General features: G+C 38.8%; 3 protein-coding genes across 5 annotated transcripts; 2 read left to right on the top strand and 1 right to left on the bottom strand.

Annotated features, from left to right (window-relative positions):
• The first annotated feature begins 19497 nt into the window (after positions 1 to 19497).
• On the top strand, positions 19498 to 21155 carry LOC145070065 (uncharacterized). The gene is made up of 3 exons (XM_079016989.1): positions 19498 to 20194; positions 20302 to 20502; positions 20851 to 21155. Exons 1-2 carry the CDS (start codon positions 19651 to 19653, stop codon positions 20496 to 20498), a joined length of 741 nt encoding a protein of 246 aa, XP_078873115.1. The 5' UTR covers positions 19498 to 19650; the 3' UTR covers positions 20499 to 20502; positions 20851 to 21155.
• Positions 21156 to 25367: 4212 nt separating this feature from the next.
• LOC145071165 (uncharacterized) lies at positions 25368 to 30332 on the top strand. 2 transcript variants are annotated; one of them, XM_079018080.1, is made up of 9 exons: positions 25368 to 25696; positions 25859 to 25926; positions 26158 to 27257; positions 27340 to 28399; positions 28499 to 28778; positions 28884 to 28991; positions 29093 to 29371; positions 29521 to 29664; positions 29737 to 30332. In XM_079018080.1, exons 3-9 carry the CDS (start codon positions 26165 to 26167, stop codon positions 29923 to 29925), a joined length of 3153 nt encoding a protein of 1050 aa, XP_078874206.1. In that variant the 5' UTR covers positions 25368 to 25696; positions 25859 to 25926; positions 26158 to 26164; the 3' UTR covers positions 29926 to 30332. The 2 variants fall into 2 exon arrangements, with proteins under 2 accessions (XP_078874206.1, XP_078874207.1); XM_079018081.1 differs by lacking the exon at positions 25859 to 25926.
• A 5394-nt stretch (positions 30333 to 35726) lies between these two features.
• Positions 35727 to 39569, bottom strand: LOC145069482 (uncharacterized). Of its 2 annotated transcripts, XR_013689522.1 has the most exons (9): positions 39448 to 39569; positions 38486 to 38980; positions 37758 to 38327; positions 37574 to 37665; positions 37332 to 37394; positions 37157 to 37239; positions 36630 to 37070; positions 35900 to 36528; positions 35727 to 35801 (listed from the first exon to the last, which is right to left on the bottom strand). XR_013689522.1 is itself a non-coding variant. In XM_079016408.1 (8 exons), the coding sequence occupies exons 2-8, from the start codon at positions 38968 to 38970 to the stop codon at positions 35989 to 35991; spliced, it is 2274 nt and encodes a 757-aa protein (XP_078872534.1). In that variant the 5' UTR covers positions 38971 to 38980; positions 39448 to 39569; the 3' UTR covers positions 35727 to 35988. The 2 variants fall into 2 exon arrangements, 1 of the variants encoding a protein (XP_078872534.1); XM_079016408.1 differs by having other exon boundaries at positions 35727 to 36528.
• Positions 39570 to 72089: the final 32520 nt, after the last annotated feature.

Here is a 72089-nt window from a genome sequence, read left to right as displayed (position 1 = left end):
GAAGATCTAAGCCAACAATTGAAGAGGTAAACATCTAGATCTGATTCTATATGTTAATTTAGTTGTTTATATGCTAGATTAGGGTTTGTAAGTCTTGGAATCAAAGCATGTTCAATAGTGAAACCTAGATCCAAGCATTAGGGTTTGCATGAGCACATAGGAATGTTTCTTATGCCTAAAACCTATCAATGGTATCAGAGCCTTGATTGGTTTCAGTTGTATGTGATGCTTAACTGCTTTATTTGCTGAAAATCGAGTTTTTGGCCCCTGCCCGACTCAACTCGGCGAGTCAGTATCAGGACTCAGCGAGTTGACCCCTACTCGGCGAGTCCAGGTCTGACTCGGCGAGTCAGTTCGTCAGGCAGAGGGATTTTCGGGTTTTGGCTGCTGTTTTGACTTGGACTTGATGCTTAATTTGTTTTATGAAGTTAAAATCCGAATTTTATCTTAATTAAGTGTTTATCCTTGCCAAAAGAATAGATAATTTCAAATCTTTTAAATATTAGTTGTTTGTGTGATAAATATGGATTATTTAAAATTATTTGGTAATTATCTAATGACTAAAATTAAGATTAGGTCAAATATAGATAATTATGAAATTAATTGGTCAATTTGAATTATTTTTTATTTGATCCCTTGTGTTTTGAAAAGTTCAATTCTTGCCCTCAAGTTTTGAAATTTGAATTCATGATTAAAAGTTTAATTTTGAGTAATCTTAATTTCAAACCCTTAGAATTTTACAAGTTTAAAATTCAACCCTATACTATGGTGGTAGCCGTGGATTACTTCACAAAGTGGATTGAAGTTGAGCCACTGGCATGCATATCTGGGAGGCTCATGATAAAATTTGTGTGGAAAAGCATCATGACAAGATTTGGAACACCTAAGGCTCTCATCAGCGACAATGGTTTGCAATTCACTGAGAACCCATTCAGAGAATGGTGCACTGCCAAAGGGATAAGCCAACACTTCACATCAGTTGCACACCCTCAAGCGAACGGTCAAACGGAGGTGTCCAACCGAACCATTGTCAATGGGATCAAAAAGAGGTTGGGCAAAGCAAAAGGGAATTGGGCAGAGGAGATACCAATGGTGATATGGTCATACAATACTACACCACGGAAAAGCACAAAGGAAACCCCTTTCAGCTTGACATATGGGACCGAAGCCATGCTCCCCATGGAAGTGGCAGTGAATACGCTAAGGGTGGCCAACCAAGATGAGGAAAGCAACACACAAGACCTGAGGATAAACTTAGATATCCTAGAGGAGAAACGTGAAGAGTCGGAAGTACGCCAAGCTGCGTATAAACATGCAACAAAAAGGTATTACAACCAAAGGGTAAAGGAGAAGGCCTTCAAAGTGGGCGAGTATGTCTTGAGGAAAAACGAGGCCAGTCGGGCACAACCCCAGGGAAAGTTGGGCCCAACGTGGGAAGGCCCATACAGGGTCACAGAGGCAAACAGGAACGGGGCATACGTGTTAGAGACGATGGAAGGAAGGCCCATTCCAAGAACATGGAATGCTAGGAACCTAAAGAAATATTTTTTCTAAGGAAGAGGAAAGATGTAACCCTAGTTGGTTGATGTTCCATTTAGTATGTTGCACCCTAGAGTACTTAGAGTACGTCTATCCATGCTAAGTGACATGAGAATTGATACTCAATGTATTTCTATGTTTAAAGGCATGAGTTTAGTACTCGACACATATAGCATTTCATGCATAAGTGACATGAGCTTAATACTTAGTGTATTTAAAAAACCCACGGTTAAATAATAATGCAATTGCTGATCTCTCATACTTAGTGTAATAATCTTCAATGATTGAATGATGAGTGTTAAGTGCATTCAGTGTGAACACTTAGTGTGTCAGTGGTAACAAAAACAAGGCAACATGTTTGGCACATCTTGAGCAGCATGCAATAAACGAATAAGCCAAGCACAAAACAAAAGTTGATAGTAAACAAAATGCTTAGTGCATGCCAAACATATATATATATATATATATATATATATATATATATATATATATATATATATATATATAACATTGTTCTTAGCAGTTCAACCATCGCAAAGCAAAACACATAGACTAAACAAAATGAAGAAATATCATGGCTCCGAACCATCACCAACAACCTTATCACCAACCACAACCTCCTCCACAACATCATCCTCACCCACTTTCACAGCCAACCCACCAGAAACTTCCTTATCATCCACCACTTCATCAACATCATCACCTCTAACACCTGCTCGATCATCACCACTAGCACCATGATCTTTCCCATTACCTCCCACACCAGGGTCATTTACAAGCACCATCTCACGACCCGCAACATCCTCAAGAGTACCCTCTGAACCAAAAGAACACAACTCTCGCAAACCATCAATACCCATCTCTCCCAGACCCAACAGACCTGCGTGATCCATGCTAGAGAAGGACAAGAGAGCATCACTTACGCTAACCACAGGCCCGAAAGACAGCGAACAAGCACCCGCCTCCCCACCTTCACCACCACTTGAAGTTTTCTAGGCAGATTCAACCCCAGCCATATATGCAGCATGACGGATAAGACTGATAGCATTGGTAAAGTCAGGATGCTCTATCAGCTTATCAACGATACGCACAACACCGATTTGCAACAGCCAATCCAAGTCTCGACGAGCAGCGCACACATCTGCTTGCAGCGACGACACAAGCTTGTCACGGTCAATGGCGTCACGCTCGAGACTCTCAACCTGGATCATTAAACCTTCATTCATTTGAGTTAGAGAATCAACTTTGGCCTTCAATGCAGCCCTAGCCTCATCAAGAACATTCTTCTCAGACGCCAACAACTCACATTTCTTTTCAGTTGAGCGAAGATCGTCGCCAAGCTCACCCAGGCGGCGCTCCAGGCCTGCCACACGCGATCCACAGGTGGCATGAGCAGCCTCCATCTCGCCGAGGCTATGGATGCGCCGGGAACCTACAACAAGATAGAACATCGCCTGCGCAGCAACATAGGGCATGTTGTGAGCAAGGACAGGGCTACCCATCGCATCCATATCCCCCACTGCAGTTGGAGGGAAGGCATGGCACGAGAACTCCAAGGCATTAGCATGAAAAAAAAGACGAGAATCGGTGCGAAGATCCCAAGACGGCACAAAAGCCGTCGACCCAGAAGCACCATCACCAGGGCCATCATCTTTGGAAACTGTAACTGGCCCGTGGGGACCAAGGCCTTTCGCGGGAGAAAGCTTGAAAGGGACAAATGGAACACTTGGAGAAGGGATTGAAGAAAAATCTGGAAAATCGGGTTGTTCAGTCGCCCTATTGACTCCCTCAGACTGTTGCACGTCATCATCGGGTATCACAACCATGCCAGCGGAAGTGTAACTCACTAGCATGGAGCTCATCGAGCTCAGCAGACGAGAAAAGTGGTGCCTAGTATGCACCCTCTTGGGGGCAGAGGGAGCACCAGTCACCGGCTCACCCATCGCCTGCATAGCTTTCCGTTTCGCCTGCATACGCCGAACGTCAGCAATGATACCCTCTTAGCTGTCCTCACTGTCCTCCGGGGAAGGGGAAGGAACACCGCCCGTTAGCATAACAGAGGAAATTGGGCGGACAAGCAATGGACCTCCCTCAGACGCCGATGAGCCCACTGGAGGGACAGGAGGAGTAGGGGTGTTGAGACGATCTGCCCGACGAGAAGGGGGAAGACGCTCGAACAGATCCACCTCACGAAACTCCAGTTTGCCTCGATAGCTTTTACGCAGCACCTCATCCATGGATAAGGAAGACTCAACACCTAAAGAAAAGTAGAATGGAATGTAAGTCACATGGAGGCGGTTAAGAGAAACACCAAAAAAGTAAAGTAAAGAGAGAAACAGGACGAATGCGACATTCACCATCAATGACGGAATAGAACACCGCCATCTTTCCACGCCGCCTCCAGGAGGGGCTCATCCCTACCCCGGACAGAAGCGCTTCGGAGTAATCTTCAGTGGTTACCTGCACACTTTTCAGGTAATCGGCGACTTCTTGATTGTGAGGGAAGAGCTTAGGGACAGTATCGGCGAAAGCATTGGCACGGTAACGACCACTCCCAACCAGTTCTTGATTCACCCACAACCACTTGTCTTGCCAATTCTTGGGGGTGCGCCCATCAGGAACTAGGGCATGTCCCCCTCGCCGGGCCGAAAACGTACACTTATCTCCGGTAAGGCAGAACCGGAAGAAGAACTTAAAGACGAAGTAGTCGGGAACATACCCATTGGCTCTACAGATCATCTCGAAGGCAACCACTTTGTTGACAGCATTAGGGGTCAACATTTGAAGACTACAATCATCCTTCTGAAGAACCTCCTCTTGGAAATCTGTCAAAGGAAATCGTATGCCAACATCTAGGGTTTTAAGGAAAACCCCGATTTTTCCAGTGTGGGGAGAAGAGATGGAGGATCCAGCAGAGGGAAATTCCATACCTTCTAAAGGAGACAAGCCATAAGTGGCCTCCAACTGTTGATACTCGATGGCAGAAGGAACAATTCCGGGAAGATTAGCCATGAAAGGAGAGAAAAGACGAATACACAGGGAAAAGAGGGAAGAAATGGCGAGAACCGTTCTCTATAAATCCCTTTTGAAGGAAAAGGAAGAGGCAGGACATTTAAATGCCTGACACGCTGAGGTAACCGTTAACAGTCAGGCGCGGACACGTCGCCATAAAGAACGGAGTAATGACGGACACGCGTCAATCAGTTAAGTCCAGAACGCCGTAACTAGTGCTGCAACGCTACGGCTACTGGACTGGGGGACTTGATGGTGTGCCTAGGGCAGCACAGCAGAACCGCGTCCAGGCCCTAGAGCCGGGCACACCAGCCAGGCTCACCCCAGCAGGCTCAGTGCCCGCTGGCGCCCCCGGGAGCAGAACGGACAGGCGGAAGGCTCGCGCCCGCCAAGTAACGCTCCTTACTCCAAGACAGAAGATACGGTCAAGAGACAAAGGGCAGGATCAGAGCATTACCGTCGGAGCCAATGAGAGCGCTCTAGCGGTTGAGGGCGTACGACCCTTCAATCAGCGCCTCTGACCTTGTCTCCTCCAAAAGTGATCCTGTCTGGTACGGACCAGGCAGGAGCGCTAGGTATAAAAGGATGTGCACACAAGACCAGCGGGGTAAGCTCTCTAACCAATCCTGAGAGAACAGACACAAACCCTAAAGTCATCCTAACTTGACCATCGGAGCATTCTCCCGGAAACCCCTCCCGGGAAGCGGCTTACGGCCCTTGTTCTTTGTGATCTTGCAGTCATAACCAGGCAACCGAGGAGATCTCATCCTAGAGTCAGAAGCAAGGTCTCATCTAGGACAAGGTTCCATCAGAGCCATTTCTTGATCTTTGTGGTTGATTCTTGCAAGAAGGAGGTGATTCTAACTTGGAGGAGACCAAGGAGGTTGTGCATCTGGGGATTTCTAACAAAAGACTTCATCTTTGAGGTATTATATCGCCCCTTTAATCTGTTTTGTTGAAGGAATCCATAGATGTAGAGTTTTTATGTCCTTTATTGGAATGAATTGTGAGGATATGGCCCCTATTCATATTGAGACTTCAGATCTGGACCCATAGTGGTCTAAAGAGCTTATTCCAGCTTGCTTTATGTTGAGCTACGGAGGTAATGAGCTTAGGGTGATGTTTTTGGTGCTAAATCACCAAGTGAAACCTCCTAGACGTCACATGAGTGTCAAGATCCAAGCTTTACGTGATTATCAGGCTTGGGAAGGTCAGATCTATGGATCAAAGGAACAGATCTGACCTCATGAGGCCAATTGAGTTTATGCATGACATGAACTCGCCGAGTCCAAGGGCAGACTCGGCGAGTAGGGCTAGGGTTTCCCGTAAGTCACTCAGTAAGTAACTTGCCGATTTGGGGGAATGACTCAGTGAGTCAGAGGGGGGATAGAGGACTGGAGTTCAAGGTGGAACTCGCCGAGTTGATCTTTAGACTCGGCGAGTTGAGTCGGGGTGGCCCCGCGATTCATGTCAGGTGTAGCTCGTCAAGCAAGGGGAAAGACTCGATGTGCCAAGCGAGAATAGATAGATAGTGGACACGTGTAGACTCGCCGAGTCGCCCAAGTGCACTCGACGAGTCGGGTCAAAGTTTGACCGTTGACTTTTGTTGACTTTTAGGGTTTGGTCAACAATGGGGCCGTTGAGCCAAGAGAGGGGTAAAATGGTCTTTTACCCTTCTGAGGATGCCAAGAGAGAATTGAGTCTAGTCTCGAGAGTTATATCTATGAGAGTATTTACCTTATGTGATCAGGCAGAGGCTAGACCATAATTCTACCGAGTCAGAGATTTATCGAGATATCTGAGGTAAGTCTTCTCACTATACTTTACCTTGAGTGGTAATTAGAGTTATGTGACGGAGCTATTGTGTGCTATTTATGTGATATGTTGCACTGCATTATTTCTATGTGATTTATGTCATGTGTATATAAGAGTATATTAGAGTTAGAACCGGAAGGTTCACAGAGCTAGGACCAGAGGGTCCACAGAGTTCGGGGCCCAAGGGCCCACAGAGTTATAGCCTCGAGTGGCTAGTATGTGTTATGCGTGGTATTTTGGGGAACTCACTAAGCTTCGTGCTTACAATGTTTTGTGTTATGTGTTTCAGGTTTTCTCTGGATCATGGGACGGCACCGGCTCGATTGTACACACCAGAGGAAGAGTTTGTTTTGAGGATCCTGGTTTATTAATTGATTGAACAAAAGAGTCATGTATTGTAATTAAAACAAAAAGGAGATTTTTATGAAAAGTGTTAAAGAGATAAACTAATTTAAATGAAAATTTCGTTTTGAAAAATTCGTTTTGAAAAATTTGGTGTTACATACCGGTTGAAAGATACCGATGGTATTGTATGGTATGTGGTATGATGGGGGAACTCACTAAGCTTTGTGCTTACGGTTTCAGTTTTTGGTTTCAGGTACCTCTTCATATAAGGCGAAGGAGCCGGTGGCGTAGCATGGCATCACACACACTCACATATGATTTTCCGCACGGTGTTTTCTGGGATTGTACTCTGATATGACATTTGTTCATGGTTGTGGGTTTCAAATATGATACTTGGTTTTGAGATGACGTGTTTATACAATATTTTCTAATGAATGTTTTATGTATTAATTAATCAAAAATGAAATTTTTGGGCTTGAATTTTGGGATGTTACAAGTTGGTATCAGAGCCCTGGTTTGAGGAATTCGGACACGCCCTCGGGGGTGTCTGGACTCAAACTGAGGGGCTAAAAGATTTTTACAATAAAATGGTTTTCTAAAAATCTAAACGGAAGGATTTTACGAAAGACAAGGTGTATGATGCATGCGACCGGCCGGACTCAAGTAAGTTTTCCCCAAGATACCCATACATGTTATGTTATGCTATATGGCTTGATTCAGAATTGCATGCTAGAATAGGACTAAGGATCTAGGAAGATGACTTGTGTGCCTGATATATGATTCTGATAATCGCATGCTAGTTAGGGCTAAGGATCTAGGAGGATGCCTTATATGCCTATTGTATGAGTTGTATGCTAGGACTGTTTAGTTAGCAGTAGGATGGCCTGCATAGGTTATGCCTGATTTGGTTACTCGATGCACGAATGCTGCTTGCTTTGTGCTATGGGAGTCTGGTTATTTCTGACTAACTAAGGAGTGGATATGTAACAATACCTGCAAGTTAGTTAAGGGAAATGGTAGAGGCTCCTGTGCAGCTGATGGCGGAGAGTAGGTCGGAGAGTGCCCTAGGGAAGCCTAGGATGTGGTTAGTGGAAAGGGGTATCGGTAAAGGGACCTGTTGAAGTCGAAGCAATCCTTGAGGAAAGCACTGGTAGATGTGGAAGGTAGTATGTGCCCGTACTACTGAAAGCAGAGGACCCATACTCGAATCAAGGAGGGCCTAGATGAAATCGGGAACCTCGGAGAGTGTGTTAGATCTCTTGAGTATATGTATGATCCTGACTTTTATGCGTGTGTTTTCAGTATGGTGACCACACGAATTGGAGCACGAGGTTCCGGATCAGGATCAGGATCAGGATCGGGTTCGGGATCCGAGCAGGTTGATGATGGGCTACGCGAGTTTATCGCGTTTGAGATCACGAGAGGCATCCTTGAGTCGACCCCTATCATCTTCGGGTCGATCAAGGAGGGGATTGTTGAGCTGATGGAGGATCGTCTCCGGTCATTCAGGAGTGATATGGCGTCTGGCCAGGTGGGTACACACACACTGTCCTTTAAGGACTTTCGTGGAAGTGGTGCGCCGGATTTCCATGGGGTGAAGGACCCCATTGCTGCTAGGAGATCGATCGCGGACATTGAGTCTACGCAGCTGACGAGCTTCTGCCCAGAGGGGTCGAAGGTGAGATATGCAGCACGATGCTTGCGAGACAGGGCTAGGGATTGGTGGGAGTCTGTTGGTGACTCATTGGGAGCCTCGGCTGTTGAGCCTATGACTTGGTCGGACTTTGTGACCAGATTCAGGGTGGAGTTTGCGCCAGCTGTGGAGCTTCAGCGGCTGGCTAGGGAGTTTTTGGATATGAGGCACACTACGAAGACTGTGGCGGAGATCACCGCCAAGTTCTGGGAGAGGGCATTTCTGGTGCCCCAGTATGCGGGTGATGAGGATATGAGGAAGGCCCGCTACCACAACATGCTACGAGCTGACATTCGGGACCATGTTAGTTTTTCAGCTTGCCCTACCTTGGATTCCATGATTTCCAGGGCTAGGGAGAGGGAGATTGATCTCGAGCACGTCCAGAAGAGGAAGCCAGTGGAGGGGTTGACGACTGGAGCTTCAGGGAAGAAGCCCAAGGGACCTGATGGTAGGCCAAAAGGCCAGGCAGGACGGGACCGCTGTGGAAAATGCGGTCGGTCACATGAGGGAGCTTGTCGCACTGGGCCGAGTTTGGGCTGCTATAAGTGTGGCAAGGTGGGGCATTTTGGCAGGGATTGTACTGCCCCCGCCCTTGCGGTACAAATGACAGACCTGATTTGCTTCCATTGCAATCAGAGGGGCCACAAAAGGGCATATTGCCCGAGATTGACAACAACGTCAGCAGCAGTGCCAGCGGCAACGCCTATCTCAGCGACGGCGCGGGTTACAGATGGCCGGAAGGTCAAGACAGAGGTTCCAGTGGTGCGGAGCCGAGCATTTCAGCTGACAGCCGAGGAGGCATGCGCTGCACCCGATGTGGTGACGGGTATGATTCTTTCCCCCTGATCTTTTTTTTTGTTGAGATTGTGTTATTGATATGTGCTCTGTTTAGGATCGTTCCATGTGAACGACATCCCGGTTCTGGTATTGTTTGACTCGGGCGCTACCTGATCATTTGTGTCTCTTGCGCTTAGCAAGAGATTTTCCGAGTCTTCGGGCATATTGGATTGCCCTCTAGAGGTAGAGATTGCAGACGACCGTTCGATGCGGGCATCGACGGTATTTCGAGATTGTGTGCTGAGGTTATTTGAGGAGCGCTACTTGGTAGACCTGGTTCCCTTTCCATTGAGTGGGAACAAGGTGATTATAGGCATGGATTGGCTCAGCCCTAATAGGGCAGTGATCGACTGCGCGCTGCAGTTGGTGCGGGTCAGGACCCCAAGCAGGGAGAGCTGGTGATCCAGGGCGAGAGGCCACAGCGAGGACCAGCTTTATGTTCAGCAGCGAGAGCTAGGCGCTACCTCTAGCAGGGTTGCGCAGGTTATGTCGCGTATGTTATGGATACCCAGGAAACGGGTAGGGCGACGGTGGGCGATGTACCGGTGGTACTGGAGTTTGCATACGTATTCCCCGCGGAGTTACCTGGGATACCTCCGGAACGACAGGTGGAATTTAGGATCGACCTAGTTCCTGGTGTGGCTCCGATAGCCAAGGCACCGTATCGGTTGGCTCCTCCTGAGATGCAGGAGTTGTCTACACAGCTGCAGGAGCTGTTAGACAAGGGTTTCATTAGACCGAGCAGTTCACCCTGGGGAGCCCCAATTCTGTTTGTGAAGAAGAAGGACGGGTCGCATCGGATGTGTATAGATTATTGGGAGCTGAACAAGGTAACGGTGAAGAACCGCTACCCACTCCCGAGGATTGATGACCTCTTTGACCAGCTTCAGGGAGCATCTTGGTTCTCCAAGATTGATTTGCGTTCAGGGTATCATCAGATGAGGGTCGGAGAGGAGGATGTGCAGAAGACTGCGTTTCGAACGCGTTATGGCCACTATGAGTTTGTGGTGATGCCTTTCAGGCTCACCAATGCTCCTGCCGCGTTCATGGATCTCATGAACCACGTATGTAGACCGATGTTAGATCGGTCTGTGATAGTATTTATTGATGACATCTTGGTTTACTCCAAGACACAGGAGCAGCATAAGGAGCATCTGCGGGAGGTTTTGGAGACTTTGAGGAAGGAGAACTTGTATGCTAAGTTCTCCAAGTGTGAGTTCTGGTTGCGCAAGGTGCAGTTTCTTGGGCACCTTGTCAACCAGAACGGGATTTCGGTAGATCCGGCCAAGGTAGAGGCCGTGATGAATTGGAAGGTTCCGAGGTCTCCATCTGAGATTCGGAGCTTTCTAATTTTGGCGGGCTACTATCGGAGATTTATTTAGGACTTTTCTAAGATAGCAGTTCCGCTCACCCGACTGACTAAGAAGTCGGTGGTGTATCGCTGGGGGCCTGAGCAACAGGCCGCATTTGAGACGATGAGACAGATATTGTGCGAGACGCCAATCTTAGCCCTGCCAAAGGGCATGGAGGATTTTGTTGTGTACTGCGATGCATCCATCGCAAATTTGGGAGCGGTATTGATGCAGAGAGGGCATGTCATCGCCTACGCGTCGAGGCAGCTGAAGCCTCACGAGGCGAACTACCCGACGCATGATTTGGAGTTGGGGGATGTTGTGTTCGCCCTCAAGATTTGGCGTCATTACCTCTATGGGGTTCGTTGTACGATTTACACGGACCATAAGAGTATGAGGTATCTCATGGACCAGCCAAATCTGAATATGAGGCAACGTCGGTGGCTTGATGTGGTGAAGGATTATGATTGTGAGATCCTCTACCATCCAGGGAAGGCCAATGTCATGGCTGATGCGCTTAGCCGCAAGGCAGCACTGATCGGGAATATCTGTCTAAGGATGAAAGTGGTGACTCCGCTTCTGGAGCGGATCCGGGAGGCTCAGCAGGAGGCCATGAAGGAGGAACATCGAAAGAGTGAGTGGATTGTGGGGCAGGTTTCCTCCTTCGACTATGACAGCCGAGGGTTATTGACTCTTCACCATAGGGTGTGGGTCCCTTATCATGGAGGCGTATGCAAGGTCCTGATGGAGGAGGCGCACAAATCCTGATTCTCCATTCATCCCGGGGCGATGAAGATGTATAGGGATCTTCGTCTGGACTACTGGTGGCCCTGCATGAAGCGGGATGTGGCACGGTACGTGGAGCGGTGCTTGACCTACAGGAAGGTCAAGGCGGAGCATCTGAGACCACATGGCAAGATGCAGCCGTTGGATATCCCGCTGTGGAAATGGGAGGATAGTACGATGGATTTTATCACAAAGCTTCCCAGGACCGCGCGGGGGATGGATTCGATATGGGTCATCGTGGATCGATTGACCAAGAGCGCCCACTTTATTCCGATTCAGGAGAGCATCTCGGCCGAGAAATTGGCCGATATCTATATCAGGGAGGTGGTGGCGCGGCACGGAGTGCCAGTTTCGGTGATTTCAGACAGAGACATGCGGTTTACTTCCAGGTTTTGGAAGAAGTTTCATGACGAGCTGGGTACTCGTCTGCATTTTAGCACCGCTTTTCACTCGCAGACGGATGACCAGAGCGAGCGGACCATCCAGACTCTGGAGGATATGCTGCGGGCATGCGTTTTAGATTTCGGAGGTAGTTGGGATACCTACCTCCCGTTGGCGGAGTTCTCATATAATAACAGCTATCATGCGAGTATCGATCGTCCTCCCTTCGAGATGTTGTATGGGAGGAGGTGCAGGACCCTGATATGTTGGGGCGAGGTTGGCCAGAGAGTCATGGGGAGCACCGAAGTAGTGCTTAAGACGACAGAGAAGATTCAACAGGTCCGGAACAGGCTTCAGACTGCTCAAAGTCGGCAGAAAAGTTACGCCGATAAGCGTCGATCAGACCTGGAATTCCAGGTCGGGGATATGGTTCTCCTGAAGGTGTCGCCATGGAAGGGCGTCATCCGATTCCGGAAGCGGGGCAAGTTGCCTGAGGTATATCGGACCGTTCAGGGTTGTAGCTCGGGTGGGCAAGGTGGCGTATCGGCTGCATCTGCCAGCCGAACTCACTCAGATCCACAATACTTTCCATGTCTCTCAGCTACGGAAGTGCTTAGTGAACGATATGGCGGTGGTACCCTTGGAGGACATTCAGGTTGATGGCAGCCTAAATTACATCGAGCGGCCTGTAGCGATCCTTGACCGAAAGTCAAAGGATCTGAGGAACAAAAGAGTAGAACTCGTGAAGGTGCAATGGCAGCACCGGAAGGGGTCGGAGTGGACTTGGGAGCCAGTGAGTGAGATGATGGAGCACTACCCCGAGCTGTTTCAGGATCGAGCGGCAGACTTCGAGGACGAAGTCTAAAATAAGTGGGGGAGATTTGTAGCACATGGTTCTTGGTATGTATTCTGTTATTAAATCTTCATTTATTTTTGCGTTTTAGCCTTGGACTCGGCGAGTCGAACGACTGACTCGCCGAGTAGAAGTGGGATGAGGCGCGGGGTTTGAGCTGCGGACTCGGCGAGTAGCCGCTGTTTGGACAAAAACCCTAATCCAGGGGTTTGCACCCTATTTAAACGACCTTATGCAGCCTCCTTTCCCCATTTATGCTCCCAAACACTCCTCATAGCAAACCCTAGCCGTTTTTTAGTAGATCTAAGGCTTTTTGAGTGATTCTTGTGAGTTTTGATCTCAAGGAAGAAGGAAGAGCATAGAAGGATCAAGAGGGACTGAAGGATTCGAGTTTGGTTCATCATTTGCAGTCTTTGGAAGGTATGAAGTCTGAACCTTGCTCATTCATTTGTTAGATCCCTCTTTGAGGTGATTTAGGGCTTTTATAAGCCATTTTTGGTGGCCAGCCGTGTTTGCAAACATGGTTGGGGGTTTGGGCTTCTGTATCATGTCATTTTATGAGCCACAAGTCAAATCTTGGTTGCTTTTTGCACTAAGGAAGGCCCCATGCAACAAAAGAACCAGTTTAGAGCCTTTTAAGCTTTAATGTCCCATGCATGCACGTAAAGTTTGTAACTTTACGTGCTAGATCGAGTTTAGGGGCCTGGATCTATCATGTGGTTAAGTGTTGTACATCAGAAATCGAAGTTCTTAGTAAGGAATGTGATAGACTCGACAAATCCATTCCTGGAACTCGGTGAGTCCAAGGGTTATGGTCCCAAATCAGTGAGGGTCATAAGGACCAGTTTAGTGTGGAAGGGTTTTAGGAGTCCCGGGGAGTGACACAACGTTCTGGACTAAGCAAAGTGTTCTAGGAATTCATGGTACTCGGCGAGTGCATGAACGGACTTGGCGAGTCCAAGACAATCTTCATGGTACTCGGCGAGTTGTTTATACAACTCGGCGAGTCAAGGACAGAACGTGTTCATAGGATGAAGAGTAACCCGACGAGTTGTTCATACAACTCGGCGAGTCAGGGCAGGACATGAGTATCGGTTGATGATGAACTCGACGAGTTGTTCATACAACTCGGCGAGTCGGATGTGGATTCAGTCGGTGTTCTTTTAGAAGGAAAACTCGTCGAGTCATCGCCTAACTCGACGAGTAGAGACAGGTATGAGGTCTGATGGAAGGATAGGGACTCGGCGAGTCAGGTCAACTGGAAGTTGACTTTGACCTTCACTTGGTCCCTAAAGGTAGATGTCAGTTTCTGACTAAGTGTTTTGTGGGAATTATAGCCGGAGACACGAAAACACGAGACACGAAATTATGTCAATCTCAAGATGTTTAATATTTTGTTTATCGATGAAGATATGTCGTGACTTTTGTTGTTTTGAACGTTTATTTTGGCCTTAATACCTTAATAGTAAGTGCATAGACAAAACCCTTGACAAAATTTCCAGGTTTCATGGTCTAATTTTCATCGACCCGTCGACTGACTCGTGCAGTTCGCGCTACTCGCCGAGTCGTACCTGGACTCGACGAGTCGAGTCGGGGAACATATGCGAGATGTTTTTAATGATATTCTGTGTTTTCTGGGTTTTGTGTATTTGTTTTGCAGAAATCATGTTCAGAAGGGGGCAAAGTTCCAGTGGCCACCAAGGGGATTTTCCGTGGCTAAACTTCCCACAAATCGAGTCCGCTTCGACATTACGGAAATGGAAGAAGAAGCTGGCTGATATCAAGAAGAAAGAGGTCTATGTGCCCAACCGGATAGATTGGGATTGGCTGCAGAATGTTCGTTATGAGGAGGAGTTAGCTCCTTATCTTGTGAAGGAGTTTTATCATGAAGGCGAAACAATGGTTTGTGACGGGTGGAGCCGGGTCTTCCGTATTCAAGAGCCGGTTTATTTGGAGTTTTTCTCCACGGTATCTTTCACCGGGGGAGTGGATGCTTATCACCCGTCCAGCTTCAGTTTCTGTCTTGGGGGAGAGTTTCATCAATGCTCCATGGTGGATCTTGCCTGTCGATTAGGGGTTTATGATCAGCCCTTGGTCTCAACACCCATCTTTCAGGCCTTTTGGCACAAACCCATATGGTCTTTCCCGAAGGAGTTACGAGTACGGGCTGGTGGAATACTATTGGTAACAAGGTCAATATTCCAAAGTCGGCACAGGAAGGGAGCATTCGATCCCCAACACACCGCCTCATACACCGCCTCATTTCATCCACCATCAATCAACGAAAGGATGATGACAAGGTTTCCAACCTTGACGTTTTCTATTTATGGAGCATCATTACACCCGACGTTTTTTGCAACATTTCTTGGTGCCTAGCTTCATATCTATCGGAGGATGCGGTCAAGGATCGCAAAACTTCCCAAATTAATGGGGGGATGTTTGTCACCCGGTTGGCCAATTCATTCGGGTTGATGAACCGCGGTGCGTGGAACTTCATGACGATGATCCCTACACCTCCTTTCAACCCAATTCTTTTCCGAAGAGCGAGGATTATTGAAGATTATGGTGGTGGCCACTATGCCATCCCGAATGATGATCCGGTTGTTGGTCCCGAAGCACCGGGGAGGAGGGTTCGTTCAAGGAGAGAGCGGGATATTGAGGAGGAGCCGCCGGTGATTCCGGTTGAGAATGAAGATGTACCAATGGATTGGTACAATGTGGAGATGAGGCGACTACAGGATCAAATGGCGAGGGGCTTGAATTTTAGCAACCAATCTCATATCCGACTTTTTGAACACTTTAACATTCCACACATAGATGGTGGTAACTTTCCATACATTCCATCATGGGAAGAAGTGATAAGTGCAAGAAGAAGTGGTGTTGGAGGAAGTGGAGTAGGGCTTGATGATGATGATGAGGAGGATTGATTTTTTTTATGCATTTTTATTGAACAATTTTTAATTTTGTGTTTGTTTTTTTTTGATTTGGTTTGTTTGATGTTTTTAAAACTTGCTTTTGATGTTTAATTGATGTTTGATGCTTTGACAATTTTTCAGAATTGAATTAGGAGTGCTAGCTTCAAAAAGGGTTTAGAGTTATAGAATCAAAGTGAGAAAGAGAGTCAAGAAAGGAGGAGCGTTAGAGTTAAAGTATTGAGTCCGGTCCTTAGAGATGTTGGCAAGGGAGTCTAGAAGTGAATAGAAAGTATAGAGAGTTTATTGGAAGCTGGATCAGATGCAGAATTATATTATTTTCATTCAGTGACCAACTCGTCGAGTGCACTAAACTGACTCGACGAGTCGCCCTTAATTCTCAACAATCCGAAGATTTCCCGAAGTAACTCGACGAGTCTGGTATATACTCGACGAGTCGTTTGGTTTCATGTCGAAAGGGCTGCTGATTTGATGCTGATTAGAGTACCACTTGACTATATATTCTTTCCATATTTATTCTTGAAGATCTTACACTGTTATCCGCGTATTTGGAGTGACCCACACGAGACGAAACACCCAAGGCATGGATACCATGTCTAAAGTCAATTGAAGTTGGAGCTGAAAAGGAAGTGATCAACCTATCCACTGCTATCCCAGGGGAGTTTGTTCCAATTCCCTCTTTAGTTTTTTTTTTTTATGTTTTTGTCATACATAATATGCAATGAGGGCATTGCATCAAATAAGTGTGGGGTAGGGGGGTGGTTACATATTAGAAAATTTAGAGTCTTAATTTAGGCTAATTTTAAAATTTTGCATACCAAAAGTATTACTTAGGATCTAAATTAGAAAATTTTGGTAAAAGTAAAATTAGGACTCCATGTTAGAGTTGTGTTGATGATTGCATGAAAACCCAAATGTTTAGTTGAGCCTATATACGTTCTAGTGCATTTGTGGCTTCCTTATTCTAGTGAAATCATGGGACAAAAACACGACCCTGCTCGGCCCGAGGGATGCAATATGTTTAGCAGCCTAAACTTGAAATGTATCCAGGAAGATTGTTATCATTAGCCAATAAAGGTTGAGGTTGAGCGCCCCTGCTTAAGCATGTAGGGATTTGAGTGAAAAAAAGAGGTACATGTTAAAAAAAAAAAGAGAGAATTACAAGAGAAATTGTATGAATTTTGGAGCAATTAAAGTGAAGATCAAAAGATCAAAATTCCAAGAAATTCAAAAAAATCGAAGATACCCGAAAATCAAACAATAAAGGTGGTGAATTCAAAGAGATCAAAGCAAATATCAAAGAAGAGATGAATTCAAAAGAGCTCTATAGTGGTATAAAAAACTTGTAATTTTAGATTATGTATGCTCGGGTTGCTCAATTAAAAACACCTTGAGGGTAAGAGGTTTTCTGCGGATGGATTCGGAGGGTTGCATAAAATGAGCATAGTTCGGGATGAGTGAGCAAATGTTTATGAGGATTGTGAGTATTTAGAGTATGGGAGGCCTTTAGGAAAAATTTTAGACACAAATGCATGCGTTGCGGTCTTGGCATAATGGCTGGGTTAGATTGGAGTTGTTATATATGATTCTAATATGTTTAAAATTCAGTTTTGCTTGGGGGCAAGCAAAAGACAAGTGTGGGGTATTTTGATATGTGCATAATTAGTTCATATTAAGTATACATTTTTACTCATTTATTAGCTAAATTATTGCATATTATGGACAAAAGGTACTTAAAAGTGTTAAATTATGTTTTTCAGTCCAAAGATGAAGCTCGGAAGCGAAAGGAAGCGGGAGAAACTGTTAGAAGATCGAGAATGGAATAAAGAAGAAAAAAAACATTAAAAATGGCACCTACTCGGCGAGTCAGATCGACTACTCGACGAGTCCAATCGAAGGATCGAGAAGATAATGACTCGGGATCCCAGAGAGTTATCACAATACGGGGAATGTGAGAGGGACTCGACGAGTCACCACATGACTCGACGAGTCGGTTCGCATATTTATAGATAATTCCACAGATCGATAGAAGGTAGTTCTGGGACGATTCAGAAGTACTTTGCTACGATTGAGAAGCCAGAGAAACCCTAGAAGACGACGAAAGGAGCTAGAATTCAATTCCGGAGAGTAATTGAGGCAAAATTTCATCATTCCATTTATTCTTTTGTTTTATCATTATGATTAAGCAATTTGACTTTGTTTGTTTGCTGTTACTTACTTCAATTATGAGCTAAAACCTTTAGACTTCTATTTGGGGATACAAAGTTGACAATATGGTTTGATTGATTGGTAGGATTAATTCCAAGTTGGTGAATTTTTGTTATTTTAGCTTGCTAAAGAACCTTGTGTGTAAATAATAATTAATTTTCTGTTAATAGGAAGATAATTGATTAGCATGAACATCTATTGATTATTGACCTCGTATGCTATGTGATCACTATGCTATATGTCTAGGATTAATGAATATGAAACTAGAATTAATAAGAAAATTGAGTAAATTCATGTGCAAGCTTGTAAGATGACCATCAAACAAGGAGTTAATTAAAAGAATAAATTAGTTAACTATTGCAAGTCTAACTTAACCCGAATAATTAATCTAGTGAATATAATTAAATTAGACAATTGACCACTGTTTAAGTTAGTTTATTTGCTAAGGATTAGGGTAGTGAACACGAATCTAATCACTTGAATCGGTAACCAACGAAAGAATTAATCCATTGCACCATTACCTTGAAATCAACCATAGAGTTAACCAAGTTGAACTAAACAGAAGTTCCTTTCCAATTATTGAATCTAGTTAAGTCGTTATTTTCTAGTCTTAAATTAGTAATAGTTAGTAAGTTTCTAGTCTTGTAAAACTAGAGAAAACCCCTACTTTTTAATTAACTTAGATAAAATTAGTTTTTAATTTAATTTGCCGTTCCCTGTGATCGATACCCTGCTTATTTAGCTATACCACAATTGATAGGTTCACTGTCTTTTGTGTGTTATTTGATAATTAAAAGTAGGTTTAAAACTAAGTGAGTCTACACACATCAATAATATATCTATTATATACAACCTTGAAATATAATGATATTTCCTAAGTATATTATGTGTATGTTTGTGTGACCGAGCAGTTAAGCTCTTTATCTAGAACGAGAGTACCCTCATTGTCACAGAAGATCTCAACATGATCATTAATGTTGGGAGCCACACCAAGATCTTTGATGACATAACACATAGTTTCCAAATTTTAGCAAAGAAAAAAAATGAGAGAAAAGAAGAGAAAATAAAGGAAAATAAAATTGTATTTTCAGGGTGTTTGAGATTTCATTTAAAAAACAACTTATTAACTTATTAACTTTTTAAAAAGTCAATAAGTCAAAAAAAAGTGTGTCACGATATGAAAATGACTTTTAAAATAACTTATCCTGAGTTCCTCACCCCTTAAAAAAAAGCTTTTAATAAGTTAAAATTTCGAACTTTTCAAAACTTTTTATAACTTTTTTGGTTGTAAAAAAAAACTCTTTAAAACATGTATCAGTTAAGACAAACACTTTAAAAAAAAAACAACAAATTTACTTATTGACTTTTCTTATCACAAAAACTAATCCAATCTATTTTTAAAAAAATCATGTTTTTCATCACCATAAGTCAATAAGACATTTTGTCTAAATTTTTTTTTTTAGATTCAAAATGAAATACTAACACCCTCTTTCTCTTCCGGAGTTGGAGAGTTATTAGAAAAAAATAAATAAAAAGAAAATAAAACATTTTGTTTATTTATCTCTAAATCATTTTAAACAGGAACAATAATTAAAACAATAAAAGTAATCGTTCCATTTCATTTGCTTCTTCCCTTTAAAACTGGAGAATAATAAATTATTTTATGTTTTTCTATCTTCCATCAATTTTTTTTCATTGGTTATTGAACTCGGGGGTGTAAATTATAAAAGCAAAACCACGAGGGGTAAAAAGTTCCATTCACTCATTCAGCATCTCCTTCGTTACTTTCCCACGTTCCTCGGACCAAATCCATTCCGATCAGAATACCTCCAGTCAAACAAAAACCCTTTTGATCTCTCGTCTCCCTCTGTTTCTGCGTTTGATTCAATATCAGATATGGGGGTTGGATTATCTATTCTAATCGGATTGAAAGCAGCAACTCTATTCACAATGTTCGTCTATCTAAGAACCCTAGGGTTTACTTTACTATCAGTTCCCTTCTTGTACGCATCTCTAGTATCATTGCTCGTCTCCCTCGCTTCACACCCTTTAATCAATTTACCAATGCTATTAGGAAAAAACACAGACGGATCCTTCCCAATTTGGTCCCTACTCATGTTTAGCCCTTACTTGTATTTTGTCCGAGGGTTTTCAGCACTTCGAAGGTTAAAAAGCAGGGAAGCACCTTACAGCGAGGTGTCTAAGGGTTTGTACGTCGGTGGGTGGCCTTCTTCGCCGGAAAAAATGCCGCCGGGTAACCCTGCTGTAATAGATTGCACCTGTGAGTTACCCAGGGTTTCTGGTTTATCTAAAAATGGTTATCTCTGTGTTCCAACGTGGGATACAAGGTCGCCGGATCCAGGTGCCATGGAATCAGCTATTCGATGGGCTTTGAGAAAGAGGACTCAGAATACTCCTATCTTCATTCATTGTGCTTATGGTAATTCAAATTCATTTCATCCTTACTGATAGTATACCTCCTGATTAATGATATCATTACACACTAAAATCGTCAATCTCAATAATTGTCATATGATTTCAACTCAGGCCATGGAAGAAGTGTGGCGTTGATGTGTGCTTTATTGGTGGGTTTGGGTGTTGTTGATGACTGGAAAAATGGTGAGAAATTAATCAGAGAAAAACGACCTTATATTCGAATGAATGCTCTTCACCGGAAAGCCTTGGAAGAATGGTCAATGAACCGGTTATCTCCTCCCAAAAATGGATCCAATGCACGTTATTGATTAGGTAATGTCAATTAATCCAAAATTACTCTACTTTATAGTGGTTATGTTAATATGAACATTTCTAAAACTTCGTTTTTTAGTGCACTTCATTGCTTTATAAAACGTACAACATTTGATGCAACTTTGTTAGATGTATCATTAGTTATAATGTGCAAGTAAAGAATTTACAAAAATCCAAGAAACATAGTACTTTATACCACAAGGGCCATTTTGTAATTTGCTTTCTTTATTTGATGGTATACATAACATACTTGGTTATAACATAAACCAAGAATAGAAAGCGAATCCCATATGAGCTTCATTTGAATCTCTATCACTTGGTTGTTTTTCCGGTTTCGCCCTCCGCCAGGTGGCGAGTCCGCATGGCATCACGGGAGGTTAAGAGTTTTTGTATTGCTTCTGAGAGTCGTTTGACCTTTTGACCATGGTTCGATGCTTGTTTGTTTTCTGTGGTTAAATCTTGCTCGTTTTCATGAACCTTGGACTTGTGAAGCCTCATGTATTTCATTTTAGGATTTTTGATGTGTGTGTGTTGTGTGTATTTGGTTGCAATTTATAAGGGGTTTTATGAAGGTGTGGAGATAAAAAGGAAGGATGGATATAGATGGGGTGGTTGTGACTTTCAATATTATATAACAAGTAACGTTACCTCTAGGCTAATTCGTGTATGTATGTTTTTATTATAGAAGGTGGAAAATGACAATGTGTTGTTTATAAAAAGAAAAACAAGAGGTTTTTAACTTTTATGACTTATTAATATGCTTTTACCATATTTGTTCAAGGGTTGATGACTTATTTATGTAAAGAAGTTATGTTTTTACCAAGTTATGCAATAAAGTGAAAAATTCTAACACTTTTTAGTATATAATCATTTTTTTTTACAAATTTATATAATAAAGTTAACCACTTAATAATTCATTGCACAAATTGGTAAATTTGATTCGATCAACAACTATCAAACAATTGTTTATAATATAATTTTTTTGATATAAATTATAGGGAAAATACCGGTAATAGTAAAAAAAACAAGGGTAATTTCAAAATTTAGACATGAAAATGGACATTTCCGGGTATAGAAATGCATTCCGCGGAGCTACCTCCACGGAGCTTCGCGGAATGGCAAAATCGTAATTAAATCTACGTAGAAAAAAAAAACTCAAGATCCATTCCGCGGAGCTACAGTAGATTCCGTGGAGCTCCGAGGAATGGATCTTGAGGGTTTTTTATTTTTATTTTTTATTTTTTTTGTCGCATCGATTATTCGGAGTTTATATTCATTAGCCAATTAATTATTTTCAAAAAAAGATTATTATACTATCATAATCTTTTCTTGAAAATAATTAATTGGCTAATGAATATAAACTCCGAATAATCGATGCGAAGAAAAAAAAACTCAAGATCCATTCTGCGGAGCTAAAGTAGATTCCGTGGAGCTCCGAGGAATGGATCTTGAGGGTTTTTTATTTTTATTTTTATTTTTTTATTTTTTTTGTCGCATCGATTATTCGGAGTTTATGTTCATTAGCCAATTAATTATTTTCAAAAAAAGATTATCATACTATCATAATCTTTTCTTGAAAATAATTAATTGGCTAATGAATATAAACTCCGAATAATCGATGCGAAGAAAAAAAAAACTCAATATCCATTCCTCGGAGCTACCTTCGCGGAGCTCCGCGGAATCTACTGTAGCTCCGCGGAATGGATCTTTTTTTTTTTTTTTTTTTTAATATATGTTGATTTAATTACGATTTTGCCATTGGGCGGAGCTCCGCGGAATGTGTGTCTATACCCGGAAATGTCCATTTTTATGTCTAAATTTTAAAAATACCTCCTATTTTTTGGCTATTGCTGATATTTTCCCTAAATTATACTATGTGAACGCGGTCTATTGAAACATCAATAAGTTACCATATGCAAGAAAACTTTATTTTATTCTTTTGAAAAACTTTTTAAGTAATTCATTTTGCTTGAAATTATCAAATTATACAAAATAAGACCAACATTTATTCATGAAGAAATAATAGTACGCTCAATGAATCTTCTATTGTTTTATTTTTGTTTCTTAATATTTTTTTTTTGACATTTCCTAATGATCTTTTTTTATACATTAATGTTGAGAATATTGTGAATATTTGTCTTCTCTTTAAGTCGACGTGCCTAACAAAATACAGTTTAATCTTATACTCGAAGTTACATACCGAAAAACACAACAAAAAAAATGGAGGGTGTAGACGTTGAACCACTAATTTGAATTTTGAAGTATGGTTAAAGAGTCAAAGTCACCATATGGATGATGGAAAGATCCACTTAAAGTGAACAAAAAATTTAAACTATTGATACACGTGATAAACTTAGAGAATTTTAAAATCAACAATGTCAACAAAAGTCCTTCACGTATAACTTTTTTTGAAGTAGGCATCCTAAATAAATAAATAAAACCCGAATACATAAGAGTTGGCAACCATATATATTTATCCCAATGTCGATAAAAAAATATACCGATAAATGGAAAAGCTGTTAGAATAGTATAGTATTTGCAGGATCCGTCAAACATGTTTTAGGCCCTGACAAAAGTAAAAAAAGACCTGTTATTTTTCGTCGAAATAAATGGTTAACATTAAGAATCATTATATTATAACTAAGATAACAAAATAATTACGAAGGAAACAAAATTACATGAAGATGATAACATTTTTTTTCCGTGTTTTCATCCTTGAATCTTGTTTTTTATTGAATGGCTCCTTGAATCTTGTTTTGTGAAAACACTTGCCACCTCTTAGAATATGGGGAATATTGAAAGAAAGTAAATAACACATAAAAACCTTTATACCGTGGAATATTAGGTTCTAATTTTTTTTGGGATTATCCGACTTTCAACAACCATTAAGTCACACCTAAATGACAAATTCTAGCAACCGATCATTGTCTATTGAAACAACTATAATTCTAAAAAATTCAAATTTAACTTAATTACCATCAAAAGTAAAAGTTCAAGCTTGTAGCTTCTTAACACACATACATAAATAAATATTGTATACCAAGTCGTGAACTTAACAATATGTTTTATTGTGTACACATTAACATTAAATGAGTAGCAGGACACACAGACAAGATAACATAAGCAATTTCGCGTATCATGTTGGTGATTTGTTTCACTAATGTGATTTTAAGTGTAATGAGATTACTTTTGTTGACAAAAAGTGATCTTGATAAATATTAAACAAGTAAGGAAGATGTGGAGTGCACACTTGTTTAAGTTTATTCAAGATTAAAAGTAGACTGTCATTTAGGGGCGAAGCCCCTGAACGAACGGGGGTCCGGGGGCAGCGCCCCTGGAAGCGGGGTCCAAGGGGCGGCAGCCCCTGGCGGGGTTATATTGCTGTATTGAAAATGCATCAGAAATCCAAATTTAGAATATTTGACCCGTTTTTGACTTGGTATTAATTCTTATAGAAAACCTGGATTTATGACAGTTTGTTGACTGTTGTTAAACTGTTTTATGACAATTTTGACAGTTTTCAGACAAAGAAGGTATTTAACCGATTTTGATCAGTTTTTTCTGGTACTTACGAAAATTCATATACTCATTCTCCGTTTTTTTTTTTCTTCTGAGTCTTATCCAATCAAAGATTAAGGAGTACCATCCAATACTTTGATTTGATAGTGAAATCACAATTCTCGGAATTTCCAAGGCTATTTTATCCTTATTATCTTACATATCACACATAAGAAACACCAATTTGGAAAATTGTAATAAAGCAAACAATTGAAAGAAATGAAAAGCAACAAATTACCAATAAAGAATGTGATGTTCAATTTAGTCTCAATAAGGGTGTGGTTGTTATTGTTGTATACTTGTAGTTGCTTTAAAATTTATAAAGAGACAAACAATTTCAATTTAGTTTGAAATTCCATTTCAATTTAGTTTCAATCATTTACTAACAAAATTAATTGATTCCTATCTATTGGGCCTTGACCGTTTACTCCATTATTTATCCATGTATTATAATTTTTTATTTTACTTGTCATACCTATAAACATAACAAAAACCAACATATAAGTATCACATTTTTTTTCCTAACATTTGCCGTAACAATTTTTCCAGCATAACAATAAACAAACAACCATTTTTTGTACAAACAACCATTTTTCCAACATATCGATAACCAAATACAACAGTTTGTCTAACACAATGATACATTATAAATAGATAAGCAAAATGTCAAATTAATTGGTTGCCAAATTATCTCTAATATGGTCCATACGTTCGATGAAGTCCCGATAGAAATAATAGTATCAACATCTTCATGTCCAAGATCTCCGATTCCCTCATCATCATCAAATTGTCCATTATACTTATTATTGTGCATTTACATCAAATCTTTAGTGCTTAGATTTTATCTACTTATAATCTTTTACTATGTTTTTATTTTATTAGACCTCTTTCTAAAATTTATATATAACATAGAAATTAAAAAAAATGAATAATATTTTTTTTAAAGTTGAAAGTTTATAAAATCAAAGGAGTTAAATCTTCAAACCTTTTTGAAATGTGTGATGTTAAAAGAAATTATTCATTTTTTATAATCTTTTACTATGTTTTTATTTTATCATACCTCTTTCTCAAATTTATATATAACATAGAAATAAAAAAAATGAATAATTTTTTTTAAAAGTTGAAAAGGTTTTGAAATCAAAGGAGTTAAATTCAAACCTTTTTGAAATGTGTGATGTTAGTCTCAAGTTGCTTCATGTATTTTCTCCAAATGGATTTGATTATCCAAGTACTTAATAAAATATTTAATGGTTATAATAACGTAATTAATGTGGAAGTTGAAATTACCCCTTCAAGCGTGGGGGAATATTCCCAAAATAAAGAAAAAACAAAGAGGTCGCTTATGGAGTAAATGCTTCAACTCTGGCTAGGGCATCTTCCCTCCCCCATTCGCCATTGGCGATAAGCCAAAACTCATACTTACAGCTCTTAATCCCTATCGCCTTCATTAATTTCTCCATTTACCTCTCCTTTCATTCTCCATTCAACCCTTCAATTGGAAATTTCGAAACATAAATAGGTTTAAATCTGACGATTTTCTTTTTTTTTTTTTTTTAAAAAAATTGCTATTAGGGTTACCGAGAAGAAGATCCGCACTCAAAACGTACGATTCGGCACGTAATTTATGAGGATTTAGGTAAACCTTCTTGTTCTCTACTGTTTGTATTACATATTCTTGTTTTTTGCGTCTATATATGATTAAAACTACCTGATATTGCACCCGATGAAGCTGTAATACGGGATTTTAATTTGGGTCATTCTAAATAAGATCACTTTGTTTTTTTTTTCTCCGTTACAGTTTGCAAATGCAAAATGATGGCGATTAATTGAACATCTGGCATCGGCTGTTTTGAATTATTCAGACGAGTTAGCAATTTTCTTGATACTTTTTAAGTTTTTTTTTATCGAATTTGGAGTTGACAGTAACATTTGGCATCGTAATTATTAGTGTTGCTCTGGTTTTGGGATGATGGGGGTAATCTAATCTATAGTTGAAATTGGGATTTGGGAGTTATCATTAATTGAAATCTGTATCTGAGATTGAACTCGTCTCAGTTAAGTTAAAAAAAGTTGCTGATTCTTGTGCCTCTATTGCAGTTGGAATATGGCAGACTCAAGGGTCGATGTCATACTTGAATTTCTCAGAAGGAATAACTTTGCTAGGGCTGAGGCAGCATTGCGAAGTGAGATTGATAATCGGCCTGATTTGAATGGGTTTATGCAAGGTCTTAACCTTGGAGAGAAGGAATTGTTAGAAAAGGAGAATATTGCAAAACCTGTTGCATCTGGCAACAGAGAAAGGAGTTCTTCAACAAGTGATGAAGTTTCAAAAGAGGAGCATATTGTGAAAGAGATAGAATTTGGGACTCAAAGGAATGGATCTGATAGTAAATGGGAGATTGCTTCCTTTGAAGGAGACCAAAATAGTGAGCAGATTGGAGCAAGGAATAAGAATTTTGTTTTTTCTAATGGTTCAGAAGACAATCTTCTTGATTTGTATACATGGAGGTTCAATCCAAGTAATGGGTATGATGATGATGAGGATGAGGATGATAATAGTATCAGAACAGACACTGTGAAGGAATATCAAGTTTCTTCTCTTTCAAAGATTCATCCATCTGAAGTTGCTTCTAATACAGAAACAGGTTTCTCTGGGGATGGAAAAGTGTCATTTCTTGGACCTGTAATTACTAGCAAAACAAATTTGGTGCCAAAACAGCAGATTATGGATAAACTTGTTGATCCTAAGGGGCTTAATTGTCTAAAAGATGGTTTTGTGGATAACCCATGGTCAAGAAATGATGAATTAAACTGCTCTATTAAAACAGTATTCCCGTTTTCTGAAGGAGATGCATCCACCAGCTATGCTGTTGGTGATAAAGAAGATGGAAAGAGAAAAGCAGACAACATTAGGGCAGCAATTAAAGAGCAAGAAAATGAAGTTGGAAGAGCTTTATACTTTGCAAAAACTCAAGGAAGCAATGAGACACTAGGTTTTGGTGGATCCGAGAATCAGAAGGAAGAACTACCTAGACTGCCACCTGTCAAACTAAAGTCAACTGAGAAACTTTCAAGTATGAATTGGGAAGAGAAGCATGAACATGATGATGCACACGGACAGATTCTTAATGCTGAAAATGCTTATCTTATAGGATCATTTCTAGATGTTCCTATTGGTCAAGAACTAAGCTCTTCAGGTACATTACTCAAATTGAAATTATTTTGACACTTTATGAATTATACTGTTTCTTGCTAACTATTTCAATTGACACCCTTTAGGTTTAAAAAGGCCTGTAGGAGGTAGTTGGAGGTCAATAAGTCAAGGGATTACAGAAGACACATCGGATCTTGTATCAGGTTTTGCAACAATTGGTGATGGTTTGAGTGGATCTGTTGATTACCCAAACCCACATGAGTATTGGGACTCAGATGAATATGATGATGATGATGATGTTGGGTACATGAGACAACCAATTGAAGATGAAACATGGTTTCTAGCCCATGAAATTGATTACCCAAGTGATAATGAAAAAACAACAGGTCAAGGAACCAGTCCAGATCCACAAGAAAGAATCATCCCAAACAAAAACGAAGATGATGATCAATCATTTGCAGAAGAAGATTCATACTTATCTGGTGATCAGTATCCAATCATCACTCATTCCAATGTTGAATATGATGGAGAGTTAATGGAGGAAGAGGAGTTGAGTTTGATGAGTGGAGAGCCTGTGTGGCAAGGGTTTGTGTCTCCAACCAATGAGCTTGTTATGTTTGGTGAAGGGAAAGTTGTTGATGATGGTGGAAGTAGATCAATTGGTGTAGGGATTAATAATGATGTGACTGAAACTTTGGTTCAAGGTGACATTGATAATAATGATCTTCCACTTCCACTTCCACTTCCACTTCCACCAAATAGAGTTAAGAAAGAGACAACCAAGAATATGAGTGAAGGTGGATTTTCTTTTCCACCTCCTAAAAACGGACAGGTGGCGAGTGTTTCTAGTCAACCTTCATGGTCAAACTCAAACAACAATAAGGCCATTGTAGGTGATGACAGTGATAAAAGCTCAAGGGAAGAAGAAGAAGAAGATGATGATGGTGATGGTGATGTTTTGAATTCAGCAATGCCCTTGGATTATGATTTTGGTGAAAGAGGGCATATTGGGAAAGAGGAGGATGAGAAAGCTGTTGATGATTCAAGAGAAGAAGAAGAAGAAGATGCAGGGGCAATTTTGGAAGATGAAGAAGCGGTTGCTGTCCAAGAGCAAGTGAAGCAGATAAAAGCTCAGGAGGAAGAATATGAGACCTTCAATCTTAAAATTGTGCACAGAAAAAACAGGTATGATTATGAAATCTAATGTATCTACATATCATATTATGGTTTAGTTTGTTTTATAAACTAAATATATCTTTTTTTTTAAAACAAAAAAAAACACAGAACTGGTTTTGAAGAGGACAAGAATTTCCATGTTGTTTTGAATTCTGTGATTGCGGGTCGTTATCATGTAACTGAGTATCTTGGATCAGCTGCATTCAGTAAAGCCATTCAAGCACATGATCTTCACACAGGGATGGATGTATGTGTGAAAATCATTAAAAACAATAAAGACTTTTTTGACCAAAGTCTTGATGAAATAAAGCTACTCAAATTTGTCAACAAACATGACCCTGGTGACAAATACCATCTTCTCAGACTCTATGATTACTTCTATTACCGAGTAAGTCACATTGGTATAATTAATACTCATTCATTCATTCATTCCCTTTTTAGTTTTATTCCAAATATACCCTTACCTTACATTTTCCATTAATACCCTTTTCAGGAACATTTGTTAATCGTTTGTGAACTTCTAAAGGCAAACTTATATGAATTCCATAAATTCAATAGAGAATCTGGTGGCGAGGTTTATTTCACAATGCCAAGATTGCAGGTTTGCTGTAATTTACATTTTTGTCCTAAAAAAGTGTTGTTTTTTTTTACAATATTGGCCTTATTTGAGGGATTTGTAACATTTTTGTTATGTTTATGTAGTCAATAACGATCCAGTGTTTGGAGGCGCTTGAGTTTTTACATGGTTTAGGGCTTATACATTGTGATTTAAAGCCTGAGAATATATTGGTGAAGAGTTACAGCAGATGTGAAGTGAAAGTGATTGATCTTGGAAGCAGTTGTTTTGAAACAGATCATCTTTGTTCTTATGTCCAATCAAGGTCTTATCGTGCCCCTGAGGTTCTTTTAGGACTTCCTTATGATAAAAAGATCGATGTTTGGTCACTTGGCTGCATTTTGGCTGAACTTTGTACTGGAAATGTACGTATTCTTTTCTTTTTCTCTTTTAAAATTTCAATCTTTAAACAAAATAATATATATATATATATATATATATATATATATATATATATATATATATATATATATATATATATATATAATGAGGTGTATGTGTTTGTTTGTTGTAGGTTTTGTTCCAGAATGATTCTCCAGCTACTTTGCTTGCACGTGTGATTGGAATTATAAGTCAAATTGATCAAGAAATGCTTGTAAAGGGGAAAGATACACATAAATACTTCACCAAAAACCATATGCTTTATGAGCGTAATCAGGTACACTATGAATATAATAATTCTTGTATTAATCTGTGCATGTAATAATGTATTTAAGTTTTTATTGTTCAGGACACAAACAGATTGGAGTATCTGATCCCAAAAAAGACATCTTTAAGGCACAGATTACCAATGGGTGATCAAGGATTCATTGATTTTGTCTCCCATTTACTTGAAATCAACCCAAAAAAGCGTCCTTCAGCAGCACAAGCCTTGAAACATCCATGGTTATCATACCCTTATGAACCAATTTCCTCATGATGAAAAAAACAAAATCACCAAAATACCCTTGGGTTGGAATTGGATAAACACACAAGTTAAAACAACAAAATGATGTACCTTAAAAATACATGGGTTTTAGGGCACCCAAAAGGAAGGGGTTTTTTTTAGACATTCCACGTCAGCAAAGTGCATAGGGTATGTATATGCATGGTTTGAGTAAGTGGCAGTGCCCTTTTCCCTTGCCAAGTTGTATTTATATTTTTGTGTAATGGGATTTGTGTTTTTTTTTTTTGTTAGTGATTTTTTTTTTACCGATTTTGATTTGTTGTGGTGGAAGGGAAATGTTGAAAATCTTTGTTGTAACTTCTCACTTGTACATGAATATGATAAATTCAGAGACAGTGTGGTCGTATACTTTATACTTTGATTTAGGCAGTTGTGGTTTAGTATTAGCGTTTGTGGAAATTGAAATACCCAATTAACCAGTTTTTCAGTTGGCATTTCTTCCATTCATTAATCATCATGATGTCACCTTTTGCCCCCTTCATACATTTCTAAGTCACCTATGAACATGGTAACCTTTCTTTAGAGAAATTAACTAAACTGTCCCACATATACGGAATGCCTCATTCCGGACTAACAAAAGTTGTTCAAAATAGGTAGCGGTTGGCAAAATACGAAGTAAATATACTTTAGATTCTGACATTGTATATTTCTGTCTGAAAAAAATGTATTTTGGAATACAATCTAGAATGTATGGTAGCTAATTCGCTATGTAGTAAAAAAAGTAAGGTACATTTATTGCAGATATCTGTCCATTCAAGTTGTGTTGTCAAGCGCGAATCACAGACTTTGTTGTTGAAGTTTGTTGATAACCATAGGAACGAAGATTGACAAACAAGAAATAATAAATTTTTTATTCTAGGAGATACAAAACTTACAGAGAGTATGATTTTAAAGATAATTTGGCTAGACTACGATATGCACTAACTGGCGTCTATTGTAGTATTGCACATGGATGGACAAAACGGTCATCATAAATGGGCAACATGTTTTCTTAGGGTTCGTTATAATATAATGACATTAAACACTGAGTCCATCAATCTATTATCAAAAGACTAATGAAAACTATCAATAACAATGTTGGTTTTTTTAAGCAACAATGCAACAATGGTTGTGTTAACGACATAAAGGTGCAGGTATTTAAAAAACTTATACTAGTAATTTCACATTGTTTTACCTTATTATGTTACTGTGCATGAAAATATGTTGGTAATCGTAAGCAGCACAAATTGAGAGCATGTTACCTATTATGCTGTGATATTATTGATAGAGGATTCACACATCCGCAAGTTGGCGGTTATACTAGATAAACGAACACAAATATCAAGTGATTGACCAAAAGAAAGGTGGTATATTCCACTTACAAGAGCATTCGTGTACAAGTGAGAAATAACAATTGGCTGGTATACATGTACCACCCCACATTATATAATATGACCCCACATTATATAATATGCATAAAAGAAATAAAGCCCAATAGTTATATCTCTTAAGGAGTTAAAGTCTAGTGCCCTGCCATCCAAGTTAATTGCGTCTATGTTTGGTACCCACCTACCCCCAAGTTCCAGTTAAAGATATTTCGGCTGCAAAGTAATTTTTAATTATATTATACATGTAATTTTTTTTATTATTTTTATTTTTTATTTTTATTTTTTTTTGTAATTTACACTAACTAATATTATTTTTATAGAATAATCACACGGGCAAATCATATGTAAGAAAAAAAAATAAGTCATTGATCTTCTTACAAATGAAAAAAAGACGTTTATAACCAATAATTATATCACGTTTGTGGTATTATTAAAGAATATGTTAATAATACAAGTCAACAACCTCAAATAAATAGTATTATGAAAGAGTTAATCAATATTGAACCTCACTGAAAAGAATTGAAGTGTTGGATTTAAGAGAGATAAAATAAAATTCTTTAATTCTTGATTTCGGAGAACCGCATTCAATCTTAAGAGTAGCGTTTAATATTTTATTCAATGTAAGCATCCCTTATTCTAATATTCTGGCTCCGCCCCTGGTCATAAATATATACAATGGTATTTAACAACAGAAACACATCGAGCAAAAGAGGTGATGTTTGCTGAATACGAACAACCAGATGACGTTAGTATTGTATTACAACCGTTAATTGACAGAAGACAAGATGGATGTCCACGAAACCATAAATGTATCTCATCTATAGGTGAAAGCACATACTCAAAAGCAACACATCAAAAAGGTAAATCAATCGTCTCTATTCATGGCCAACTATCAAAACACCATGCTCCTCGTCAGTAGGCTATAAGGTCTCCATTATACGTATAATAATAAATAAATGTTAATAATAACATATTCCCTTATAGCATGTAATCTATAAATGGTAAACTAACATGCATATCGCGGTAACATCAAGCATACACATGCATTCGATCAATCCTAAACACCTAATCCTCGTCCATACAACCGCCTAAGGGATCACACCCGATACAGAGGTACTGAGTGTCTTGCAGTACGAAAAAGTCTACATGATCCAATCTATAGCATTAAGATGTCAAACTAGTAATAATTATGTTAAAATAATTTTGCACGATAACCCATTATTTCACCTTAAAGGCATACATAAACCCTTGCACAATATATGGTCTCTGGTCGGTTCGTGGAGAGGTGGGGTGCATATGCTTCTTGATTTTATAAAAGACAATGGAAATATGTGTGTTTGTGTAATCCCAGATTACTCTCGCCCAAGAGTACCTTTCTCACCAAAAAAAATTGGCATTTCATACAAAAATAAATACAATGTAAAATCATAATATTAATGTAAATTACTTGATACATGTTGAATTGGTCCCGATGCAAGGTATTCGTTATGCAACGTTTTCTTAGGGTATCTACCACAAAATACATGCTTTAATATATACAACATGGACACTTAAACCATGTCTTTATCAAATAACTCATTAAGTGAGCTATTGAAGGCATACTACAAGTCAACAATTTTCATTGTCTCTGACGCCCCGACAAATGGAAACACCCCATTTCTGAAATGTGTGAACAATAAACGGACTGCAAATACTTCCCAAAACACAAACCCATTGCAAGGGAAAACATCTCATGTCAAAAAGAGATTCCGTAGTCCTCCCTCGAAAATAACAACTCATCAACATCGGAGCGTGGATAGGTCACTACCTCTTTGCATAACAATCAATGACACAATAACATGTGGCCTTCAACACCCATCGGCACATCGACCCACCAATCAAAATAATATGCCCTGAAAAGCATCGGTCGTGTTGGGATAGGCTACAACCTGGCCATAATTTCATAACGCAATTCAGGTTTACATGTAGTGAGCATCATGTTGTATATATTGTCATGCTGCAAAATTTTATATATTAGCATCCTGTTGTGGACAAGATTCTTGTGTGTTTTGGACATGTTCATCGTGTTCCAAATAAGTTTCTTGCATTCCGGACATAAACTACATTTTGCGAAGACAACTTTCTAGGTCTGTACATGTACTAATTGTTCCTAATACAAATATTACTCACTCAAAAGGCCTAAATAGAAACAACTACTGCTTCAAACAAAATATTCCATTTAAAAACGCACTACATTCGGGACATGTTCCAGATTAGATAACCATTTAAAAACGAAATAATATGCTTAAAATTACATTATTTACCCGGAAAACTTTGAGCTCTTTATCATTAGAAGACATTTTCTTCAAAAAGAAAATCTAACTCCAAAATTTTCAAAATGGAGAATCCCTTAAAAGTCCGGAATGTGATTTTGAACCCAATTCTCCAAAATGCTATATATGAGGGAACACATTAACAGGTCGAGTTCACCATGCGAGTGACCTGGTCAAATTTAGGTCCGAAATACGGCTTTCTAGTGTAGTTAATGACTTTGCAAAAAAAAAAGTTATTTTTTTTAAATAGTCATAAAAAACATATGGTTAGTTTAATTAATTTCCCTTTCCTTTATATTGTTTTCTCCTAATGTTGTTTTTGGGCTTAAAAAATGATTAGTTCGGCTGTTAATCCACCTATTTAGATTTTAAAAGAAGGAAGTCTTCATGATGGGCCTTTGATGGTAATACATGTTTTTTATCCGGCCAAAATTTGCAAAGTGATGTTTTTAAGGTAGATTTCTAAAAAATCTTTCAATTAGGGAGGAAGGAGTCATTCCCTTCCAACCCATTGAACCCACTGGCACATCATTTTTTCTTTTTTATTTTTCTTCATCTTTCCGAATCCACAACACACGGAAACCCTATCTTTTTGAACCCACTCAACCCACCCAATTTAAAAAAAAAAATACAAAACAATCAAATATAAAATCTAATTTACAATAGAGCCATCGGCGGTACTATTCCCGCTTCAACGAGTGGGTTGATTGGTTTCACTAACCCACTTTATCATCTTTCTCTACTTTCTATTTCTTATTTTCTATTGTACCATGTGTTTTAAAACTTGTATCTTAGTTGTTTTGTATTTTTTTTTTTAATTGAGTGGGTTCAAAAAGATAGGATTTCCGTGTGTTGTGGGTTCGGAAAGATGAAGAAAAAGAAGAGACAAAAATTGATATGACAGTGGGTTCGGTGGGTTCCCTCCTCCCTTATGTGAGTTGGGAGTGTTCTTTGGTTGTAATCTTCTATTATAGAATAGTTAGGCTTCATATTACGATGATATATGCTATGAATCGATGAATTTTTTCGCAATCGTACTTCACCTCATTAAGGATCTACGATCTCTCACTTGCTATATTCTCAGATGATGTTATTTCCATAGGTAGTTGATCGTTGAGTAATTTTTTGAAAAAAAATATTAGCATATTGCTCAAGTGCTTTCATTTTTCTTAAAAAAAAAATTACCATATTGCTTAGGTGCTTTCAACTTGACTGGATTGGAAGTTAATTTTCTTGAAAGATTTTTGGTATCGGTCTGCTTACTTCAGACATATTGTGTATGACTATAATTTTAAATTGGTTTAAGCATGTAAAAAAATGAATTTGTAATCCAATTAAGCTATACGATACACCTCCATAGGCCCATAAGATGAGGTGGCATGGCCACCTTACGAGTGAACACCGCCTCACAAGGAGGTATATGTCTAGTGGTGTAGGAGTTATGATCGGTGACAAGGGAGAGAGAATACCTCTCTCTTCTTCCCTCTTTGTTTTCTCTTGTTCCCTCCCTTTGTCACTTCTTCTCTGTCACAACATTTCTCATTTCTGGTGGGGAGTATATTTTGGGCGATGTGAGACGGTGTTGTGTGTTGTAGCCTTATTTTGTAGTCTACTTGTAGCCTTTTTTGTTCCCTCTCTTTGAAATCCAAAAAAATCATTCTATTTCCTTGAGACTATTTAAATTCTTTAGCTTATTTATGGGACCCACTAGTTTTAATTTGTCTCAAGAACTTAAATTATATTAACTAACATAATTTATATAAGTATATTAATGAAGAAATCTAGTTTTTTATTATAGAATTTTCTTACTATAAAAAAAACTTATATACAATCTTTACTCAAAATAAAAATGGAAATACCCATATGTTTTTTCATATTGTGTTGTTTAAGGATATATTAGAATCCATTCATATTTAAATATTCTATTATCACCGACTTAAGTTATTAATATATTGAATGATAAAAACAAGGGGTTTTGTTTGTAGAAAATACACACGAAGGATTTGGTAACTGCAGCAATCATTCACAATGGTCTTTTAGCCTTTTACACGATTACGTGTGGTTTATTTACCTCACCTCATTTCATTATTTAGGATTTTCGTTTGGTTTGAGATTTCCATTGCAAACAAAAAGAAGCAAAGTTAATTACATCCCATTCCCATCCATGATCCTGATCCATATCCATATCCATATCCATATCCATAAACAAAGTAAGAAATTATCAAAAATCAACTAATAAATCCAAATTAATAGAATCTTGTATTATACCTTTTTATGGTATGAGAGTTAGTGTTTGACCACCGTATCCGTATCCGTATCCGTATGTGCAGTTAATTTGTTGAACCCACCCACTGCAATCAAAATATACACAACTCCGTAAGATCATCATCCGGTACAGCCAGCCCTGCTGCAAAATCCATATCCATATCCAAATCCAAATCCACTTGCGGATCTTCTTCATCAAATATCAACAAAGAAGAAAGATCATGTTGGTCCCCTAATTCATCATCTATCCCCACTAAATCCTCAACAGGGGTAGTAACGTCATTTTCTTCACTTCCAATATCTCTTCTCTTGTTATTAACTGATTGGCTGGTTGACGGCTGTGTAGGATGATGATGAGGTTGTGTGGTGATGGTGGCCGTGTGTTTATCGATGAATTTTCCCTCGGGTGTCGGGGATAGATTTGTCTTTTGACTTGGCTTTGGTTTTGGGGCACGTGGTGGTTTGGTGGCGGCCCGAGCGCTTCTTTTTCCTCTTGTCCCACCGGAGATGTTGTTGAGTAGTAGTTTTTTGCTTTTTCCTCTGTTTGATATTTTTGCTTTGTTTATGGCCAAATCTTCATCTGCCTCATTTTCATGTGGGATCATTTCATCTTCATTCTCCTCCAACCCAGGCTATATCATACAAAAAAAAAAAAAAAAAGTTAAAACAATGACCATTTTACCCTTACATTCCAAAAAACAAATTTCATACTAACATTCATTCAACCCCTTACCAGTGTATCAGGACAAAGCCCTATGCATTGGAGCTCCAGTAGAAGCTTGTCATCTATAGACATCTCTTCATACTGACACCCATGGAGCTTTGAGTTTGAGGTCCCACCCAACATCTCATCTTCAGTAAAAGATTTCTTGGTCAAACCAAGACTTTGACCACAACTATTTTCCACCCTAGCCTTTTTTCTAGGCTCAAAATCATTGAGGCCATATTTATCAGAAAAAGATTTCTGAATCTGTGTATTTCTTGAATCCCATTCTTCAAGCCCATCAATCTCATTGCCATCTTCTATAATTAGTGCTGATAATACTCTTTGGTAAAATGGCGTATGCCCATTACATGTTTCATCAACCATATCATGTTTCTTCAACAAAGACTCGGTTTGCTGACGTGGCGTACGTGTTTTTCTTTCTTCAGAAGGAAGTGCATCAAGGCCCAACTGGAATAGAAAATTAAAACCATGTTTAAAAAAATTAGATGAATGATGATAAAAAAAATTCAAAATATTGTAAAAAATTGTCCAACCTGTTGGGATAATAAAGACTTTTCCTCAGAACTGATGGGAGTAAACGATGATTCCACCTTCTTCAAGATTGGCCTTGAACATGCTACATTTACAAATAATAACATGTTATTGTTTGAAAAGATTCACAAATATATAATAATAATTAATAAATCACAAATCAAAATAGGTTCTTACAACTAGCTATATGGGCATGACTTGCAGCTGATAACATGTCTTCCTGATCATCATCAGATTCCCCTACATCATCATGTGCAAAACGCATATGAAAATCAATTCCATTCATACAATACAAGGCCAACCAAACATGATCATTGAATGTAATGACTCATTCCATTCCATTCCTTCATCATTTCATTCCAATGAAACAGATAAGAACAAAATACAGACTTGTATGTTTGTATTTGCTAATCATGTACCTGTAGAATAAGGAGAGCTACTATTTTGCAAAGGGGCATCATTGGAAAGGCCCTTGTATTCTGAAAGCCTTTTCAATCGACGACCTGACTTGCTGGAAAATCACAACATTCTTGCATAAATAACAACTAAACCACTATGTTAAAAAAAAAAAAAAAAATTTAAGATTGCAAAAAGATTCCATACCTGTCATTCTTCTTACGACCAGCCTTATCTAATTCATTCCCCATTGGTGACTTGCTACACCTTGAAATCAAAAGGCCTCTTGCACTACGCCCTTTTCTCAACACACTTTCTTCATTAATAAAAGCTTTATTCTTCCTTGCAAGTGTAGTAGCACAAGGTCCAATATCCTGAACATGAATTCCATCCGCTTCATTATTTCCCATTTTGCCCTTCGTTTGCCTTTCACCACCAACAGATTCCTCAACTTCAGTTTGAAGAGTATCAAGTTTAAGAATTAACTTCAAGGAACCATTTGTTGCATGTCTAGGGGTCCCATTAGAAGGTGAACAGTCATCTTGATTTGAGACAGGAGACACCAGGTTTGAATTTGATCTCCTTGTTCTAGGCAATTTTGGTGGCCTTTGACCAACCCATTGACTCAAAGAAGGTTTGTGATTGTTATCACTTTCTTGTGAAGTAAGTCTCTCCTTAGACATTGCAGTCTCCCACCCTATTTGTGTAGTCCTTGAAGCCTTCTTTTTTGTCAATGGACTAGGACATGTTGTGTAAGAATCATCGCAGTTATTGGGCCTGAGAATACAAGAAAGGTTAGAAATATCTGTTACTATTAAGAAAGACACAATATTAAGAATAGTTTTAGTAACACTTTCTCTGTTTTCTAATGAAAGATACAATAGAAAAATATTTCAACAAGGCAAGATCATTCAAAAAACAAATGATGTGAATACCTGGAAATTCGGGCATCATATTGTTGCACACCATGTTCATCAACAACCCTGTTCTGTGTAGCTCTTTTAGGCACTTCATCTCTGTCAATAGGTCTTGAAAGAATTGTGCCTATTGAACGTTTTCTTTTGATTTTCTTATCCCATCCTTCCTCTACTGCAGCCAGCCTACGGATCTTTTCAAACTGATCAGATTCTCTGCCACTGTCCTTGAGAAAATTTACATCTTTTGCCATTGCCACAGGCTTCTTCTTTAAGCCATTGATCTGGCATTCTGCCTGAAATTCAGACACTGATGTTCGAGCACGCTTGCTGAGACAAATGTTCTTAGGTCGATCTTCAGCACTCTCATTAACACTTTTCATTCGGGTAGTGATCTTCATGTTTAAAGCATCTGTTCTTCCATTAAACTTTAATTCACTCCTCTGCTGTTTCTTGGATGTTACAGCTTCAGTATAGTTATCCAATTTAACCAAGCGTTCTTCCATTTTATTTGATCTGTTTCCATCAACAAAAGCACATTCAAACATTAACTAACTATCAATAAAGCCCTACCGATACGTTGTGTGTCTAATATATTTAGACTTTATATAGCAACAATACACACACTCGTATATATTTAAAAAAACCCTAAAAGCTTTATTCGGAATTAATTACCTATCAAATTCAAATGAGAAACTTAATTTGAGTAATCGAAGTTACAAATAAACAAAAACTATTCCTATCCTTATTCTCGCTAAAAGTCGGCGATCAACTGCAGAATTGTTGTCGAAATTTCACATTATCCGTACAGTTTACAAAATTTTACTATCTTTATTGATAAAACGAAAAATAAGAATCTACATTACGTAATTCAACGTTTAAGCAAAAACACGAATGATTTTGTGCCCTAGCTTTGACTCTGACAGTTTTGATATTTATGGAAAAGTAGAAAAAGTACACAATTGGAGTTGAAGAACGAATACCTCTGCTGGTAAAATTCTGTCGGCGTATAGCCGTACCGTTACGGTCGCCGGTGGTCGACTCCGTTTCAGTATTTTTCGCGGTGTCTCTCCTTACGCTGTTGCTTTCTATACACGTTCGGTTCGCGTCATCGGATAGGATGGGGCGAATCCTCTATTTTGAGAACAAAAATTTGGGCTTTCGGCCCATCATCTAGAAAAAGGCAAGTTTTAATTTTTAAAATCGGCGTCACTAGATTCTAACACATTTTGCTTTCTATATTACACGGGATGGGTAATAAAAAGTTTGTATATTACACGGGATGGTAATAAAAAGAATAAAATATAATTTATTAAGGTAATTAATTTTTCGGTAAGTTTATATCTGGGTAACTATCTTTTTTTTGTACATATATAGGTAACAAATTTGTTGAAAGTGTTCACATATGACCATCCTTACCTGCTATAGCAGGTTAAATCCTAAATGTGAACGCTTTCAACAAGTTCGTTACCTAGATGTGTACAAAAAAATAGTTACCCAAATATGAACAAAACGAAAAGTAAAAATTAAATTACACGAATGGTCCCTGTGGTTGGGGGAATTTGTGTTTTGGGTCTCTAACTTATTTTTTTAACTTGGATGGTCGCTATTGTTTATTTTTATTGCGCGTGTAACGCCCCGTCTCTGGTATGTTGCTTTCGTGGCATTTATTTAGAAGTTTTATTGAGAGACTCGGCGAGTCTATGGCCTGACTCGTCGAGTAGGGTCGAGTTTTCGTGCACGTGTTAGTTGGCGACTCGGCGAGTCCATATTCGGGACTCGTCGAGTCTGCCTGCCTGGAAGAAACCCTAAATCCCCGGGTTGCTCACTATTTAAGCAATGCTATGTGCCCCAAACTCGCCTCCTTCACCCTTAGAGAGCTGTGAGAAAACCCTAATCTATTCCTTATTGTTTTAAGTGCTTTTGTGTGGATTTTTGAAGGCTTGAAGAAGAAGAAGAAGAAGAAGAAAGGAGCAAAGAGAAGAGGTGTAGAGCAAAGATCTAAGGGCAAATCAGAGTTCATTGAGGTATTTCTCGGATTCCTTCTGTTTTATGCTTTAGACCTTCATTAGAACTCTTCTAGGGCTAGTTTGATGCATTTTCTAAGCCCTATAGTTGTATGGATGCCTTAATAGGACGAAATATCCCTAGATCTGTTCATGTAGGAGTTGTAGAGCCCGGATCTGTTGCCTTTTTGGAGATGCCTTGCATAAAAACCCTAGATCTAGTCTTTATTAGGCTTTTTGAGCCTTATTATCTTCTTGGTCGCTTTTGGGCACGTAAAGATAGAATCTTTACGTGCTAATCGAGTTAAGGAAGCCCGGATCTATAAGTTTCAGACGCTGGATTCAAGCATAATCGAGTTTAGAGTAGCTGCATGGATGTGACTCGGCGAGTCGGAAGAACGACTCGGCGAGTCAAGTCGCGAGTCCCGTTTTTACCTTTTTGAGTGATGTCGAGTGGAAGCCGGTGAGTAGTAGAGTGGACTCAGTGAGTTGGAAGACAGACTCAGTAATGGAGGGACTCGACGAGTTGTTCATACAACTCGGCGAGTCCAAGGCAATCTTCTTAGCTCAAGAACAACTCGTCGAGTTGTTCATATGACTCGGCGCGTCGGATGAAGATTATCTGAGTTCTTGCATCGAGAGGGTACTCGTCGAGTCGATGCCATACTCGACGAGTAGCCACGAGTAGGGTTGAGAAGTCAGACTAGAGACTCGGCGAGTTGGCGGCCCAACTCGGCGAGTCAGGTCAACTGTGGGTTGACTTTGACCGAGAGAGTTGACTTTGACCAAGGGTAAAAGAGTCATTTTACCCAGTGCAGTGTTTAGCATTTGATTGAGTGTGTTTATGGACTTGTAGCCGGGAAGATACCGGAGCAGCAGCAGTTAGCTTCCAGAGCCATTCACACAGCAGCCAGTTCACGAGGTGAGTTTCCCTTCAGTAGGAACGGGTATAAGGCCAGTGACGGCCCATTCAGTTAGCCGTAGTTTCTGGACTTCGGTCCAATGCAGTAGCTAGTATGTTTGACGCCTCCGTGGCTCAGACATGATTTATGTGTTTGTGCTAGTTGATATGTATATGCTATGTTCAGTCAGCTTCGGACTTCGGTCCGATGTAGGGGACAGAGATCCCAGTCAGCTTCGGACTTCGGCCCGATGTAGGGGACGGAGATCCCAGTCAGCTTCGGACTTCGGTCCGATGTAGGGGATGAAGGTCCCAGCCAGCTTCGGACTTCGGTCCGATGTAGGGGACAGAGGTCCCCGTCAGCTTCGTACTTCGGTCCGATGTAGGGGGCAAGGCCCCAGTTAGCCCGGACTTCGGTCTGATGCAGTGGGCAAGGCCCAGTATGTGCTTATTTGTCATTATGTGGTATGTGGTAGTTTGGGGGAGCTCACTAAGCTTTGTGCTTACAGTTTCAGTTTTGGTTTCAGGTACTTCCGCAAGCAAAGGGAAGAGCTCGGGATGATGGCATCGCACACACCACAGCTTCAGATTTGTCCTGGGAGTTGATTTAGTTTTCTTGATATGTTTGGATACAGTTGTGATACAGTTTTTCTCACAGTATTTCATTATGGTTTTTGAAACACACAGCTTATGATTTTATTATGTGATACTCAGTCTCATGGGTTTTGTTATAATAAAAATCGAAATTTTTGGGTGGTATTTTTGGGATGTTTCAGCGCGTTTGGTCATTGTCTTACCTAAAAAGACTATTGTGCCATTATTAATTTATTTTTAATTAATTTTCTTATTTATGCATTTATGTTTTACATATTTAAAAAAATTAATAGACCCCACATATTGTATCTCCTCGGATGATCCCTACTGTTTATTTTTTGATTTATTTTTTTAACTCGGATGGTCACTACTATTTCTGTTATGCGTTTGGTCCCTGTCTTACCTAAAAAGACTATCAAACGGCCCATAAGATTACCTAAAAGTAAAAATTAAATTACACGAATGATATGTGGGGTATATTAATTTTTTAAATATATATAAAAAATAAATACATAAATAAGAAAACTAATTAAAAAAATAAATTAATAAGGGCAAAATAGTCTTTTTAGGTAAGACATGGACCAAACGCGCAACAAAAATAAACAGTAGGGACCATCCAAGTTAGAAAAATAAGTTAGGGACAAAAACACAAATTCCCCCAAACCACAGGGACCATTCGTGTAATTTAATTTTTACTTTTCGTTTTGTTCATATTTGGGTAACTATTTTTTTGTATACATCTAGGTAACGAACTTGTTGAAAGCGTTCACATCTAGGATTTTACCTGCTATAGCAGGTCATAATGGTCATATATGAACACTTCCAACAAGTTTGTTACCTAGATGTGTACAAAAAAAAAAGATAGTTACCCAGATGTGAACATACCGAAAAGTTAATTACCTTAATAAGTCATATTCCCTAAAAAGAATTAATATGAATTTATAAATAATAATCACTCGATGTGTGATCCATGTACGATACGGGTTGATTAAAATAAAATTTTAATTGCTGAAAAAACTAAAATTGATATTAAATCAAAATCGATTATAATGAATTACATTTATTTTATCAATTATAAAGAGTCATTTTCAATTTGTTTCGGATTGTAATGTATTTTTTTCTATCAAAAACTATTTAATAGGTTGCACTTAAACTTCAAATGACTTTTTATCAATATAAATTGACTTCTATGATTTAAGTTAAAGTTTGACTTAGAAGCAGCCAATCAATATGTGTCAAGAAATTGGTATAAGTTTGGCAATTATATGGTAAATTGTAATACCATATAAGAAACATGGTATTATTTTGGAAATTATATACTATTAGATTAGAATTTGGGGTTACACAATCAAAATTGGATGCATATTTATGGTATCATATGAAATAAATGTATATATAGCATTTATAATTTTTATTTTCAAAATTAATAGAATAAATACATTAATTAATTAATTAATCTCATTTAATACAAAACAACCACAAAATGACATGTGAAATTAATTTATTAAAAAAACCACAAATTTACATGTGACAAAACTTTTGAAAATTTGACAAGTGACAAAAAAAAACTTTCATTTATTAGAGAGGATTTTCAAAAATAAAATTTTATGTACACGAAATATTGAATAAGTAAACATGTAACTAATTCAATCTATATTAAAAGCATCTTCAATGGTTAAATTATGTTATGGTTTAAAATGATTGTCACCTCATCATAGTATTAATTTTGACCTATAAATAAATAAATATTTTCTCTAATGGTTAAGCTCATTTATCTAAAATGCTTTATATAATCTCCTATTTAATTAATTATTTTTTAAACACAAATCTATGATTGTTCATTATTTGGATAAAGCCGAATTGTCCAATTAGACAAATTGGACCGGACTATTTGGTTCGGATATTCAGATTTTTGGATTGGTTTTCAACAAACCCGAATTGCTATTTTGGATTTCAGATTGGTTTTGGTTTATAAAATATGAACTGAATAATCCAAAAAAACCGAATAACAATTTATTATTTATTTATTTTTAATATAACTATAACTATTTATTATGTTTATAATTTATTTTTCAAATAACTTTAAAAAGTTTCATCTAATAAAAATATTAATATGCATTTTCTCTTAAAAGTTTTTACCTATTAAATATTAAATTATAATATACATTCTTAGTAGTTTATAAATTTAATCACAACCAAATATTTTTTTTGTTTTTTTCTATAAAAGTTGGATAATATTATAATTATATGTCATTTTAAAATGTTTTAGTTTTTGAAAACCGAATTATAAAAACCAATCCAACCGAATTGTAAGTGGATCGGATCAGATCGGATTTGAATTTAGTTTGGATTATTTGGATCCACATTTTGAAAACCGAAATCAATTTGAATTTACTTAATTGGATCGGATAGAACCGATCCATCCAAACGTACACCCCTACACAAATCATATCTTAATATGAAAATATAAAATAAAACTATATTGTGTTTTTATTTATATACATAAAATATATAAAATTGTTATGTTTTAGTTATAAAAATATTAAAAATATTATATAATAGTTCTAAAATAAAGTATGTTTAAAGTATAAGGAGGTTAAATGTGCAAATATGATAATATATATTGTTGACCAATCAATAGATATTGAGTGGTCAAAATAAAAAAGTAAAAAAAATATTTACTTCAATGGTGTTGAGTGGTTAATAAAAAAAATCAATAGTAATAAACTTTAAAAAAAATTCGAATTAAAGATGCTCTAATAGAAAAAACTATTGACATCTTTTACATCGATGTAAACATCATTAATATGTTTGGAAAGGACACAGAAGTAGATTAAGGATGTCAACGAGGGCAAACAAGCATAATTTTCCATGTGTTGCATAGGTTAATAAGGGGACCTCATATTTTAGTAATATTTTTAAGGGTAAATTGCACAAAAGTCACTTTGTTTTTACAAAAATTCGGTTTTGACACTAAGTTATTTTTTGTTTAAAATTAGTTAAGTTTTCTAAGGTGCCGTTTGTTTTTTTGTAAAAAAATCTCTTCAGACCACTTATTGTTACGTGGCGTAGCACACGTACAACATTTTTCATCTCGCAATTGTTTGTTTTTTTGGAAGTCTTCGGAGTAAAAAACTTGTGTGCGTGTTCCATTTTGGGCAGCACTTGTATTGTCTTTTCCAACCTCTTCAAATCTAAAACCTACAAAGAAAAATTGGGCATCCACTAAAAAAATGTTGCACTCTCCAATCGTCTCCCTCCATCGACTCGACTACTTCCTCACTAACGCAACCTCCTTCCCCGGCGTACCCTCCTTCCTCGTATGGTTAATCGACTTCAGGTAAGTTCTTTTTTCTTTTTTGTTCTCTTATTCTTGCTTAATTGAGTTCTTCTTATATTATTCTTGTTGAATCTTGTTGAATTCTTGTTTCACCTTCTTTTTTTTCTGTTTTTTTTATTCTTGCTGAAAGGTCACAATTATGTTGAAATCTTGTTGAAATGTCACAAATTTATGCTGAAATATCATAAATTCTTGTTGAAATATCATACATTATGCTGAAATGTCATTATTTTTTTGTTGAAATGTGATAAATTGATGCTAAAATGTGATAAATTGTTGTTGAAATGTCATTATTTTTTGTTGAACTGTGATAAATCGGTATTGAAAAACTATTTTCGGTTTATAAAATCAGTTTATTTTATTTTTTTAGTATCTGCAAATGTTAAAAAATAAACACGCTTCTTATTACAGTTTGCAGCCTTTTGGTCCACCTCTTATGTTGCAGAGGGTTGCAGAGGTGGTCCGCAGACTTCATGATTTTTTGTTTCAAAAAAACAAACAACACCTAATTTTTTCAATGTTAACCACTTGACCGATCACCCCCGTTACCTGCTGATGTGGCATGATGATGTGTCGGTATTTGTTGACATAACATTATCTTATTACGTGGCGTGAGGTGGCATGATGATGGGTTAAAATTGAAAAAAATGACTAAAAGACACTAGGTTTTCATTATTTTTGATACTATTTTTTTTTGTTTCAAATCGAACATCATTTTTTCCAATTTCATTCAATGTTGACCGTTTTATATTTGAAACCGTATAATTTTTTTTTACATTTAATATAGTATAAATACATCTTTTTACATTTAAAAAACACATTTTTGTATAAATACAATGTTTTTTATATTTAAACCATAATGTTATATATAAATATGTATTATTTATTTTATAACCATAGTTTTCATTAAATACACAATTTCAATACGAGATTACATGTGCCGAGTGCAGAGTCTGATAAGTTAATGTGATCTTGGGATCACTAGGGTCTGAGGGTTGCTCTAATTACTAAGGGTCCGTTTGTTGTATATATTCATGATTTTATGTTTTCAACATCCCAAAAATCAAGGCAAAATTTTAATTTTTAAAACCATTCCAAAAATCCATAAGTATTACAAAACAAGTTATCAAAAGTCAATGTCATAAATCATAGTATCCCAAATCATAAAAACACATAAAATCCAGAGATGATGTGCACAATCAAGCCTTCTCCTTTCCCCTGTCCTCTAAAGTACATGTAACCATAAACATCAAACTGTAAACCAAAGCTTAGTGAGTCCCCTCGACATCGAACTGGAATGCCCCAGTCTGTTGTCTTACGCACATAGCAGTAAAACCACAATCCATATTGCACTATGTCGACATATGCAACAGATAAATCATATAACAACATAGATAATCATACAAATCTACAGTCACTACAACATAGTAACATCTTATATACTAGGATACATAACCTAGTGTGTCGGCATTGGTGCCTTCGACCCACAAGTACAGTGATGCTAACTTACCTCACATTTTGAAAAGATAGTTGAACAAATCACCGCTCCAAATACTGCCTCTACATATCACCTATACAATTAACATGGACTCAAACTTCAATCTACTACTCAAAATGTAACACCCCGAGTTCAAAAGTGCAAGTTCAGGGTTCTTGGTGTAATTAAGAAAGATCGACTCAACGAGTCTATGGATAGACTCGGCGAGTCGAGTCGCGATTTGGTCACGTGCTAAGTGATCGACTCGGCGAGTCGACGGCTAGACTCGGCGAGTCGGTGCTGGAATGAGAAACCCTATTTTCAGGGTTTGCACCCTATTTAAAGAACCTTATGTTTTCCCCTCAACCTCTTTGCTGCCCATTGAGATCCATAAACCCTAATTCATGAGGAAACCCCATTGTTGAGTGAATTAGAGCTTGGAGGAGGATCTTTGGTATTTGAAGCTTGAAGGTTTGGAGGCTTGTATCAGGAAGCTTGGGGAGATCAGAAATCTACAGTTGTATGGGCTCATTTCAGGGGTAAGGAACCATTTCCTTAAACTATTTTTTCATGGATTCATGTATGGTGATAGATATGAGAACTAATTCGAGATAGAAGCTTGGATCTGAGGATGCTACTTCAGATTTAAGCTTGTGATGGTCCTATATGTTATAAAGCTCTGTTTAAGAGTCATTGGTGAAGCCCTTTCGTCTTTAGCCTTAGCCCTAGAGTGTTTTGAGCTTATATCACCTTGGTTCCACGTAAAGTTTGCAACTTTATGTGAGGGCTAAGCTGTAGAAGAGTGAATCTATAGATTTGAGTCCCTTCATGGCTTGAAAAGCCTCTGCATGGATTGAGAAATGAAGAGACTCGGTGAGTCACATGGGTGAACTCGATGAGTTGTATGAATATGTGCATGGACTCGGCGAGTTACAAGAATAACTCGGCAGTCTGTTGAAGATTGCCTTGAACTCAGCGAGTCTGTTCTTGGACTCGGCGAGTCTGGTCGTGGAACCCTTTTCTATTTGAGCTGTCAATCGGTGAGTCGAGGGATGACTCGGTGAGTTGAGCAGGAAGGGACTCAGAGCTTGTTGGACTCGACGAGTTGAGTCGTGGCATGGGAGTTTTGAGCATAGGAACTCGACGAGTCAACGGGTTGACTTGGCGAGTAGGGTTAACCAGGAAGGTTGACTTTGAGTGAGGACCTTGAGTTTGACCATGGGTTGACCAATTGTCTTCCAGGGGTATTTTGGTAATTATTGGTATTTATTGGATTGGTTATTTGGTAATGATCAGTGGTGGAGTTCGTGCTGGTGGTCGAAGCAGCGTGGTATTACTTCTTCAAGTCGGCAGTTGCACGTGAGTTATCCTCACTATATCGACAGGGTGTAAGGCACCAAGGCCGACCCTTTATCGGATGGGAATCCGGGTAGTTGTTTGTTATGTTATTGCTTTGCTATGCTTGTATCCTGGTAGTTAGGATGATATATGTTAGAGACCTGGTTAAGGTCGGTATCCTGGTATATAGGATGATGCTATGTTAGAGACCTGGTTAAGGTCGGTATCCTGGTATATAGGATGATGCTATGTTAGAGACCTGGTTAAGGTCGGTATCCTGGTATATAGGATGATGTTATGTTAGAGACCTGGTTAAGGTTGGTATCCTGGTTTATAGGATGATGCTATTGTTGGGTTTTGAGCAATCTAACACTTCCTAAGTGTGCATGCAACCCTAATAAACCTTGGATCTATGTTTTCTTCTAAAATACATGCAAATAATAATTTCCAAGGTTTCTTCCTAACTAGTATAGCATAAGGATTATGAATCATAAAACTACTAGTAGAAATACATACCTTTTGATGGTGGTTGATCGCTTGGAGTTTGAGAGCCTAGCACCAATAATGTGAATGCCTCAAATGGAATCACAAATCACCACAAACACTTGGAAAACTTTGAGAGAGTAGTATACTTTCTTATGAAATCGGCCACCACTAAGTCTCACACAACTAGTGTCACTAGTGGCTATTTCATGCAACATAAGCATGTTTATATAGTGTACATGATTAGGGTGAAACCCTAATAACCCATGACCTTTCCTTTTCCAAGGATCCATGGGTTAAAAGCTCCATGGATCATCCATGGACTTCCATACAAGCCTAGCCCATTAACAAATGAGTGTTAGCCCACACTATATAAAACCAATAGCCCACAATCTAATTAGTCTTCCTTTTAATCTCTAAATTAATTCATAATTAATTTAAGACTAAGACTAATTAAATAACATGACTTCATATTAATATATTATAACTTACAATATATTAATAAACATATGTGTATAACTCTCATAAAATTATCCATAAATAGTTCGGGTGAAGTGCAACCCAAATGGACCATGTCGGGTCGGGTCAAGTATGTACCAAATAAGTTATGGACTTAGACACCTTATCCAACAGACTCCCACTTGGATAAGTCTAATAAATATATTTGCGTATGTTACTTCAGGAACCAACCAGCAATCGTAGCTCTCGAAAACTCTGTTGAACTATGAAGCGCCATTTTAGATAAGTGATCATATACTCCTCTGTTCTCATGATATCAACCGGACAAATACATGGAACAACGTCGTACTTATTGTCCAGCAGTTTGTTTCCCGATTTTCGATTTGTTTGACAAAGAACTTAATCGAACACATCAATTTAGTTCTGACCGGCCGGTACATAGGTCACAACAAAATCATCGAGGGGCCCAGATATCGCTTCTATTTCTAGAAGGAACAGATAAACTTCGACTCATATGCTTGTTCTACTACTTGTTGAATTGTACACAAAGGCACGTTTTATAACATCAAGTTATTGATGCGTTTACGTGCAATCAATGCACAACCAACTCATAGGTAACAACTCATATCTCTAGGTTTGAAGATTTATATGATATTACCGTCTCACGATCACTCGAGATAAATTCCATGAAGTGATACAAGTGAGCGTGGGTTTATTCCAATACTCATAACTTATGAGCACTCATGAATGTTGTAGCAACCATTGCTATGACTAAACCCATTTATCCATCTACAAACTCGATTCATGACAGTCTTGATTCATACCTACTTCCAACATATGAACGACTGTGGAGTGTTTAAATAACTTAGTCATTCGGAAAGAATAACCTAGCTATTTTGGAAGTCAAAACATGCAAAGTGAAACACAATAATAATTGAATCCAATATGGTCTCAGAACCCTTTTGAATATAAATAGAACCACCTTTTATTTATCACCATATTGATTACACATTATTCATTGTATAATGTTTCAAACAATCAACTTAAGACTTGAATAAAACAACAGTCGTCCCATGCTCCTAGCATGTACACTTTGTTTTTCTAAACAATAGTTATGCCATACTCCAAGTATGCACACTATGTTTGTCTATGATCCTTACATTGTGATGTAGATCAATTGAACATGATTCCAATGATACTCATTTCACAATCCCAAATCCTTATTGTAAATGTGAGAATCCCCGATTCCTATCATTTACCAAAAAATCTGTTAGATTTTAAACTTTTATGCAATGTTCCTCTTGTAATGATTATTCACAAAGTCACCAAAACCTTGTCACCAGTCATTACAGAGTATTCCAAAAAAGGTCAACTTCTATGGAACGGAAGTCTCATATTCAAAGTACATTGCTTTGAACATCCTTCTTGCATTAAGGTTTTCTAATCTTACATAGATTGAATAACTTCCACCTATGGAGACATTTCCATAGTCCCATTTTGACTATCACTTCCGAACAAGAGTTACTTCTTTTCAGAATATGTCAATATGGTCCTTTCCGACAACTTACATCACACTTCCAACTTTCCCTGAGCAACCAATCTTTGGCGAACCTCAGATTTTCCTCGACAATTGCTTAATCACTTTAGTCATATCCAGTTCTAGACTTTTCCCTTCTCAATGCCTTAAGCATTTGGAAAATTTAGAAAAGATGAATATTATAGCACATGCAATCGATCCTATATCCGAAGCATATGGGACACGATTCATGATGTTTGACATAAAGACATGATACTAGACCAGTCTTTTGCTATAATATTTTTTATTTGCCATGTTTTCAAAATTTAACTATGAAGAGGGATGCCGTAATCATAATCAAAATTTGAAAATGCAATATATATAGAATTTCTTCAAGCTGAACCATTTCAACATAAAATTCATATATATATTCTTTACTAAAGATGATTAAAATCTCAATCTAAGCTTTTAGAATTGAAATGAAGTATAATTTCCTCTCCCTTAATTATAGCAAAACAACTTTTCAACTCCTGCAACTTCACGAATTGAAACTTTGTTTTCTATCATTAACATTGCTAACTTGCAACACTAAACGTAATAATCATGCTCCCACTAACATGATGATTATCAGCATAACACTTATGCTCCCACTAGCTCTGACATATTTCCAGAAATTTGTTGGATTTCTGAAATTTAGATTCATACACCCTTTCTTAGATAGCTCACATGTGTGTCTAAACAATTTTCAGGACTATGAAAAGGGATGCCGTAATCATAGTCTCAATTGCTTAGGCATTTGCCATTTCTCACAATTCCATGTTAGTGTGCCGGTTAACCACACGCGCTCCACTAACGACTTTTGAAAATGCAAATAACACAATTGATATCTACATAAAATCTACTTAGTGAAAGCGTTTCCTCACCATCATTTTCATGAATCGGAGAGAAACCTTATGACACTTAGATATTATAGTGTATGAGTTCCTATCCATGTGAATTTGTCAAAACTATAATCACAAGATAAGGTTAGTAACAAATTCAGCCTTACATGGATTAAACTTGTTCAGTCTTAGTTTCTTGTCACCTTGGTAGCACAAGGCCCACCAATGCTTCCAAGTTGAACTCTAATAACTCACATGCAAATTCAACTTATTTGAAGTAGGTACAGAAATAAGAATTATGTCAACACGATAGGTTGCAAACCTTAAGTCGTGTGCTAGTGATAAATTACAGGTTTGACTCTTGATTAAATCTTGAAACTCTTTCAGGATCTTTAAGGCTCCCACTGTCCCCTTAACATATAAGTTTCCCCAGTCAAGAACCATTCCTTGACAAAACAAATATTCAAGGGATAGTGTGGATTCTTATCAAGACTAACACTTCACACAATTGGTCTTAGTTGGTCTTTGTCTCATCCAAGACATCACAACTTACCAATCTCAAATGTACAAGAGTAGAAAACATTTTACTCTTACATTTGACTAGTGTTAATAAATCTTCCTTTATTTCACTCAAAGTTACAATCTTGGAGTATGACTCTAAGAATTGTTTTGGAACGAAGTATGACTCATCTTCTTGATTTTAACCAATCCAACAATTCATGACCTCTCTTCTTAGCCATAACAATGCACTAAGACGTCCTTAGAGTATGAATTTGTGATATGGTTTCATAATCATTAAGATGATCATGAAATACGATACTAAAGTACTCTCCCATCCTTTCAGATTTGAGAAACTCTTATCTTTCTGCCTAATTTGATTCTTCTCATTTGTTTTGTCATACATTGTAACCTTTCCAATGTTACAGAATTATACGTAACCTTATAAGTATAATCATATTTACTAATCTTTAGTAAATCATGACAAATCAATCTTTGTGGTGGACCTTGACCAGCGCACACCCAGTGTACCTAATTCCTTAGTCCTTCAATTGACTCACATATACATGTGATCAAAGAATTAGTCTTAATTTTCAAAGATGAAAATTCTCATTCATCATACAATACAACTTGTATGATTCCAAGTTTCTGTCCAATTGAAATTTGGGTGATGAAAACTTTCTTCATTCGGTAAATTCAGACACTACCACAAATGAAGGAATCAAATCCACTTTCCAATATTGCTATTACTGGAAACATATAAGCAACAATTTTCCACAGATGCCATTGCAAGGATTTTTTTAAAATAAATAAAATTAAAACCCTTTTTTTATTTTAAAACTTTACGGAAAAACTTATCCTTACAATCCACATGAAAACCTTGTTGTTATCTATTCATAAACAATATATTATAACTCTTAAGCAACAACTCAAAATTCTGATTGCCGAACTATGCGATCGAAAACCCACCTTTGCAATCAGAATCAACATATACTTACTTTAAGCTTCCTATCTTTTCTTTGATTCTTAAAAACATCAGCATGTGACCCATTCACATTATGTAATAAGAATCTCCAAATAGGAACTTAATAGAGTTAAACAGTGGACTTTACCCGAAGCAGAGGCAAACCTCTTGACTTGATCAACCTTATGACCTTTCAGGTGAATAGGGCAGCTTCGCAACCAATGCCCCTTCCTTTGGCAACAAAACACATGGACCCTTTGGTAATGGCACATGGGACTATCTCAGACTTAGCCTTTCTCTTTACCATTTGGTCAACCGAGTTGACTATAGCCGATCCCTTTCCATTGGGAAGAGAAATCTTTTTCTAGATATCCAATGCTTAATGATGTTGAGGGACACCATCTTCAAGAGATTTGGGAAGATCATAGTTGTCTGAACCAGACATCTATAATGGGAGAAAATCAAGTTAGTTGATTCAAAGTCCTTAATATAACACCCAATATGAAATATTAAGGCTAGGACCCAACACAATATTTTATAATTTGGAAGGGGGATGTCGTAATCCAAGCTATAAAATATTTGAAGGTAGGCGAATGACGATTCACCAATTTCCACCATAAAAAACGAAATAATTTATTAGGTTTTAATTGGATTTGAAATTCCTAGATCTTTTGAGATTCATTGAACTTTTCAATGGCATGTTTCAATCTCAAGTGTGCCCTCTCAAATTTTGTGACTGGGATGCCGAGGATCACAAAACAAGGTGTGAATAACCATACCAATTCACTTGGTACCCTTAATATTATCACCTAATCAATGTGCCGGTTAACCACACACGCTCCATTGATCTATGACAAACATTAAGTCACCCTTCATGATCCTTACTAGTCCAAGTTAGTGTGCCGGTTAACCACACACGCTCCACCAACGACTTGGTAAGGTACAAAGTGTGAATTCCATGGGCTAGCACCAAATTCACATTTTTCCTAAAGTAACTAAGATTGGGAATTAAATAAAACATTTAGTTACTTTATAATAATCATTATACTTTTAATGAGAATTTAAAGTCATTGTCCTACCCGTTCGGCTAACGACCCTCCACCGATCAAGCAAGCGGTGGGTGATAGTGGACACCCATTAAGTTGCCATTTTATAGGCAACAACCTTATACCCACCTTATAGACCGGCTTCGTGAATGAGGCCTACTAACGGTAAAACAACTTGTTCTTATACATATATATAATAATTAACCATTAATCTTATAATAGTATAATGGTAGAATTTTAACTTTTAAAACTTCTAGGGTATGGAATTAAAGTTTGTGTGAGACTTTACAAATTCCAAAACTTGAGGGCAAGTTTTGAACAATTCATAAACTTTTGGATATTCATAACTTATGAGTTTTAATTAAGTGTTTAATACTTTTAATGAAGAGTCTCTTGGAAATCCATAACTTGAGGACAAGTTATGAAGTCCATAAAAGCATTTATTAGAAAAACTCTTCAAAAGTGTAACTTATGACTTCTTAAAAAACATTTAAAAGAAAAAACTTTTGGAATTCCATAACTTGAGGACAAATTATGAGTTCCATTAAAACACATTAAGATCAAGAATTAACTAACAAACAATTTGCAAATAATTCCTATGATCTAACAAAACTCATATGAACATGAACATCCACATCAACAATTTCAAGAATCATATGAACACATATAAACTTGAAATTTTAAATATAACTTTGAAATTGGTCCACCATCATCATTACCACATCAAAAACAGGTTTTATGAGTCCAAAACAGTTTAAGGTAATGATTCTAGACCAATTCCAGTACCAAAACTCGAAGATATGCTATCTGGGGTTCCAACTCGTCGAGTGCATGAACCAACTCGCCGAGTTGGATGAATTTTGTCTTGGACTCGTCGAGTCCCTTCATGGACTCGGCGATTCTGCTGTGCAGACAGCACATAAACTTCGATTTTCAGCAATCTGCATCAAGTATTCAAGAAAACAAGCCTAGGCTCTGATACCACTGTTGGGTTTTGAGCAATCTAACACTTCCTAAGTGTGCATGCAACCCTAATAAACCTTGGATCTATGTTTTCTTCTAAAATACATGCAAATAATAATTTCCAAGGTTTCTTCCTAACTAGTATAGCATATGGATTATGAATCATAAAACTACTAGTAGAAATACATACCTTTTGATGGTGGTTGATCGCTTGGAGTTTGAGAGCCTAGCACCAATAATGTGAATGCCTCAAATGGAATCACAAATCACCACAAACACTTGGAAAACTTTGAGAGAGTAGTATACTTTCTTATGAAATCGGCCACCACTAAGTCTCACACAACTAGTGTCACTAGTGGCTATTTCATGCAACATAAGCATGCTTATATAGTGTACATGATTAGGGTGAAACCCTAATAACCCATTCCTTTTCCAAGGATCCATGGGTTAAAAGCTCCATGGATCATCCATGGACTTCCATACAAGCCTAGCCCATTAACAAATGAGTGTTAGCCCACACTATATAAAACCAATAGCCCACAATCTAATTAGTCTTCCTTTTAATCTCTAAATTAATTCATAATTAATTTAAGACTAAGACTAATTAAATAACATGACTTCATATTAATATATTATAACTTACAATATATTAATAAACATATGTGTATAACTCTCATAAAATTATCCATAAATAGTTCGGGTGAAGTGCAACCCAAATGGACCATGTCGGGTCGGGTCAAGTATGTACCAAATAAGTTATGGACTTAGAGACCTTATCCAACAGCTATGTTAGAGACCTGGTAAAGGTCGGTATCCTGGTAGTTAGGATGATGCTATGTTAGAGACCTGGTTAAGGTCGGTATCCTGGTATATAGGATGATGCTATGTTAGAGACTTGGTTAAGGTCGGTATCCTGGTATATAGGGTGATGCTATGTTAGAGACCTGGTTAGGTCGGTATCCTGGTATATAGGGTGATGCTATGTTAGAGACCTGGTTAGGTCGGTATCCTGGTATATAGGGTGATGCTATGTTAGAGACCTGGTTAGGTCGGTATCCTGGTTAGGAAGTTGCTATGTTATGTGATCTGCTAGATCGGTTGATTAGTTGTGAATTGCTATATGATTATATGTTTATGTGCACATGGTTGTTGGACTGGGGTTGGGTTGAGGCGGGTCCTCCTTTGTGTTGTAGGCCAACATACCCAGGGCGGACCGGTTAGGCCGAAGGCCCGGCGAGCGGTCCGGATAGGCTGAAGGCCCCATGAGGGCGGACCATACGTGCCGAGGCTCGGAGAGTGGACCAGACAGACTGAAGGCCCGGTGCGGACGGACCAGTCACACTGTAGATTCGATATGTATGGTTGTTCTGTTATGATATGATATGTTATGTGTATGGTATTGTGGTTGGTATTTTGGGGTAACTCACTAAGCTTTCGGGCTTACAGTTTCAGTGTATTGTTTCAGGTACTTCAGGAGACCGTGGCAAGGCGAAGGCGTGATCGTACCGCTCCTCATGTTTTATGATTTATGTGATATGGTTTTGGGAAATGCTCTGGTGTTTAAACTATTTTGAAAACAAATGTATGAACTTAATGGTTTTGAATGAATTAAAATGTTTTAATTTGGCTCGAATTTTATGGTCGTTACACAAAATACCCCAAATGACCTAAAGTAAAACCATAGTCACATAAATCGCTAATAGGGCCACGAAATTCAAACTGAGTCGCCTGTACCGAATCGCGGTACACTAACGTTCCGGGTACGCCTTGGTACGCGATTTCATCCCTCAAATTGACGTTTCCCCTTTCATGTGTACGTTGTACCAGTGGTGATTTGGATCGTGATTTTGTTTAATTGGACCCACGTTCTAGTAGTAAAACGGTAGGCGATCGGTATTTCAGAAGTCACAATTGAAGTCTGAAGCTTTGTCGATTGGAGGGAAATCGCCGATAAATTGAGATGCTCGATCAGGCCTCAAGCAAAATTGAGTGTTGTTCCTATTCTACAACACAAAAATGAGTTTACAGAAACAAAATTTTACATTCAATTTTTGAAATCCAAACATGGTTTTTGGAAAGAAGCACAGAGCATGTACTAGTGAGGAAGATGGAGATGATTTTGTTGATATTACAGACGAGGATGACCAGAATGTTGAAGAGGCTGAAGTTCTAGTTGGGAGTTAGAATTCTAAGCAGTCAGGGGGTTCATCACAACAATCGGTACATGATTCTTCTTCCAATTCTAAGCCTTTGATGGATGAATTTAGGATTTTAAAGCCTGGAAACAGTAAAAACGCAGGGGGCTCTAAACAGTGGGTGTGTAATCATTGTAATGGAAAGTTTACAAGCTCATATACTCGAATACATACTCATTTTTTTGGAGCTGAACTAGGAAAAAAGGTAGAAATTAAAAGGTGTACAACTATTTTGAATGATCGAGAACTTTATCAACGGTTGTCGAAGAAGGTGAATGATGCAGAAAAAGTTGGAGTCTTTAAATCCTTAAAATGTTATGTAGTCACTAAAAAATAGAATTTATACTCTAAGAAATCGCTAGAGCAATCATTTTCCATAATGGAGAGAAGCATGGTTGATTTACAAATTATGAAGGCTTTATGTGCAAACGGGATTCCGTTTAACGTCTTGCGTAATCCACAATTTCGTGACATGATAAATGCTATAAGAAAAGCACCTGAAGGCTACAAAGCACCGTCTAGTGAGAAAGCAAGGACCGTTATACTAGATGAATGTGTTAGAGATGTTGACAAGAGCCTAACACCATTTAAGGATACATGGTATTCACAAGGTCTTTCTATAGTATCCGATGGCTGGTCAAACATTAAACACAACCCGTAGATCAATGTTCTTGCTGTAAATAGCCGTGGTGCTATGTTTATGCACGCCGAAGACTTTTCTGGGGTGGAGAAAACAGGGGCAAGGATTGAAGAATTTTTGAGGCAAGCAATTGAATCTGTTGGGCCAAGTAATGTTCTCCAAGTCGTGACGGACAACGCAACCAACTGTAAAGCAGCGGGAAAGGAACTCGAAAAGGTATACAAGCATATATTTTGGTCAACATGTTGTGTTCACATGTTAAACTTAATTTTTAAAGACTTTGCACCTGCGTTTATTTGGTTAGAGGACACTTACACAAATGGGGAAAGGATTGTCAAATATTTTTTAAACCATGGTCAAGCTTTAGCTATTTTTAGGGATAATTCTAAGTTGGCACTTTTAAAAGTAACAAAAACTCGATTTTCCTCTCACTACGTTTTGTTGAAGAGGTTACTCCTTTGTAGGGAGGCCCTATCTACAACCATTTCTCTTAATTCACGGAGAGATTGTGTAACACCCCGAGTTCAAAAGTGCAAGTTCAGGGTTCTTAGTGTAAATAGGGAAGGTTGACTCGGCGAGTCGATGGATGAACTCGGCGAGTCGAATCGCGGTTCTGGTAACGTGTTAAGTGACCAACTCGGCGAGTCGGCAGTTGGACTCGGCGAGTTGGTGCTGAAGGGAGAAAAACCCTAATCCGGGGATTGTGCCCTATATAAAGCACATTATAACCCACCTTCAGCCTCTTGGCTACCCATTTGAGATCCATAAACCCTCATCTTGTGTGTGTGACTCAATTGATGAAGAATTAGAGCTTGGAAGAGAAAATTGGTGTAAGAAGCTTTAGGATTTGGAGACCATCATCAAGGGGCTTGGGTAGATCTGGAATCTACTTCTGTTTGGGCACATTTCAGGGGTAAGGAACCTCCTACTTAAGCTATTACATTATTGATTCATGAATGGTGGTTGATTTGGGATTCATTAGCTTGTTTGGGAGCTATCTCGAGTTTGAGGCTTAGATCTGAAGTTGCTACTTTAGATCTAGACTTGTGATGGCCCAAAAGGTCACAAAGTTCCTGTCTTAGAATCATTGGTGAAGCCCTTTGTCTTAAACCCTAACCCTAGAAGTGTTTTGGGATTATATCTCCTTGCCTTCACGTAAAGTTTGCAACTTTATGTGAGGGTTAGGCTGTAGAGGAATGGATCTATGGATTGGAGCCCCTGCATGGTTTGAAAAGCCTCTGTATGGAATGAGAACTGAAGAGACTCAGCGAGGCACATGGGTGTGCTCGACGAGTTGTATGAATATGTGCATGGACTCGGCTAGTTGGAAGAACAACTCGGCGAGTCTGTTGAAGATTGCCTTGGACTCGGCGAGTCTGGTCGTGGAACCCTAACCTTTTCTGGTTAAGCCTCGAATCGGTGAGTCGAGGGACGACTCGGTGAGTTAATCAGGATGGGACTCTGAGATTGTTGGACTCGATGAGTCTTGGGGCGACTCGGCGAGTTTAGTCGTATTTTGAGAGTTTCTGAGTAAAGGAACTCGATGAGTTGATGGGTTGAATCGACGAGTAGGGTCAACAGGAAGGTTGACTTTGACTGAGGACTTTGACTTGGACCAAGGGTTGACCAGTTTGACTTCCAAGGGTATTTTGGTAATTATTGGTGTTTATTGGATTTGGTTAATTGGTAATGTTCAGTGGTGGAGTTCGTGTCGATGGTCGAAGCAGCGTGATCTTATTCTTCAGTCGGCAGTTGCAGGTGAGTTAACCTCACTATATCAACATGGTCTAAGGCACCAAGGCCGACCCTTTATCGGATTGAAATCCGGGTATCTGTTTGATACGTTATTGCTTGCTATGGTTGTATCCTGGTTATTAGGATGGTATATGTTAGAGACCTGGTTAAGGTTGGTATCCTGGTATATACGATGATGCTATGTTAGTGACCGGTTAGGTCAGTATCCTGGTTAGGATGTTGCTATGATATGTGATCTGCTAGATTGGTTTGATTAGATGTGAATTGTTATATGATTATATGTTTATATGCACATGGTTTTTTGGACTGGGGTTGGGTTAAGGTGGGTCCTGCTTTGTGCTGTAGGCCAACATACCCAAGGCGGACCGGTTAGACCGAAGGCCCGACGAGCGGTCCGGATAGGCTGAAGGCCCCAAGAGGGCGGACCAAACGTGCCGAGGCTCGGAGAGTGGACCAGATAGACTGAAGGCCCGGTGCGGGCGGACCAGTCATACTGTAGACTCGGAGAGTGGACCAGGTGGACTGAAGGCCCGGTGCGGGCGGACCAGTCACACTGTAGACTCAGAGAGAGAGTGGACCGGGTGGACTGAAGGCCTAATACAGGCGGACTAGTCACACTTTAGACTCGATATGCATGGTTGTTATGTTTATGATATGATATGATATGTGTTTGGTATTATGGTTGGTATTTTGGGGGTAACTCACTAAGCTTTCAGGCTTACAGTTTCAGTGTATTGTTTCAGGTACTTTAGGAGACCGTGGCAAGGCAAAGGCGTGATCGTACCGCTCCTCAGTTTTATGTTGATGTTTCTGGGATACTTTGATAATAAATGAACTAAAAACCTTTTTGTAATAACTTAATGGATATGGGTTGTTTTTGAAAAGTTTAAATTGGTTGAAATTTTATGGTCGTTACAAGTTGGTATCAGAGCCATCGTGTGAATCCAGTCTCAAATCAAGGAGAGATTTCAAAGTGAAATTGAAATGGTTTTCAAAAATAAGTAGAGGAGGATGCGGAGGTACGATCAGCCAGAGCCAGTAAGTAGACCCCAAAATACCATACAAGTTATTTGATTATGTGATATGTTAGAACAACATGCTAGTACTAGGCTAGGGATCTTCAGGAATTGCATGATAGAATTGCCTGATTATATGATGCATGCTAGCCTAGGGTTCCCCGTTATGTGAAGTAGTTAGCAGTTCCTCTAGAGGTGAGGATTGAGTGTTGCCACGTATATGTTATCACTAGGGTGTTGTGGTGATACTTGATATAAATATGGGTAGGTGTGGAAGGTAGTATGGGCCCGTACTACTGAAAGCACAGGACCCATACGCGTATCAAGGAAGTCACAACCCCTGGGGTTGGGTTGGGAAATGGTTCACGAGTTATTGGGGAAGCATCTGATTTTCTTGTGGTGTATTTCAGTATGGTGGTTACGAGGTATGTCGGGGGTGGATTCGGGTCAGGATCGGGATCGAGAGAGGGAGGTCAGGGTGGATCAGCGCCACCCGAGGTCATTGGTCAGATAAGTACAGATGAGTTGGATGCCAGGATTTGTGGGATCCTACATGATGAGATTGCTGCTATGTTCAAGGCGGAAATGCCAGAGATGTTTGGGTCGATCAAGACCGCCATGGTTGAGTATTTTGATGAGCGCTATGCAGCTCTTGCAGAGACAGCTGTCGCGGCAGCTGCAACGGCTGTAGCAACGGCAGGTGGAGGAGCCGGTCGAGTTTTTTAGTATCGGGACTTCGATAATACAAAGCCCCCTACTTTTGATGGGGTTCAGGATCCGATCATTTCTATGAGGTGGTTGTCGGACGTGGAGGGATGTGTCTTCACGTGTTCATGCCCTGCGGATCAGAGAGTAAGGTGTGCTCACGTGTTCATGCCCTGCGGATCAGAGAGTAAGGTGTGCTCTGAACCTTTTGAGGCTCGGGGCGAAAGATTGGTGGAGGTGGACTACGGGATCTAATTCTGATGCGCAGCGGGCTGCGGTTTCATGGGATCAGTTTCGGGAGATGTTCAGTACTCGTTATGTTCCGCAGGTTGAGAGAGAGAAGTTGGCTGAGGAGTTCTTGGAGCTGAAGCAGGATTCAGAGTCGGTGACGGAGATCACCAGGATGTTCACGGAGAGGGCGATGTTTTGACCTGAGTTTGCTTCAGAGCAGGCTCAGATGTCCCGATATTTGAGTATGTTTAAGAGGGATATCAGGCAGTTCGTGTCTACGCTGAGGGTGAGAGACCTTGTTGGAGTTGCAGGAGGCTGCTCGGCGGCATGAGTTGGAGATTGAGTTACAGTTGAGAGAGCAGAGGCAGGTCCCGGTACAGTCGCAGCTGGCGCCGAAATGGTCAAAGACCGTTGATTCCAGGTTGGGCAGTCAGAGCGGACGCACTTGTGAGAAGTGCGGGAAGGGTCATACCGGAGTTTGTAGGTCTGATGGTGCGTGCCGCAAGTGCGACAGAGAAGGGCATTATGCGAGGGATTACCGTTAGTTAGCCCCGATTCTGGATATGAGGATTTGTTATCAGTTCCATCAGGTTGGTCACATGAGGGCCAATTGTCCACAGCTTGTTTCCAGGCCAGTGTAGGTTCCAGCACTGGCCACTTTAAGGACTACTGGCGGGGTCCAGGGTGGAGTGGAGCCTACGAGGGCTTAGGGGCGCGCTTTTCAGCTCACAGCAGAGGAGGTCAGGGCAGAGTCGGATGCGTTTGCGGGTATGTTTTCATTTCGTTGTTGTCTGGTTATCTTGTTATTTTGTGGTGTTGTATTTTATTCACCGTTCTGTGTGTTTCATGGGTTGGTTGAAAGTGATAGTAGTCGGGAGTTGTAAGTGGTTAGCATCCAAGGGATTGATGGTCATAATTTGGTTGTATGGTCTTGTTGCCGGATATAGCAATTGCGATTTGAGAAGTGTTCAGCGGAAAGTCGAACTCCCTTAGAGTTCGAGATGTATGATGCTGGAGGAGTGATTTTGTGGAGGTTGCTCGTTTTAGAGGAATCAGTTCATGGGTAAGGGGAATATGTTGAGTAAGGTTGTTTAAGTGATGCTGGTTGGGTCACTGGTGGTTGGAAGTCAGTGCTCTAAGTGGGGAGAATTGGAAAATTCTCAGGAGGATCAATAAGCGTTAGAGTTTGATTAGCTGTTTGGGATCCAGTAGTGTTTCAGTCAGCCAAGAGTGTGGGCTGGTATGAGTACGTGACAAACCGATTAGGCGGAATACCGACCGAGGATTTCAGAAAGGGTGATTGGTTGTTGTGGGGCCTAGGATTAGGCCGGGATCTGAGTATATGGAATGGAGTTAGAGTTCGGAACCCCTAGAGGGCTAGAACAGTATGTATGGGAGAGATTCCCAGGAGGAATAGTTAGGGATGATGTATGATAGTTTGAGCGGTCCGAGGAGACTAAAGGCTGGTGGGGGTACCAGTCAAGCCGAAGGCTCAGAGAACGGTCCAGACAGGCTGAAGGCCTTGGAGGGCGGTCCAGACATGCTGAAGGTTCTGAGAGTGGTCCAGATTGGCTGAAGGCCTAGTAAGGCGGTCCAGTCATGCTGAAGACTCTATAAGTGTTGATAGATCTGTATGCGGGAAGTGATTTGAGTATGCTGTTATGTAGTAGCAAGCAGTGGGTCTGGCCCCGGGTATTGATCATGTTAGTGGAAGGCAGTGCCTGGACCCGAGAGTCCTTGTGAGCAGATTTAGAGCATGTGTGATGCATGGAGTAGCGATTACTCTACAAGGGATAGTGTAGAGTGGGGTGTGAGCACCGTGGCACTTGTCTGGAGTGGCAAAGTTGGCAAGTAGATTTCCTTGGATAAGGAAAGGGAAAGGTATGTAACTCCGGGAGGGAGTGTTGGTTCACGGAAGTGAAAGCAGTAGTGAGAATGGATGAATGAGAGTATTTCAATTATGGTTGTAGAGCACTGTAATTGTGCCAGTGGTATGGAAGCACATCCGGATTGGGTGTCTGTTGAGGTTGCGGAAGAATTTCTGGTGGTATAGAACCAGAGGGGTTCGGAAGGGATGCAAGGATGGAGCCTTGGATTTCCAGTATGGTTGTGATCAGGAGGTTATGTATGTAGCGGTAATTCATCCTGGGGATGTTTGGAGGTATTCTTCAGTGTGTCGGGCTTTTCTAGCCCGAGGATGTTAGAGCAGGTTCTGCATGTGTATGTGATTGCAGAGGAGAGCTCATGGGAGTTGCTCAGGAGCTGAAGGATGTGTCATCCTGTTAGCACGGAAAGAAAAGAGTTGGATTCGGAAAGGAAGCGGGATAATTCCAGCAGTAAATTCGATAAAGTTATGACAAGCGAGGAAAGGGATAGCAGTTGGTACCGGGTCAGGACCCGGTGGTTTAAGGTGATATCTAGTTTGTAAGAGACAAATGATTATGTGATTTAGAACGATGGAAGTAACATCGGGTGATCATTGTTTGATAAGTGTTGTTATCAGAGAAAGAAGTCGGTGGCCGGCTTGATGCAGTTGTCGTGACTCTGTGAGAAAGAGTTGGACTTTATAGGGGTTGATAACAGTGTTTTGAGGAACCTGGGTCGGTTGATTCCAGGAGATGCGTTGTGGGAGTAGTATCTGGAATTGTGTGCTGCAGCAGGCTTCGAGGACGAAGAGTAAATTAAGTGGGGGAGAATTGTAACACCCCGAGTTCAAAAGTGCAAGTTCAGGGTTCCTAGTGTAAATAAGGAAGGTCGACTCGGCGAGGTGAATCGCGGTTCTGGTCACGTGTTAAGTGACCAACTTGGCGAGTCGGCAGTGGGACTCGGCGAGTTGGCGCTAAAGGGAGAAAAACCCTAATCCGGGGATTGTGTGTAACGCCCGTAGATCCGGGCTAGTCTATTTAGGGATAATAGGGGTCGAAAACGACTTTTAGGCAAAGTATTATTTAGAAAAAATAATATTAACCAAGTTATAGTATATGTCACAAGGTTTCCGTACATATAAAGAACGTCGAAATCCGAGTTATAACGAAGAAGTTATGGTCCGTCGAAGTTTTACGACAAAACCGGCACGGCACCGGGAATCGTAAAAAGTGAATTTACGATAGAAGACTTTTTAGCCTTACTTATCAAAACCAAAGTCATAGATTATGTTAAAACGAGAAAATCCATAAAAAGAACGCCCAAATCTAACTTCGTATGAGGAAGTTATGATTTTTCAAAGTTTCGGCTAAGCAGTGTACAGCCCGAAACTCGAATTTTAGTTCGAGCGGTTTTTGGCTTACGCGACCTAAATGACAGTTAAAGATATCATTAATAGGAACTCAACGGTAAAAAGATGGACAAAAACGGAGTTCGTATGAAGGAGTTACGAATTCTTCGCGGTCATTTAACAGTCTAAACGCCTCCTACTGTTAAATTTATGATCGGTCGAGAATTAGCCGACGGAGTCAAAATGAAAGTTGTAGATATTATTTTTACCTACGCATGGATATAAAGAACGTCGAAACCGGAGATAGTATGAGATAGATATGGACGAAGCTTAGTCTCTACTCTTCGAGCGCAATAAATTCGATACAATTTGATAAATCCGAGATAGAATGAGAATTAGCCAACGGGGTCTAAATGAAAGCTGTAGTACTCGTAAATACCAACACGTGGATATAAATAAATTCGGAAACAGAGCTCGTATGCGAAAGATATGGACGAAGCTTAGTCGCTACTCTTCGAGCGCGATAAGTACAATACAGTTTTTGTAAATCTGAGATAGAAGGAGAATTAGCCGACGGGGTCTAAATGAAAGTTGTAGTCCTCGTAAATACCAACGCGTGGATATAAAGAACCTAGAAAACGGAGCTCGTACGCGGAAGATACGGACGAAGCTTAGAGACTACTTTACTATAAAACCCCTATAAATACAAGGGTGAACTCCTCATATTTTCTTCACACCATAAGCCTCTCTTTCTCTCTCTAACTTCTCTCTAACCTCCCTAAACTCCTCCCAAGTCTACGGAACCTCCCTAGCACGAGAAGAAAGCCCCGGAGTGCCCGACGGCTCCGAGAAGAAAAGCTTTTGGCTCGGAAACGCTGCTCCAGCGAAGCCCGGTTTTTTTATAAAAAAAGAAAACCCGTTGTAAGTGAGCTACGCCTATACTATATTTAATATAGCTTTTATTTAATTATAGTAACATTACTAGGACCTTAAAATAATTATTTGGGCTATTATTATGAGTTATATTGAGTGTTATTTAACACTTATATAATAGTAATAATAGCTAGACTATTAATTAAACGCGGTTAACGTTAAAAACTAAACCCTAGCGGTATTGATACTAGGTTTTGTCGAGGAAAATTGTTTTGAGATAACGAAGCACTGTCTGAGTTCGAAATCACCACCTAATCAAGTGAGTGCATGGTCCCTTTCATCTTACACATAGATATAGAGTATTTTAATATAAATTACGTGTTATGTGTGCATATTGTCTGAATACTTGCTGTCTATGCTGGTGAAAGATTTTTATACATGTTTTAAATGATGTAAACTGTATAAAGTATTTTATATCTACAAAATATGTTGGGTAAAACATGGGTAGATGAACGATGAGGGATAAAAGCTGAAATAGAGGAACATTAGTAGTACGGACCTAGTGCCCTATAGGTATACATTGGTAGTAGTGGAGCTAATACCCTATAGATGAACACTGGCAGTTGCGCCACAACCCGTAGATGATTTAGATCTACAGTAAACGTCCTAGCAGCTGCGCTCTAAGGATAGTATCGGCAGCTGCGCCTAATAGGGAGCCTTATGACCATGACAGTAGTGTTTAAAGGTCAATACCGGCATAAGCGCCTCATAGAAAATGTCCCAATTCTGGCAGCTGTGCCTAAGTGACAATATTAGCAGCTGCGCTTGACCAATGTGTCATTGGCAACAATGGACTTCTTGTTGTTTCCTTAGGAAAGAATGAATGAGAAATAGCTGATTCTTAGGGTAGATCCTTAAGAATAAAGAAGATAATGGGGATGGGTAATTGGGTTGATTGTTTGATTGTTTAAATATAATAATTATATTATTATGGGTTGAAAACCCTATGTACTCACCAGGTTTCCCAACCTGACCCACTCAGTTTATTTATATCACAGGTGTTGATATGAAGTCACATTACATTGAGAGATTTAAAAGAGATGTAGATCACTAGTGTAAATGAATGTAAGTTTTGTTTATGCTTATGTTTCTGTATTGACGATGACATCCCAAATGTTTTAAAAGCGAATAAAAATATATTTCTTTAGAAATGATTTGATAACCGATTATCATGTTTTTCTGGGAACAAAGTCCGCAACCTTTTTTTATTAAAAGAGATACTCTGATTTTTATAAAGCATAAACAAAATCGGTCTTTTCTGGCCGTAAAAATAGGGATGTCACAGTTGGTATCAGAGCATTAGTTTAAGCGAACTAGGAATATGGATTTATTTCTAGACTTAAACTTAGAATGCTAAGCGATGATTGTGAGGTGTGAGCACTAGATTATTTTAGGAATTATGCCTAAAATGCTTTTATGTGCTAAATTCTTTATGCCTTATATGCTATTAGTTTTTCGAATCTATGGTCTGTTGCTGACCGGATCTGGAAACCTTATGTGTTTAGGATTCTAAACGTACGAGTACGATATTAGAACTAGCATATAAACGTTTCGGAGTGATCAGGATGATTTAAGACGTCAATCCTAAATTAAGATCTAGATTCACCTTATTCGGTGTATAGATCAAGATAGAAAGGACCCGTAGCGGAAACGTGAATGCAAATGGGAACCAAGGTCAGCCCCCAGTGATTGAGCAAATACCAGTTGTGGTAGCTGCTGCTGAGCCAATAACGATGGCCGGAGTGCAAGCATTGATCCAAATGATGTTGGATCGTCAAATGGAGGAAACCAGACGTTTGCTCCAGCAAAATCGAGAGGAAGCGACTATTCAGATTGAACGGCCCAAGTTGAACGAAGGGCAGACTGAGGAGGAGAACTACAGTGGAACCGTTGGTCAAGTCGACCCACCAATAGTTTGACAAAACAACGAAGATGATGGAGTCGAGAGGAATGGATGCAAGTACAAGGATTTTATGACTTGCAAGCCATCGACTTTCACTGGAAAGGAAGATCTGATAGGGGTCATGGATTGGATCTCGGAGATGGAGTTAGCTTTCATGACGTGTGGTTGCAGAGGCAAACTACAAACCACGTTTGCGGTACGCAGTTCAGAGGAGGCGCGATTCGTTGGTGGAACACTCTGGGGAAGACTCTAAGCCCCAATGAGCCCCTGCAACTGACGTGGGCAGGGTTTTTGGTGCAGTTCAAATATAGGTACTGCTCAGCCCAAAATCTGCTCGAGCTAGAAAACCAATTCCTTACCTTGAAGAAAGGAAGCATGTTTGGTGATGAATACACCAACAACTTCACAGAGAAGATGGAGTTTGCCTTACGTCTTGTTCCGGATGAGCTGACGAAAATCGACAAGTATGCGAAAGGACTTACATGGGAATATGCAGTGCCAGTACGTCAGGCACCTACTTTGGAGGCAACTATCTGGGCTGCCAAGTCGGTTGAGGAGATGATCAAGGGAAGAGTCGCCAACAAGACCGAGCACTACTAGAAAAACAGCCTTTTATGACGCTCATTGCGTGTCGTATAATGCTTAGACGACGCGCAAATGCACGTCAAGGAAGGCCCTGTCATAAAGAGAGACGACGCGCATTTATGACGTGCATTTACGACGCGCGGTTATGACACGCAATGCGTATCAAGGAAGGCCCTGTCATAAAGGAAGACGACACGCATTTGCGTGTCGTAACCTTACGACGCGCATGTTTATGACACACAATGCGTATCAAGGAAGCCCCTGTCAAGAAAGGCCATGTCATAAATAAAGATGACACACATTAATGCGTATCATAATTTTAAATGTTAAAAACAATATTATTTACAGATTTACTAATTTTCAAATTAAATTTGCATTTATTGTCTCATAACAGAAAATAAAATACCATATACAAAAAATACAATCCATTGCATAAAATTTATTGTCATACAAATAACAAACTTTATTTCATATTCATACATATGATTACATTATTCATTAAAAAAAACATATACCTACATCTTCCCCTAAAATGTTATTACATGATGTTGGCCACTTCATTGATGGATCACCAAGAGGAAAACCAACAACTGCCCTAAAATGTTCCATGATGTGCCGATACTCATGTCCTGTAACTTTAAATATTTAAGAAAGTAAAATACCTCCTAAAAATAAAAATGCACAAAAAAAAAACACATCATAATGAGAAATTACTAACATGAATGGAAGAAGTACACTATAAATTTGTTTTACCAAGAGTGGCATGGACGATCAGGTGCTACAAAGTTTGTCCAAGCTGCCAAACAAAGACTGCATGCAAACCAAAACATACATACACTATAAATTTAATTACCATACAAATCATATTCATACATACGAGTTTGTTTTACCTTTTTTTCCTCATATCTTTATTTTTTTTATTCTTATTAGCCATGGAGTGTTGGTGTTTTCTTTTCTCTCGTTCAATCAACCCTTTGTTTTACTTTGAAAAATTTACAATTTCCCTACCAATTGACTCTGCATCAAACAGAAAAAAGTAAGTCAATCAATAGTCAATGGTGAATACCAACTACAAGTTTTTACTGAAGTAACCCGACACCATAAATACTTTGGTTTAATAAACAGGAACATGTATGTATAAAAATCGCAATTGAAGTACTTTGGTCTAATACCTCCATTTCTACTAAGTGTCCAATCATTGTTTGTGAAGGTTGAAGACCTTCAAACAAAAAACTCCCAACAATGTCATTAATGTGCATCTTAAGAACAGGAAACTATTGTAGTTCATGCACTAGACAACTATGGGTGATCTGAAATATTTCCCAAATATTTATTTATTCTGAATTATAAAAAAAGAAAAAGAAAAAGAAAAAAAGATAATACCTTTACTAATTCATTGTATACAAGTCTAGCACATTGAAGACAATGATCCAACAACCGAGCTATTTGTCTTCGAACCAAAACTTGAATTGGAACCTATATATATATGTATTAAAGGGTTAAATTATTAATATAAATAAATAAATAAATAAAAATTTAAACCTCTGGCACGAATAAAGCGGATCTAGGACCAGTTGCATGGTGGATTGTAGTGCGGATGTCTTGATCAGTTAATCTCTCAAATGGATCTACTTCCTGTGACAAGGACATATGAAACACACACACACACACACACACACACATATATATATATATATATATAGAGAGAGAGAGAGAGAGAGAGAGAAATAATAATGAACGTGTTTGCACCTGCCATTCGGACCACAGACATCATCTGTTTTTGCTCCTGAAATCAATAACATAAGAATTAATAGTAAGTCAACATTTAACTATTATTTTAATTATTGATGTGAAAGAGCTCACTCACATGCTATAATTTAAAAGCCCAACGCCCAATACCATGTTGTTGCTTAAAGGATAAAGCCCAAGCATTCGGGTCCCCACCGTGTTCTTGGGAAAATTCATCAGCCCAACCATCTGCATGGGGCCCGGGCCCCATGACTTGCGACTCCCCCCAATACTGATCCAACTCTGCGTATCTACCAGGCATGTGCTCCCTAACCAACCCCTCATGATTATCGATCTCTAAATAAGATAACAGAGCATTCACCTGAACAAGTATTAATATATGTATTCAGTTCATCTATCAAGATTGTATCTTAGGTAGGTCAATAGAGTAGTTGTAGCTACTCTAATTTTCATGGTTTATAGAACACGTTGTGATTTCATCTTTAATAGCCCTGCCAAATATTTTGATTTGAATACTTAATTACCAAGCAACCTTTCAGATTACAGAAAATGATAAGAACACCAAGCATGGTCATGTCACTAAACGAGGCCTTAGCTTATTACAATAGAATTGGTTGTTGTTGTTGGAAAGAAGAATATTTGATGTTCAGCTAACTTTCCTAATTCCTAGTTTAATTCTCTTGTTTATATGTAAAATCTTCATCAACTTTTGCTTATCTAATAAGGTTGTTCCCTCCTTGAATCATAACAAGGAACGTCAAGCAAAATCTCAAATCTTTTTATTGGTCAAGACTTAAGACCATATCAACCTTCAAGGCTGTTACATCTAACTCATATAGTGATCAATAATGTGTGTATATATAGAAAAAGTGTAGGTTGTGTCATCATACCTTAAATGAGAAATTACTGAATGAGTAATTCACATTGAGAGTTGAAGCACCAAATTCTTCCAGGTTACCACATTCATCACTCGGTCTGTTTAATCACACAGCCAAATGATCAAGGATTACAAAAGAAAACAGGTATGTGTGTTTGTGTCTCTGTGTGTGTGTGTGGAAAAGGATGCATGGATATGAGATCATACCTCTAGCATATTGCCAAAAGAACTATCACCAAATGTGCTGCCTGTATCAGACATATCATCAAAATCGTTGCCTCCATCAACCTGCTCATCTTCTGGATTCCAAATAGACCGGCTCATGAAATAACTCGTGTCCAGAGTCTCAGTAGATGGTATGAATGTAGCCTGATTGAAACATACCCCCACACAACTCAACTCAACTCATATAAAACAACTTTTTTTTCTTAGAATAAAAGTTGAAAATAGATGAAATTACCTTCTGCCTTGCAAGTGTGTCCCAGTGGATATTCTTAAAGAAATGGTGCATCTCTACCTGTTTGTTTATCATTAATAAGTCACACACATTATTTATCAATTAACTTCCTACCTCTTTGCCTTTTCTTTATATATATATATATATATATATATATATATATATATATATATATATATATATAATGGAGAGAGAAAATGTTACTTGTACAGCCCCTATGGCACCAAGGCGTTGAGCTGGATTTTCAGTCAGCAACCTAAAATTGAAATAAACATAAACATAATTATAATTATGTATAAATATGTGATGATTGGATTGATTGATAAAAAAGTAGAAACTTACTTATTAATCAGATCATATGCTTCATATCTCATCTCCTCAGGAATCTTAGGCCATGTTATATATGTGTTCATAATGTTGGCAAAGACTTGTTGCACCCTAACCCAACCAAATTCAGAAAATGAGAAGATGACCAAAGTACGTTTGTTACTTTTTTATGCAATGCAATGCAATCTACCCTCCATCCTCAACAAAGTGTCAGACTTTTATGAGAGTGAGTACGTGTGGAGATTATGCATTAAACGGTGGTATCCCTACAAGTAGCTCAAAAAGAATAACACCAACAGACCACCAGTCAGCTGTTGCACCTACAACAAACCAAACCAAAGGAATTAAGTGTGTTTCAACTTTCAATATATAGATAAGCAATAAGCAGAAAGACATTTGAATAAATGATAAAGGGTAAAGGGCAGGGGGTATAATTGTAAATTCCAACCATGTCCCACGCCAAGAAGTATCTCAGGAGCCAGATAGTCAGGAGTCCCAACAACCGACCGTTTCTAAGAACTTCTAGTGGGATTCACTGAGTCAATTCCAGTGGCCTAAGCCCTTTAGATGTT

Source organism: Lactuca serriola, chromosome 8 (assembly GCF_051521515.1).
Source record: "Lactuca serriola cultivar US96UC23 chromosome 8, Lser_US96UC23_V15, whole genome shotgun sequence".
In the NCBI taxonomy this organism is placed as follows: domain Eukaryota; kingdom Viridiplantae; phylum Streptophyta; class Magnoliopsida; order Asterales; family Asteraceae; genus Lactuca; species Lactuca serriola.
Note: the sequence above shows the minus strand (reverse complement) of the source record. Positions and strands in the feature narration are given on the sequence as shown.

What these genes read in the sequence shown, in the direction of transcription:
- LOC145070065 (XM_079016989.1), top strand. Translation starts at nt 19,651, where the DNA reads ATGGGGGTTGGATTATCTATTCTAATCGGATTGAAAGCAGCAACTCTA. An exon ending in CTTCATTCATTGTGCTTATG is followed by an intron (nt 20,195 to 20,301) that starts GTAATTCAAATT and finishes ATTTCAACTCAG; the next exon opens with GCCATGGAAGAAGTGTGGCG.
- LOC145071165 (XM_079018081.1), top strand. Translation starts at nt 26,165, where the DNA reads ATGGCAGACTCAAGGGTCGATGTCATACTTGAATTTCTCAGAAGGAAT. An exon ending in ATTGTGCACAGAAAAAACAG is followed by an intron (nt 28,400 to 28,498) that starts GTATGATTATGA and finishes AAAAAAACACAG; the next exon opens with AACTGGTTTTGAAGAGGACA. An exon ending in ATGATTACTTCTATTACCGA is followed by an intron (nt 28,779 to 28,883) that starts GTAAGTCACATT and finishes TACCCTTTTCAG; the next exon opens with GAACATTTGTTAATCGTTTG.
- LOC145069482 (XM_079016408.1), bottom strand. Translation starts at nt 38,970, where the DNA reads ATGGAAGAACGCTTGGTTAAATTGGATAACTATACTGAAGCTGTAACA. An exon ending in TATGATGCCCGAATTTCCAG is followed by an intron (nt 38,328 to 38,485) that starts GTATTCACATCA and finishes TTGTATTCTCAG; the next exon opens with GCCCAATAACTGCGATGATT. An exon ending in TAGCTCTCCTTATTCTACAG is followed by an intron (nt 37,395 to 37,573) that starts GTACATGATTAG and finishes ATGATGATGTAG; the next exon opens with GGGAATCTGATGATGATCAG.